The sequence below is a fragment of the Quercus lobata genome, chromosome 4, assembly GCF_001633185.2.
Source record: "Quercus lobata isolate SW786 chromosome 4, ValleyOak3.0 Primary Assembly, whole genome shotgun sequence".
Lineage (NCBI taxonomy): Eukaryota > Viridiplantae > Streptophyta > Magnoliopsida > Fagales > Fagaceae > Quercus > Quercus lobata.
Genome location: NC_044907.1, coordinates 61,497,254 through 61,558,201, shown reverse-complemented (window position 1 = coordinate 61,558,201; position 60,948 = coordinate 61,497,254). Strand labels below are relative to the sequence as shown.

Genomic DNA, 60,948 nt, shown 5'->3' with positions numbered 1-60,948 from the left:
AAAAAAAAAAGTGCTAGGGTGCTGTGTGGGTGTTTTGAAAAGATGAACTAGGGTTTAAAAAATAACTAAAAAGAGGTTTTGAAACTTAAAAAAAAAAAAAAAAAAAAGTGCTAGGGTGCTGTGTGGGTGTTTTGAAAAGATGAACTAGGGTTTTCGAGAAGATGGAGGCAAAAAAATAAACTCTCTCTAGCTAGGGTTTTAATTGGAGAAAATAAAGTGAGTATTTATATGTTAAAACTAGGGTTTACGTGGCTTTTTTAAGGTCTTTGGATATTTCCAAGGATCTAGAGGCCGGCCCACATCAAATAATGATGTTTTAGACCCCTTAAAAATGAAGTTATATTGCTTGGAAAATGAGTGTGCATACGCATCTTTCGAGGGTGCGCACGCACACTTGATTCATGCATACGCATACCCTGAATTTGACTACTCTGATGGGCCAAATTCAAATGGTCATAACTCACTTAATATAAATCCAAATTAGAAAATATTTATGTTCAAATTTAATCCCAGGTTGTCTACTTTCCATTGAAACTAACCTCACTCAAAAATTATTTACGGATCAAATGTTATGGTCAAAACAGCGTGCAAATGTCATTTTTCGGTATCATTTTCAAAACGATTTGAGCACTTTTGAGTTATGATTACTTCCAAACTATTGTGAACTCTTTAATTACCCTTGATTGACATATGACAAGCTCATCATTGGGGTCAAGGACCAAAATTTATTAATGGGTACAAAATGAGGTATCTACAACATGCGATGTAGGATTTAAGAGTAGTCTTAAATGCTTTTGAGGTTTTGGATTGTTGTGCAGCACAACACTTCTTTTCTTCACGCTTGGAATTTGAGTAGCACTTCAAGGTAACTTTGACTCTTTGGTTTGGAAAAAGGTGACTCAGGCAACACCTTCTAGAAAAGCAATAAAGCATGCTTGAAAAGCAATAAAGAGCTAAAAATTAAATGGGTGTAGATTGTAACTAAAAAGCTACATCTACACCCTAAACCTCAAAACCAAGGTAGATGGACCAAGGAGGAGGATATGGAAACAAGAACACTACCTCTTGATGTATAGAAGATGGGAGAATCAAAGGTTTATTTGTGTATATTTAGGAGAGAATTTAGAACAAAAGAGAGAGAGAGAGAGAGAGAGAGAGAGAGAGAGAGAGAGAGGCTCTAGAAAATTGCTTTAAGTGCCCAAAAATTATTATTATTATTTTAAATTCTGGGAGCTGGGGGGAGGGGGGTTTATATATATATATATATATATATATTTTGGTGATTGTTCAGTTGTTAGCATGCATTTAATGCACGCCTTCCATACCTGGCGTGCACTTAGTCCACACCGAGTAATTTTTAGTGATGTGCGTGCACTTAGTCCACTACTCAAGAAGTGAGTTGACATGCATAGTACGATTTTCAAGATATTTCAACCGTTTTAACTCCACATTTGACCCATGAGCAGTCATTGGAAATGAAATTCAATATTCTTCACAATGGTGTTGGTTCCAACCCGTTCTGAGGGTCATATCAAAATTGGGTTTTTAGTCACCGCTGGGAGTTAACTTCAAGTCAAACTTGGTCAAAGTTGACGAAAATCTCTAATAGCCTCGAGTTTGTTGTGAAAACATGAAAAATGTTGTTTTGGGGTAGTTTTGACCAATTTTGACCTTAGTTCAACCCTAGGTTGACTGGGGCATTTTGACCTAAAATGGCACTTTGAGCGCTCCGATTCTCAAATGGGTTGAACCATGATAATCTAGATTTTCCCATAGTCCCTCGGTAAAAAAATAAAAAATTATATTTTTGTAATTTTTGGGGTGTGGCATGTGAATCAAGGGTGGACAAAATACAATATCTACATAATTTTATATGGACTCACCATTAAGACAAAATTTTGTTATGTACAAATTATAACATATTACATGGGTTCTAATTAGTTCAATCGATAATTTTTTTATTTTTTTTTTATTTTTAATTAGTGAATAACTCTGTGCATTTGCACAAGTACATTTAAAAACAATCATAATTACGCATTGTGGACAACTAAATTTCAAGTTTGAAATAAATCAAACAAGTAAAATAGTTTCACAAATTTAAATTTGTATTGATCAATGTGTGGTAAGATTCTTTGTGATTACAAAAGAGTGATCATCTGATTCGATCTCCTTGAAAGAATTGTTTATTGCAATTGTGGTAATGTGATTTTGACTCGAACACCAAATATTCTTCAATTTGGCTGAAGGATGGATCAAAGACCTTTGAAACGCAATTACAACGAATCTCTAGCTATGAACTTGTTAGAAATTCTTTGCTCTTCGTGTTCTTCGCATGTTCTTCATCTTCAAAGGTTTGTGGTGGAAAATTTTCGAGGCTTTAGAGGCTTGAATTTGTAGAGCTCATTGATTTGTGGTTTCTTGAAGTTTTTGGAAGCTTTTGAGCTTGATTCTAATGAACTTTGAGATCTAGGAAGATGATTTGAATGATTCTACTTCGAATGTTCTTTGTATTCGAGGTTGAAATTCTTGAAGTTCTTGGAGGCTCTAGGGCTTGATTTCAACGAAGTTTCTATGCTTCTGAATCTTCTTTGATGTTGCTTGAAGTGTGGATGTCTTCCAAGATGTGTAGAAATGCTTTGGGAATGCTTCTATTTATAGGAGTTTGGGGTGGGTGAATGACATGTGGCAAAGTCTGTTTGGTGGCACATATCACAGCTTGATCAGAGGAGTTTTAAGACTTTTTCTCCAAGACATATGGCATCATTTGATTGGCTAAAATGTCTTAATTTTCAAGGTGGCATATGTCAGCACTCAATTGGATTGCCTATGTTATCGCTTACACGTGCTGATGTGTGATTGGCATTTTGTATGCTTTTTTATGTTTTTATTTCAATGACACTTGGCAAATCTTTGTTGGTTTTTAAATGGTGATAGTAGAAACTAGTAGCAGTACGTGGCGCTTTGTAATTGACCATATGTTGTGGACTTGGTAGTATGATATGTCAGTTTGTGATAGCTCGGGAATTTTCCCTTTCTACACACGTATATATGAGTTCAAATTATACCTGGTGTTAGAGTAACAATTTAGACATTTTTTAAACCATGAATTTCTAAAATATATAATGGTTTCTCATATTATATAAATATATATAAATATATATAAATATATATATATATATATATATTTATGATTTAGAACCTAATTGGATTTGAACTCTTCAGTTTTTGCCAGGGGCGGAACTACAGTGGGGCAGGGGGGGCCATTGCCCCCCCCCCCCCCCCCCCCCCCCCCCAAAAAAAAAAAGCTAGTATATATATATATATATATATATGTTGAAATTTTAAATTTTGGTCCTAATAGACCCCCCAGTTAAAAAAAATAAAAAAATAAAAAAAAACTGGTATACATATGTAATTTGAAAAATTAAGATTTGCCCTTAAATATATATATTTTCGGATCTCCTCTGAAATAGTGCCGAGTCCCATTTTGATAAATGTGTTAAAATGTTTAAGAAACACTTGTTTTATATGTAGTATTTTGTTAAATATGAAATAGATGTTAGTTTTTATTTTCATAAAAAAAAAAAAAAAAAAGTTTTGTTTTAAGCTTTGCCCCCTTCAGATTCGAATCCTGGTTCCGTCCCTGGTTTTTGCACCCCAATAATTCGTATACCATATATATATGATTTAGAATCTAATTGGATTTTGAACTCTTCAATTTTTGCACATAATAATTCATATACTATATATATATATATGATTTAGATTCTAATTGGATTTCAACTCTTCAGTTTTTGCACCCTATTATTCACTTGCCACAAAAATTAAAAAATTAGATAGGACATGTGGCACAAAATTGAACTCCAATTGAAATCCAATTTAAAATCTAATTGGATTTATACTTTTTGATTTTTGCACCTAATAATTCACTTGATACAAAATTTTAAAATTAGACGGGATACATGACGCAAAATTGGACTCTAATTTAAAATCTAATTGGACTTTTTCTAAGTTTTGGCTTTAACCGTATAGCATGTAGCCCATGCATATGTATAGATGTGTTTAAAAATAAAAACATTTTTTTTAATAATAAAAATATGCATAATTGATTGAATTATTAGAAAATATAAATGTGATTAGGTGCATATTAAAATTTCTGCTTAAATTTAATACTACTTATGATTATTTTTATTCTAATTTTTAATTGAATGGAAAGTGTTGTGATTTTTGTTGAGCAGATATATGATTAGTTTTTTTAGTTTTTAGTTTTTATATATTTATTAATATTGGACTCTTAGTATTTTGTACTCATTAACTCACTTGACACAAATATTAAAAACTCTAGTGGACACATGACACAAAATTAGTCCACAATTGAAATCTAATTTGGTATTTAATTGAATTTTTTCTCAACTTTTTCTTTAATTATACTAGTACAATTATATGGTACGTGTACAATTAAAAATAATCACAATTATACAGTTCAAATTATATATAGCATTAACTTATACTTTTTTCAAACCATACTGTGGGTACCTAAGACATGCTTAGGCATGCTTGCAACGTCTTAGGCATGCTTGCAACGTCTTTGGCCGTCCTCGGCATACTTTGCAACGTCTTCAATTTTTTAAGAAATAATTATTTTTTCCCCAAAAAAAAAAAAAAAAGGTTTGGTTAGTTTCGTAGTTTATTACAAATCCAAAGGCAAAATATTGTGGGCATGCGAGAGCGGCAACGTTAGTCCGATTGGAGGTGTTAAAGGGGCCCATACCACTGGTAAGTGGAGTCCTCTCTCTCAACTTATATTATATAGCTGGAATCTGTCACTCTTCCCTTTCAATTTTCTTTTTCCACCTTCAATTTCCATCGTCATCATCATCAACATCTGTGTAATTCCATTTTCTTGTTTTGTGAACAGAGAGAGAGAAACGTTTCGCAAAAGCAAAAGTAATTCCAACAACTTTCTCATCAGGCAAGCCTATCTATCCATCTATCTATCTATCTATCTATGACCCTTTTCTCTTTTTTATTATATGACATGTTAATTCAATCCAGGCTTTATTGTAACCGTGTTTCATAGAACTGTTTTTGTTGTTTTCATGAATCACAACACATAAAAGATGATTGTAATATTTTTTGAATGTTGTAGATAGCCTGTATATGATCTTTGTTTCATAAATATATATATATATATATATATATATATTGAATGGAAGATATAGAGATCTTTGTTTCATATTGATAATGATGAATATTCTTGGGTAATTCTTTGTTTGTGGTGAATGGATTGTTATAAGAAATCAGATGTAATTCACTTTTTTGTAAATATGTTTTGTTGGAATGATCAGGATCGGTTCATCTTCCTAGCTGTATTTATTTGATCAATTTTGTCTTCTCATTTTCCTTTCTAATCTTTTTATTTTTATTTATTTCTCTTCTCTATGAATAAAAATTAGCATGCAAAAAAAAAAAAAAAAAAAAAAAAATCAAAAGGAGTGAGTATAGTTTTGGATCATCAGTAGAAGGCCAAGATCATTTCAGACAGTTGATCATCTAAGCTAAGGAGTCAAATCTTTTTTTTATTATTAACTGCAGATTTCCAGCTATTACTCATTTTAGTAAAAGAAGAATTTTTTATTCTTATTTAGTTATCATTTTGTTTTTTTAAATGAGGATGGTTGGTGGAAATCTTACTTGAAAGCCGTTTAGATCTGGAAAAGCGTAATAAATTTTGAATTTAAAGTTTCTTCTACATGCACCTACTTGGGCTTCAGTTACTTTTTATAAAAAATATTTTTATAGCTCTATTAAATATTTTTTTTATGTATTTATAGCTATATAAATATTAATAGCACCCAAAGAAAAAAAAAAATGAAGCTCTTTAGGTCCTATAGAGGTAAGAGATTTAAATAAAATATATTGAATAAAATAACTGAGGCTTATAGGGATGATAATAAATTTCAGAATTTAGCCACCCTAAACCGCCCACAAAAAAAAAGAAAAGAAAAAAAAAAAGTTAGTAGTAGATGCTATATCTTTGATTTATTGTTTGTACTTTTATGCGCTAAAGTAAAGTTGAATAGTTGACAATTTCTACATTAGCAGACCTACCCCTCCTTTTTCTCCATTTGACAAGCTTATTTGCTTTCTATAGTTTGTCTTTATATAAAATAATAATAGAGGAGTAGATGGTAATTGTGGGCTTTCATAAAAATAAAAATAAGAAAGCTAACAGCTATGGGCGGTGTAGATTTGATCTGTTCACCTATGATTTTCAAAAATTCAGAAAGATCTAAAGTGATGGGGTGCCTAATTTTTGTTAGTGGGTCCTACCCACCATGCCACCTTTTTTTTTCTTTTTCCTTTTTTGGGTGTAATTGCAATTTGCAAAGCTTTTATTGTAACATTTCTAAGCAAGGTTTTATTCTAGTAAAATTCTATTGGATCATCTCTGAACCTCAGCATTTAGTGGGCCAAGATAAGACCTTGGAATTAATATAATTATTAAAAAAAAAAAAAGATAAAAACTAATAGCCTATTAGTATTACTGAAGTGAAGATTATAAAATAAATTTCACCCAAAAAATATATATATAAAAAAATTTGTACTAGTGAAGCTTACAAAGTGAGATCTGAAGACCAAATTGTATTAGATTTGGATGCATAGTTAGATAAAAACAAAAAAAAAATTAGGGGCCCACAAAGGGATTGGTTCCACATGATAGCATCATATGATCGGGTGAATTTGGATCATGTGGTTTTGGTTCTGCAAGCATTTGATTAAAGTATCTATTTGCATGTGCCTAAAAAGTTATGTAATATACATTATTTATCTTTTGTTTTTTTCCTTCTAGCTGTGGGGATGTAATATAAATTATATTCTTTATTTTTATTTTTGGGATATATTAGCCTTGGTCTTTTTTTTTTCTTTTTTTTGGAGGAACTATTAGCCTTGATCTCTTAGGTATACTTTATTGACCAACTTACATTTTATATTGGTTAATTAACACCTTTATAATTTTTTTTTATTTTTTTTCTAAATACACATCAAATTTTACTCTGAACTTATATTTTAGTAGATAAGATATACCAACGCACACTTGTATTGATGTCTCTTGGAATGCCTACACCACCAACCAGTTATGGTTTATTGATTTGTTGGTTTTATGGGTCATGGTTATAATCAGCTTCCATTTTGTAAAAAACAAAGAAGAAAATCTTTAACGACAAATTTGCACAAATATTTAGCGCCGGAACATAGAGAATTTTACAACTTGGCCCAAAAAAATTTAGTAAATATTTTAGGCATATACAATAAGATTAATACTACAGACACAAATTATTTCACAACATTTTTACAAATTGCTGATGTGGGTTTAGTATTTTCTAAATAGTTATTGCTAGTAAAAATATGATGTTGGTGATGGGCTCATATTAGAACTAGTAAAAATTTGTCATATCAACAATTTGTAAAAATATTGTAAAATAATTTGTGTTTGTAACATTACTCATATAATAATTCTCAAAAAATAAATATGGGTGAGATCCCATTGATATTGAAAGTTGCAAAAAATTTTGATAAAGACATTATTTGACTAAAATTACAAATGAATGCTTTTCAGTCTTTGCATAGTGAATTGAAGCTGGATAATTCCAAACATATTTGAAACCAAATTTTTTAAAAAAATTCTCAACTCTATCACGAGATAGAGCTGAGAATAAATATTATACCATGCACAAAGTAAATCATAATTATCATAACTGTTTGTTACTTTTAAATAAATTTATCACTTTTTATTCACCACTCACAAGTAGACACAAAAAAATAATTAAGGCAAAAGTCGTGTATTACTAGAATTTATGCGAGAGCTAAACATACCAAATTACTCTAAAATAATGTATTTCTAAATAAAAGAAAGAATTATACAGTGGGAGTATGTGGTGGTGCCAGACAAAAGAGAAACAACCTGGTAAAGCAGTAAAACAAGTGGCGCCTAGGAATAGAATGAGAGAAAAACAATAGTGACTTATTATTATAGTACGACGCTGCTGCTGCTGCGGTGTTCCCATGATTAATTTAGATGGTACATGAATTGGGAGTTGGGAATCTCTTTTGACGTGGTTTGTCGGCACACTTTCTAGTTTTTTCAAAAACACGATTCTGTCTTTTCGTTATATAAATTTACCAAAAAAAAAAAAAAAATAGTGACAATAACACAAAAAATTTCACCATTTTTATTACAATTTGTCACATGAAGAGTTATAAGTGGTGGAGATGTAGACCCATCATTTGATTTCACTATTTACAATTCGTCATTTGACAAGTTGTAATAATAGTTGTAAAATTTTTTGTATTCCTTACATAAGGGTTAGAAGTGATGAAGGTGATACAAAGCAACTTCTATGTTCTTCTATCTTCTAGTAAACTTAACAAAATTACAGAGGCACTCTTGACTGTCTTTTTATTTACTTACCCTCTCCCCCACTTTATTTATTATTTATTTATTTATTTTGTCTATGGTAGAAATAGAATCCTTTTTCACTTTTATAATACACCAACTATCATTTGCCAACTCAAATATTGCAAAATTTATTTTGTTTGTCGCATTTTGCTCATGTGTTTCAAACTTTTATGGTGGCCAACATCAGTGTACTGGGACTAAGTTTTTTTTTTTTTTGATAAAATGTACTGGGACTAAGTTGATCTCTGTAATGTTGACAAAACAATGCCAATGTAGTATGTACTGTGGTTAGATAAAATTGACCAATTTGATTGATGATTTGATATCTCATTTATACTTCCACCCAAATAAATAAGAGAATGAAAAGAATATAATCTTTAAAAATTATTTTCTTTTTCTTTTCATTTCGTTCCATTTCATTTCCTCTTAATCTTAACTGCTCTCCCAAACATGCTGTTACATTCCTAACGGGTTTCTTGCTTTTAATCTATAACTAACAGAATTATGAAATTATTATTAAAATCACAGAGAAGCAGGTACTACAGTTTGGTTTTTATTTATTTTTTGATATGGAAGAAGAGACACAAGTGAGTCAAGAAGTTCCGGTCACGAAGGCTGTTGAGGAAGCTGTAATTAATGCTGATCCCATTAAGGTAACTTATATTTTCTGTGACTGTAAATGTTTCTTTTTGTGAGATCAGATCATATACTAAGACTAAATATTTTAGTTTAATCAAAATTAACCAACAAAGCCACAATTGATATAAAATATAGTGAAATTCCTGCAATATGTTATATATTCAAAATAATTTTGTTATTGGATGCCCTGCTACCTTTGAACGCAAGTAAATGAAGGAAATGCAAAGAAAATTCTGCTTACTTCATATTAATGTATGATTAAAGAATATCTGCCACTCCATAACCAAGGAAACTGTGAATTTCTGCGTATTGTGCACTGACATAAGCATGTACTTCACAAAATCTGTGTTTCTGAATTCTTGAATTATTAATTACCTGAATAGTCTGCAAATGATTCTGAACTAGTATTAACATGTCTACTCTACTTCCTGTCATCCATTACCTACTAATATAACTTTTCAACATCTATTGATCTTATAGATAATTCTTGTTTTCATTATTAAAATTTCTCAAAACTATACTTGATACTTTTGTCATTTTCATTATAATTGTGAACTTCTCGATATGCTGGGCATTGAAAAGAATATTGTCACTATGCATATACCAAATCATGGGGTAGGGATCTATGGGCCATATATTTTAATTAGTTTATTTCATTTTCTGGATCATTTGAAAAGCAATAAAATAGCTTCCTACCGGAGCTATTACAGTTAATGATTGCAGCCACACCAGAAACTAATGTGATTGAATATAGGTCACTTGATAAAAAATCAATTATGACAGCAGGAAATGCATTATTTGTAATGTTTGGTTGTTGAGATTGACTCTGATGATTTTGTTTAGGTAACAAATGGAGACTTGCCTCAACTAGGAAAAGAAGGAAAGAAAGAAGAGGAAGAAACTGATGGAGAATTCATAAAAGTTGAGAAGGAATCTATAGATGTGAAAGATGCTTTACATACCAGCGTAACAGCATCTGTAGAGGACAACAAGATAAAAGCCATTGAAAGAAGCGCAAGCAATTCGAGCAGAGAACTATTAGAATCCCAAGAGAAGATGAGAGAACTTGAGTTTGAATTGGAAAGACTAGCTGGAGTATTAAAGCATTCTGAATCTGAGAACTCTCAGCTGAAGGATGAGATTTCAGTGACAAAAGAGAAGTTGGTGGAAAGTGGAAAGAAATGTGCAGAGCTTGAACTCAGTCACAAGAAATTGCAAGAGCAGATTATAGAGGCCAAGGAGAGACACAGTGCACAGCTTGATGCTTTGCATGAGTCATTGCAAGCTCAAGAAGCAAAAAGCAAAGACCTGATTGAGGTGAAGGAAGCATTTGATAGTCTCAGCCTTGAGCTTGAGAGCTCAAGAAAGAGGATGCAGGAGTTGGAGCATGAGCTGCAATCTTCTGCAGGAGATGCACAAAAGTTTGAGGAGCTGCATAAACAAAGTGGTTTACATGCCGAATCCGAGACACTGAGAGCCTTGGAGTTTGAGAGATTGCTTGAAGTTGCAAAACTGAGTGCAAAAGAAATGGAGGATCAGATGGCTTCCCTACAAGAAGAACTCAAGGGACTGTATGAAAAGATTGCTGAAAATCAGAAGGTTAAAGAAGCACTTAACAGTACTGCAGCAGAGCTTTCTGCTGTTCAAGAGGAATTGACGCTTTCAAAATCCCAAGTGCTGGACATGGAACAGAAACTTTCTTTAAAAGAAGATCTTATAAGTGAACTGGCCCAGGAACTGGACTTGAGAAAGGCTTCAGAATCTAAGGTGAAGGAAGATATCTCCTCACTTGAAAATGTTTTAGCCTCAACTAAAGAAGATCTTCAAGCAAAGATTTTGGAATTGGAAGAAATCAAATTGAAACTACAGGAAGAAGCGAATGCAAGGGAATTGGTTAATAATGCATTGAAAACCCAGGAAGCACAAGTCTCAGTTGTACAGGAGGAATTGTCTAGTGTGCTTAAAGAAAAAGATGTGTTTCAAGCTGCTGCGAAAGATCTCAGTATTTCTCTAAAACAGGCGGAAGAGATTCGGATCCAGCTTGAGGAAAAATTGAGGGTTTCAGATGAGAATTTCTGTAAGTCAGATTCTCTTCTGTCTCAAGCTTTGTCAAACAATTCAGAGCTTGAACAGAAGTTGAGGTCTCTGGAAGAGCTTCATAATGAAACTGGAGCTGCAGCAGCAACTGCAACTCAAAAGAATCTCGAGCTTGAGGATATAATCCAGGCTTCAATTGCATCAGCAGAAGAGGCAAAATCGCAACTGAGAGAGCTTGAGACACGATTTATAGCAGCAGAACAGAAGAATGTGGAGCTTGAGCAACAGTTGAATTTTGCAGAACAAAAAAACAGTGACACTGAGAGAGAACTAAAAGAACTTTCTGAGAAAATCTCTGAACTTAATGCTACATTGGGAGTGATTGAGGAAGCAAAAGTTCATCTGAATGATCAAATGCAGGAATACAAGGAAAAGATAAACCAGTTGGAATCAGCCCTAAACCAGTCCTCATCACGAAATTCAGAGCTTGAGGAGGAGTTGAAGATTGCTATGGGGAAATGCACTGAGCATGAGGATCGGGCCAATATGAACCATCAGCGCAGCCGTGAACTAGAAGATTTGATCCAAATATCCCATTCAAAAGTGGATGATTCTAGTAAAAAGGTAAGTGAGTTAGAGTTGTTACTCGAAGCAGAGAAGTATAGAATTCAGGAACTTGAAGAACAGATAAGCACATTAGAAAAGAAAAGTGACGATGCAGAAGCAAATTCCAAGAAATACTCTGACAAGGTATCAGAACTTGAATCAGAAATTGAGGCATTCCAGGCTAGAGCATCAAGCCTTGAAATTGCACTGCAAACAGCCAACGAAAAGGAAATAGAGTTGACAGAGTCCTTGAATATTGCAACAGATGAGAAGAGAAGGCTAGAAGATGCATCAAACAGTTCTGGCGAGAAGCTTGCTCAAACAGAAAATCTGTTAGAGGTCTTGAGGAACGAATTAAACCTGACACAAGAGAAGTTGTCAAGCATTGAAGATGATCTTAAGGCTGCTGGTATGAGAGAGAGTGAGGTAATGGGGAAGCTTCAATCTGCAGAGGAGCAACTAGAGCAACAAGGAAGAGTGATAGAGCAAACTACTTCAAGAAACTCAGAGCTTGAGTTGTTACATGAATCCCTAGCAAGGGATTCTGATAGTAAACTCCAGGAAGCTATAGCAAACTTCACTAACAGGGATTCTGAGGCAAAATCTTTGTTTGAGAAATTGAAGATTCTTGAAGACCAAATAAGGATTTATGAAGAGCAGGTAGCTGAAGCTGCAGTAAAGTCTGCATCTTTGAAGGAAGAATTAGATCAGGCTTTATTGAAATTGGCTTCTGTAGAAGGCATAAATGAAGAACTCAGAGGGCAGATCTTGGAAGCAGAAAATAAAGCTTCTCAGTCTTTATCAGAAAATGAGCTATTAGTTGAGACCAATCTTCAGCTCAAAAGAAAGGTTGATGAACTCCAGGAGTCACTAAGCTCTGTTCGTTCCGAGAAGGAAGCCACTTCTCAGCAACTTGTTTCTCACAGTAACACTATTGCTGAGTTAACAGAGAAGCACTCAAGAGCCTTTGAACTACATTCTGCAGCTGAGGCTCGCATTGTGGAAGCAGAAAGAAAGTTAGAAGATTCCATTCACAGATTCAATCACAGAGATTCAGAAGCCAAAAATTTGAGTGAGAAGCTAAGTGCTCTAGAAAGCCAGATAAAAGTTTATGAAGAACTTTCTCAACAAGCATCTGAGTCTGCCGAAGCCCAAAAAATTGAGCTGGAAGAGACTCTCCTAAAGTTGAAGCATGTAGAAAGCATTGTTGAGGAGCTGCAAAATAAGTCAAGTGACTTCGAAAAAGAGAATGGAGGGCTGGCTGAGGCAAATATGAAGCTTACTCAGGAAGTGGCCATGTATGAATCTAAACTGAGTGATTTACAGGCAAAATTGTCTGCAGCCCTTGCTGAGAAGGACGAAACAGTTGAAGAGCTTAACTCTTCGAAGAAGGCCATAGAAGATTTGACACAGCAGCTTGCTTCTGAAGGACAGAAACTACAATCTCAGGTTTGGAGAAATGTATTATAGATTTCTTGGTGTCTGTTTGGCATCAAATTATAAGCTCAGCTTTTAAGTTTTAGGTTTTATGTATAGCTTTTTAAAACCTCTTTTTTTTTTTCTAACTTTTTCATAGTACAAGTATACTTTAACACACTTTTAGCAAAAACTAAATAGGCTGGTAAAAAATTATATGAATATTTCTTTGTGCCAGATTGTTTAATAAAGTATATTTGAATGCTACAGATATCTTCAGTTATGGAAGAGAACAACCTGCTCACTGAAACATATCAAAATGCCAAGAAGGAACTTGAGTCTGTGATTTTGCAGCTTGAGCAACAGCTGAAGGAGCAGAATGCAAAAGAAGATGCTTTGAGAAGCGATATTGAAAATCTCAAGGCTGAGATTGCTGAGAAACCTGTGTTGCAAACTCGTCTCAAGGAACTTGAGGAACAATTGCTGAAAAATGAAAATCAACTGAAAGAAGAGGTATTCCACTAAAGTCTCAATAATTGCAAGAACTATGAATCTCCAAATAAGCCCTCATATTCTTTTTTGCTTCTCCTTTTTCATTTTGTGTGTGTGTGTGTGTGTGCGTGGTTAAAAATCCAATTGAACTTACGAGATCAATATGATGGCTGTAGGTTCAAAGCATTCAGCTGGCGGCTGCTGGAAAAGAGGCAGAATTGCTTTCAAAATTGGATGACCATGCACATAAAGTCCATGATAGAGATTTGTTACATGAAAAAGTGCTAGAACTACAGAAAGAGTTACAACTTGCTCAGAGCACCAGTGTGGAACAGGTTAGGCACTAGTAATAATTTTATGTCAAGTACATCGTTGCCAACATAATTTCAAAAACAATGCTTACTTTTATCATTGACATAAGACATAATGCAAGAATAGTCCATTCTTGGAGCAACTATGTATTTATCCTATTTGTAGATCTCTTTTAAAATATATATATATATGTGTGTGTGTGTGTGTGTGTGTATTTTACCAGAATCCTGATTCTCTATTTTTAGATCTTTAATCACTCACATTATTTGGAACTGCAATCTAATATAAAAAATTCTTCTTCTTGTAACGTCATTTGTTTGATTTTCCAAACAACCAGAAAGAAAAGGATTCTCAAAAGGAGTCGGAAAGAGAAGCAGCCCTGAAGCATTCTCTTGAAGAGCTTGAAGCAAAGAACAAAGAAATCTTGCTCCTAGATAAGCAAGTCACAGAGCTTGAGCAGAAATTGCAGCTGGCTGATGCTAAACTGTCACAAAAGGTCAGTTTGTATTCCACAAAATCTCTCACATGAAAATAGCATGTTTGTAGCATTATTTCTAAATGAATATTGACATATTTGATCTATATAATGAGAATTTTTATTTGGGGTTTAAAGTTTTCATAACATTTAATGAAGTTTTACTAAATTATTATATATGGAGTCAACAATTCTAAAGGAATTTAATATTTTTTGATCTAACTAAACATAGTAGTAAAGTCAGTAATTGGTTTATTTATTAACATAAGAAAACCTAACAAACCTAACCTAAATATTATTTTACCTAAGTCTTGTCCTTATAAAGCTGGAAAAAGGAAGTGATAACTAACATTGAATAAATTCTCTTCGTCTATTCAGAGATATACACTGAAAATGTGTTCTGTCATAGCAAAAATGTGTTAGCATTTCTATACCACATTGTATTAGCATTTCTTCAAAACAAAACTCTTATAGTTTGTGTCAAGATGAATTGATTCTTGTAATGTTGGAAAAAAAAAAAAAAAAAAAAAAATCATAGTCAAGGTTGGAACCAGTTGCATTAGTTACTTACGAAGCAAACTGTCACTATCAAGAAGAAGAAATCCTTTTGTTCCACTGATTTTTGGTTGCCTTTATTATTTGGTGGCCTTCCATTTTTATTTATTTCCCTGACAACGTTGTGCACGAAATTCCAGCTTTAACGTTCGACTTTAGAACTTATTGACTATTCAAGTTCAACTGTGATATCTGTTTCTTTATTGTGTCCATAGGAAACACATCCATTCTAGCTACTATCCAGTTCCACTCCTAGGAACAATAATTCCAGTGTATTCTAATAACTGAGCTAAGTCCCACTGATATTTAAATTGTGTTACAGGGAGATGGGGGAAGTCCAGCTGAATACAAGGAAGGATTGGAGGTCAAATCCAGGGACATTGGATCAGCCATTTCCACACCATCTAAAAGGAAGAGCAAGAAAAAGTCAGAAACAACTTCTGCTCAAACCTTGTCTTCTTCGGAGACACACACTCAAACTTCTGAGGTTTCTCCTCTCATGAACTATAAGTTTATTTTGGGAGTAGTTCTGGTCTCTGTGATCATTGGCGTAATTCTTGGGAAACGATATTAGCTTCAGTATTTTGTGGATTTTGGTTTTGGTTTTGATCCTTTTTTTAATTTTTACCTTTGATATAAATTATCCAGAGTAGATTCTGAAAGCGTTGTTTGCACGCTTTCATGATTAGGTCTTGGGGTTGTTCAGGGAGTTCGTTTTCATTTATATCCCTTGCCCATTTGCAAAGCAAAATTACAGTTCATGTTTTATTCAAGTTTGTATTTAATTTATTGATTGGGTTGCAAATACTTTGTGATTATGTAAAGTACTTATTTGATGCCAATGTTTGAATCTCTTTCCACCATAAATAAGAGATGGTTTGTGAAGCCACAGGATCAATCCGCCATTTGGATGGGTGAGTTTTATTTATCTATAAAAGTTGGTGTCAACTAGAATAATCTCCAGCAGTTTTTGAGATTTCGTTTACTGGTTAAAGCTTTTCTGTGAACCTATAAAAAATAAATAAAAGCTTCTTTGTGAATGATTGATGGCTTATAAAGCTCTGGCTGAAGCTGTGGATGACATTTGCTAAAAGTAAAATAATGTTTCACCCATCAATGCAGCACAAGGTGCAAGAAGCAATGTGAAGTCTCAACATACAATTAGAGACCACCTCAAAGGGAATAGGGACTCAAGAAAATTTCCTCTGAAATTCTTATTTTACTAGTTTTTGACCCATGCTTTTCACTGGTCTCATAAAATTGACACAAAGAACTACGTATTTATACAAGTTCCTCTCTAAAAAAAGATGTGGGAGTGATCTTTCACAAAACTTGTGGACATAAAAACTCTTTTTCATAGGTTTTGAAAATTCCTAATTTTTGGGTAGGAAGATAATAAATAGGGTAAATTACAAAGTACACTTCTGAAGTTAGGGGTTACTTTACATCTTGAAGTTTGGTTCCATTAGCAAAACTCCACCCTCTAATAGTTTAGATTGTTAAGTGACACCTTGGTATGCTAATGTGTCTATTTTTGCCAAATCAGCCATAAAACAACACTATTTCACTTAAAACAAAAAGAAGAGTGAGCATAGAGTCGTCTCACCCAAATTGAAAACACAAAACACTGGTGCCAGTATGACACTATTTCAGTAACTCCTATTCCCAAATTAAAACCCACAAACGGACAAACCCCAAAAACCTAGATCATAACTCATTACCCATCCAACTAAGTTTATGATCTCTGAGTCCTTTGATCTCTCTTTCTCTCTCAATTTATCTATACTATAAGTTGATGATGATGAACATTTATTAATTTTTCTTTCTCTAGAAGAATTGGAATTTGATGGGTTTTGTATATTTGTGTTTTGCTAGCCAAGGCTTTGGTGATCGGATAGGAAGAGAAAGGACAAGTGAATAGAGATTGATCAGAGGGGTGCACATTACCTTAGGAATGGTTGGATTGGGGGTTATGTCAATGTGGCTATGCTTATGCTTATGCTAAGCTAAGCGAAGCTTTACTGTCTCTTTTCTTTCTTTTGCTTCGAGGTCCTTTTCCATTCTTCATGTTAAAAGGAAAATGAAAAAATGGAGGAAAAATCTCACCTAACTGTCTTCTTTTGCAAATTTCTTTGAGCTGGTTGAGTTGCTGAAATAGTGTTGTACTAGCACCGGTGCTTTTTGTTTTCAGTTTGGGTGAAACAACTCTATGCCAGCTCTTCTTTTTGTTTTAAATGAAACGATTGATTTGACAAAAAATAAACACATCCGCACACTAACGTGTTACTTAATAGTCTTTTTTTTTTTTGAGAAGAAAGACTAAGCCATTTTATTAAATTGAATTCGGAAAATCAGATGGAACAAAAGAAAGAATATCTAGTGTGAAAGTTCAAAAACGTGTATAAACACCTTTGAACGTTTAGACCCCCAAATTACAACTTAACCAATTCAAGCAATATGTCAAACAACTAGTGTGCGGAAACTTAACATATGCTATAATATGAAATTGGTTAAAAACTATCTAAGTCAAAACAAAACATAATCCACAGCAGATAATAAAAAGGCAAAGATAGAGAGGAAGGAAGATGCAAATACAAAGACAACACGCGATGTGTTATCGAAGAGGAAACCGAAACCCTCGACGTAAAACCTCTCCACCGCCCTCCAAGCGGTAAACAATCCACTAGAAAATACAGTTAGGATACATGGACAGCAATAGACCCTCCAAGCCTAATCTACCCAGTGCACCTAAGCCCTCTAAGCTTCTTGCTCCAACGAGGTTGCGCCGAACCTTTTTCTTTTCTAGCTTCCCGGATTCCGCTACTAGACCGTAGCATCAACCAATGAAGATTGGTTCCTTCCTAACTACTTCCCAGAAATCCAAACAGCTGCCTCACAGTGATGATGATGATGAGAACCAGGTTTGGTATAATGCCTCTCAAGGATTTGACAATGGAGAGGAAGAAAGTTGAGGAATTTGAAGAGACTCTAAGGTATAGATTGTGGGTGAATCAATCTTGTTTTTCTTTAGGGTTTCTCTCTCAAAAATCTCTCTGGAAGCTCTCTTACAATCGTGGGTAAAAGGGGTATTTATACTGGAATGGGAGAGGAATGTGAAACGTCAGGTTTTACAAAACAGGGGTGGCTCGCGGCTTGACCTCGCGGCTTGACCAAGTCGCGAGATCCAGTCGCGAGATAACCGTATGGCCAGTTGTCCTGTTTTGTCCTGTAGTGCTCCAGCTAGCATGACTGTTCATCTTCTAGCATGACTGTTCATCTTCCAGCATGCTTGGCACATGTGATGCGTCTGGTGGCTTGCAGTCGTGAGTCACCCGCGAGGTCCAGCCACGAGTCTCTGTTTTCTTGCACACTCTTGAGCAATCTTCACTCTATCTCACTCACTACCCTTACATCAAACCCACCTAAATACAGGGTTACTAAATGCTGAATTACAAGCAAATTTGGCACGAAATAAAACCAATTAGATGGTTGAATAAATTCAACCTTACATAGTGGAACAGACTTCATCCAGACCTTTAAAGGAAAAGATAATCTTGCTCTCTGGGCTAAGGCATATGTAACTGCATTGTCTTGCCTAACAATATGAGAGAAAGAACAATTCTAAAACGAGTTAGTGTAAGACACAATGCCTTTTATGATATGAACTCCATGAAAGTTGGACATGTCCCTATCCTTTAAGGAATTAATAACAGATATGGAATCACCCTCAAAATTTGAGTTTTGGAACCCAACTTCAAGAGAGAAAGCCACTGCACGACGAGTTGCCAACAACTCCACGGTCTCCACAGCTGATGGTTTCATGATTTTCTCAGAGAGAGCAGCCATAACCTCCCCCTCTGAATTTCGAATCACCACTTCGAGCCCCGCTTCATCAAACTCTCCAAACAGCTCACCATCAAAATTAATCTTCACAAAATTCACACTAGGCAACCTCCATTTTTCTGCAACTACTTTTTGAGTTTTTGCTTTTGCCAAAACCAGGATAAATAAACCTGGAGATATTCTTCAGCAAAAACAACTATTCTTTCCATAAGTACCGAATGCTCTTGCATCTATGACTTATTTCGATGATGCCAGAATGACCAGACCGTGACTGCAAAAAGAGGAAACAAATTTGGTTTTGATTGAACTAGCTGCACCAGATCCAAAAAAGAACCCAAAGTAAATTGATTACTGTCCAACCAACCAAACTTCCTCTGCCAAACCTGATGGACCTTCTCACATCCCCACAGAGCATGGAGAACATCTTCTGAATTTTCGGAACAAAGGTGACAAACATCTTCTTGTAAAATGGTTCTCTTCAACAAATTAACTTTTGTGGGCAAAGAGTTTGTACAAGACTTCCATAGAAAATGTTTAATTTTACCTAGAACCTTTAGCTTCCAAATGCCCTTCCAAAAATTTATGTGTGCCTCTGAATTATTTGTTTCATCCTCAACAACCAACAGTTCTTCACACAAAGCATTGTAACCAGTCTTGACCGAGTAATGGCCATTCCTCTCAGTAGGCCAGATCAGGGAATCGGGTTGGGGAATGGTGCACAGAGGAAGGGATTTTATAAGGTAAGCATCAAGGAGGTAAAAACATTGGTCAATCAGACTCATATTCCACCAACCTGATTGAAGATTAATTAGCACATCAACAGTGGCATGAGATGCTAGTAAACCTCGATGAAAGATAATTGTACCCTCATTTGGGTTTGGTAGCCAAAAATGAGCCCAAGGATGACTTTGCTTCAAACACAATGCCATTTGAGAAGTATTTCACCTTAAAAACTTTGTAAGATAGGGAATCCATGTCATGAATCAGTCTCCACACTTGCTTTGCTAGCATTGCTTTATTGAATTTACAAAGATCTTTGAAACCCAAACCTCCCTATAATTTTCGTTTACACAAGATTTCCCACTTCTTCCAATGGATTTTTCTCCTATCTCCCATTTGACCACACCAAAATTTTCGAATAAGCATCTCAATATCTTGGCATAGTCCCACCGGTAAACGAAAACAACTCATTGCAAAAGTAGGAATAGCTTGAACCATTGCCTTCAACAAAACTTCTTTATCGCTTGAGAAAGCAACTTCTCTTTCCAACCTTGTAGTTTCCCCCACACCCTATCTTTAATATAATTTAGGCTAGCTTTCTTATTTCTCCCTACCACAGTAGGCAGGCCCGAATACTTCTCATATTCATTAATCTCAAGTACTCCCAAAAATATTTTTAGTACCTCCTTTATAGAATCTTGAGACATTCTTACTAAAGAAAAGAGTAGTTTTTGCAGAGTTTATTTTTTGTCCCAGTGCCTTTTCATAGATACTCAAAAGATCTTCCCGTGCTTGGCAAAAAAGGAGACTGTCATCTACAAAAAACCAAGTGAGAAATCTTTGGACCATTTCTACAAAGAGAGAAACCCTCAATCAGCCCACCATTTCACATTGTACTCTAATTATCAATGATGAGCATGAGGTGTCAGTCTTTTTAAAGAAGCCCAAAAATTTACCACTAATCCCGATTAAATATAACATTGTTATTACATCATCCAAACATTGAGGGAGGTGTGACATTGTAAACACCAATGACCTTTACAATAGCTTCAAAATAACCAACCATTTAGACCCTGTTCCACTAACTTCTTGCAAATTCTCCCCTACGTTAGATTGCGAAAAGATTAATTACTAATATATAATAAGCTTACATCTGAAACTGACGTGGATTTCCGGATTGTATGTCCTTATGGGTCATACTTGCCACTGAATTTATTGAGTACAGAACAGCAAAATTAGCCACCGCACCAACAATAAATAGTTTGGAAGTCTATTTCTTATAATTAACTGGGGACCACTACTAAGGTATGCCCAAATACATCGGGCAAGGTAACACGGCCCACAAGCTTTTTGGAAGTTCTGAATTGAAAATGCTTACATAGAACACCACCTTATAGTTAGTCCCACCATTGCACGTAAATGTGCTTATTGCATCATCCTCAGGATAAGTGTAATCACTCAGGCACTGATCCTTGAAATTTTTGGAATATTTGTAGGACCGCAGATCCCAGAATTGCAATAATATTCATTGGTCTTGAATACAGCACAAGGGTTGTTACACCCATCAGAGCTTTCAACTGAGTCCGGCACAGCGGGACATCTTATTCCTTTAGTGCAGACACCATTGGTGGGACAAAATTCCATGTGAACATTAAACCAATCAACAAGAGAGATATCAAAGAAATCCAAGTTTTGATATTAATTAAGAGCAAATTTGGCAAGGGTGTTTGGGGGTGCACCAAGTAGCCCACCACAGTCACCGGTCTGACATCTGCCATGCCCAGACCCATCAAAATTGCACCCAGTTCGGGCCCAAACGCGTGCCCCTTTTGTGCCAGCATCCACATCAAGGGGCCAAGTCTTGCGTGGGAATCACTTCAAATTGTTCTGCAAGCATACATAATCAATGATAAGGCATACACAAATATGCAGGGAAGAATACAAGAATTAAATCAATAAAGTCCTTACCATGCCCAGATTTCCCAAAGACAAAGGAAAGATAACACAAGAAAGGTAATCATGCATGCCTCAAATACTAAGGGCCCGTTTGGTTCAGTGATATCTCAATTTTCATAACTCAGTTTTCAAAACCCATAACTTAAACCCAAAACTCATAACTCAGTTCTCAAACCTCACCTTCACTCAAAAATTGCGAAACTCATGTTTGGACCCAGTTCTCAGTTACATATCTCTACAACTTTTCTCCAAAACCGTGGACCCCACCACTGACACTACCCGATGTTGCTACTGTTGCTACCCGCGTCTCTCCATCTTCTCCCTCCCTTCAACCCACAGCCACTCACCAGCGCCATCAACCACTACCAATCCACCACCACTAACCCAGCCACTAGCCACCATCAACCACTACAAACCGATCCACCACCACAAACCCAACAACCATCAACAAAACCCATTCATTAACAAAACCCAGCAACCATCAACAAAACCCATTCATTAACAAAACCCAGCAACCATCAACAAAACCCATTTATCAACCATCGACAAAATCAAAACCCATTTATCAAAATAAAAATAAAACCCAGCACCAGCAACAAAATCACGGCGACAAAATCAAAACCCAACACCAGTGATCATGGTCTTGGTGTTTCAAGGCTCTCGCTTTGATGGTGGCGGCGAAATTGGGCTGAACCAGCACCGACAACCATGGTCTCATGGTTTTCCTTTTCTGGGTCATTGGCTTCAGACGGTTCAAATTTGTAACCAGCGTGGCCACACTAGAGCCAGAGAGTACTAGTACCAAGCAAAAGCATTAGAAGCTAGAAGGCTATTACACGGCATCGTTTTCTCATGACTGCAAGAATGCCGTAGAGACCTCTTTTACGAACGATGAGAAGAAAGAACAGGTGGTGGTAGAAAACGAGAGGCTCGAGACCAAAGAGATCTCAAATTCGAATGATGGTTGTGCTTCGACTTCGGTTTCGAGTGAGTACCTGAAATTCGGTGTGGTGGCGGCGGAACTGGGCTGAACCAGAGAAAGAAAGAAAGAAAGAACCAGACAAAGGAAAAAAGAAAGAAAAAACAGAGAGAGAGAGAGAGAGAGAGAGAGAGAGAGAGAGAAAGAAAAAAGTGGGAGAAGAAAGAGAGAGAGGTAATGCCATCAACACATATGGGCCCCACAGAGGTCAAAAATTTACAATCCTGCCACTGAGTTATATATCTAAGAAACTGAAAACACCAATTTGGTGTTTCCGGTTTTCATCACTCTCACTCAAAATTTCTGAGTTTGCGTGATGAAAACAAGATTAGGAAATCAAGCCAAACAAAAAAAATTATGTAGGTCCCACGTTTTTTCATCACTGAGTTATGAGTTTCCAGTGATATCACTCAAAACAAGCCTAAACCAAACAGGCCCTAATATTCCAGAACACTCTTCCACGGTGGGATCCTTAAATGTAAGGGAAAACTTTTTGATGATAATTCAATAGTTACAATGGGGGGAGGGAGGGAACCCTAAACGTCTCCATTGGAAACATCAAAGGTGTCAATTGAACTACAAAGTTCTTAGCTTAAATGTAATGGATAACTGATGCCTTCTTCCTATTAAGTAAAAACTAGAACATTTAATGGCAGGAGCAGGACCCTTCCATGGCAAGGATTGACTGATCTTTTTAATGGTTAACGGCTTGAGAAAAATATCAATTCCGTACTAAAATAGTTACTTTAAGAAAATTTAGCATTTGTACACTTAACAGGTAGATATAACCATACCATATTGTAACAACTATATTTGTTTTTATGTATAAAAAAATAAATGAAAAGAATGAGAGAAAGGATATTTACTTTACCCCTTATTTTTTTTATGACATAGGAGAACTTTACTCAAATTAGTTGCACATTGCAGGGCTATACAATAATCCTCATTGTTAATAAAACTTCTACAAGCAACTAACCCCACCCCCAAAACCAGTTACTGTGTAATCCAAGAGCTTTTCACCCCTGATGAGCTATGCAGTTTATCCTCATGCCCAGAGGAATTTACTTTACCCCTTTCAAGTGTAATATATGGGATTGAACCAACTAAATATGTATATGGAAACTATTATGCGTTGTTATATAGCCACAGGAAATGCTAGTGTTGAAACAGGCAAAAGTTACCTTTGAAAACTTATCTTGCTGAGCCAGGTGATCCACATCCTCACATTTGACGCACCGTGAGTCCATACACTACGATCAAATCAGAGTATACTTCTGCAACTATGTCAAACAAACTTTCTGCTCTATTTTCTATTGCTTTCAAGATGGACGCTTCTCTACTCTCTGCCTTCTAAATGTAGAAACAATGCTATGTCAGGATTTGGTATGCTTGACAATATTGTTACATAACTCTGGATGCAACACCAAGCTGACAGAAGACAAATTCTTGGCCCAATAACACAATCAGTGAAAAAAATACAAATCACTTGAAACATTTCTATATTAAAAAATTTAACGACCCACGTGTTTTGTAGGCAATTTAGCTTTAAAGTAGGGAAGGGAAAAAATGACTCTTATGCATACTTGAGATACCCACAAAGCATGTGCTTTGGACACAGGTTCTCTCCCATGCACAGAAATCAAAGTATATTACAGTGTAACCAATCAAACACCTGTTTTTTTTCACACATAATGAGATACAACAGAGTAACCAATCAAACCCTACTAATCCTTGTCCCCTTTGGAAACCCCATAATCCTATTATTTTCTAGCCTTTTCCCCACTAAACCTAACCCTAAACCCTCAAAACCCAAATGCTACCAGATCTGCCCAGAAGTTTTAAATCAGATTTTGTTGTTCCCTATTGTCCTATGTCAACCCCCTCTCTCTCCCCTACCCTCTCTTTTTTCTCAAAAAAATAAAAACCTTTAGAGAAGTAAAGGTCTTAACATTTTTGTCAGTACACACCAAATTGGTGTGTTATTTTAAGAATCTTACCGAACACAATGATCACCCCAACAATCAATGAGTGAGTACTCACATGAAGCAGTGCCATGTCGCCATCAGTATGCCCCTGTATTTTGAAGAATCTTTCATATTCAGACACAACAGTATAATGCTGGTTATATATGACAAATTAAACTTCAAACTTTATTTAAAGGAACAAAAGGCTAAAAATTAAATCAGTACAAAATGATGAACTGTGAAAATTCAGGTTTTTTTTTTTTTTTTTGGGGGGGGGGGGGGGTGTGGGGTGGGGGGGAAGAATTCTATGCTAGCTATTCAAAAACCAGTTGACATGGTAATTTGAGTACCAATAACGTTAAATGTGATTTAGAGACATAAGCAGCACTCTGATTTAGGGCGCATCACCAAGAATGAGAAAATAAAAATAAGCCATAGAATCAACATATCCTTCAGAACTGACAACGATAGGTCTCCCTGTATGATATTGGCTCACAAGCCTGTCACACTATACTAACTAAAGAACCTAATGGACAATTATTCCTTACTTTTGTGCCCTTGAACTCATTGTTATTGTTTAAAGGTATCATGATGGATGATGATAATGCCAGTAAGGATTACCATAGTCATTTTTTGTTTAAAGTAAACCTAAACTTGAAGGATTGATGACCAATAACTTAAAAGGTACATAATAGAATGGAAGACACATTGTAAGATAATTCCATTTTTTTGGATAATTAATTACAATTCATTGAAGAAATACAAAGGCCAAAGCACACAGGATGTGTACTAAGGTAGGCAGGAGAGCAAAAAGAATTAAGAATTATAAAAGGCTACATCCATCAAGCAAATCAGACAAAGAATTAAAATGGAAAACCCTTGAAGCATTAGTCCACCCAAGCAAAGTCTGGAAAAAAGATATCTTCAAGTCTTGAATCGACCTTTTGGTTACTTCAAAGTTCCGAGTGTTCCTCTCCCTCCAAATACCCCACCTCAGACAGTGGGGGAACCATGTTCCAAATTACCCCATTTCTATTTTTAATAAACTTGCCTGGCCAGCTAGCTAGAAGCTCCACTACTCTTTTTTTATGGGTAATAAAACTTCTATTGAAAAAATGAACATTGTGTTCATGATGATGAACACTCTAGACATGAAGAAAATATAAAAAGCTCAAGAGCTAACAGCTAACAGATTGTAGGAAAGCAGAAATTGAAATGCATTGTGTAAAACCCCAAATACGAGCCCACTGAAATAAACTACCAAAAAGAAGATGTTTTAAAAGTGGCTAGAAGCTCCACTACATCCTTGGGCGTGACCTAATATAGCCCAAAAAGAGTAAATACCATAGTACTTCACAGCTCTCCCGCAATACCACCATCAAAATTGATTTAATCATTCCTTCCTACTTCAGAATTTTTTGTTGCGAACTCATCCATTAAAGTAGAATCCAGGCATCCATGATCATCCCCACCAGAGGGGGAGAAAGGCTCTTCCAAGATTAAAAGGCCTCCTCATGCAGGAGGCAGTGAGAAGACATGTATCAAGGGCAATTATGTAATTTCTTAATATTCTGGAATGGGCTGTGCTTATAGTCCATTGGGTCTTACTTTAGTTTTATTTTAATTTTGGTTATTTAGTTGGGCTTAGTAGTAAAAGACTAAGGAGTTCAAGTCCAAGTCTTATTAGGGTTTTAAGAAATCCCAGTTCAACTAGGATTAGGAATTAGTCTTCTATTTAAAGAGTTGTAGTACTTTCTATTAAGGTGATGAAGGATGAATGTTTTTAGAATTTAAGAGTTATGAAGCTTTCTTTATGGTTTGTGTGATGCAACCTTTTTTTGAGTTGTGATGCCTAAAATTTATCTATTTTCTTCAATTTTATTTATCACGGCTAATATTCACATCACTGTTCACAGCACCTCAAATCTTGATTTTCACCTTTTTTTTTTTCATTCCCAAACCCTATTAATCCTTGTCCCCTTTGAAACCCCTATAATCCCTATTATTTTCTAGCCTATTACCTACCAAAACCTAACCCTAATTCTTCAAAACCCAAGCTATACCAGATCTGCCCTGTTGTTCTAAATCAGATTTTGTTGTTCACCTTGTCCTAAGTCAGTTCCTCTCCATTTCCTTATCACTGCATTGAGTCCAGTTGGATTAACATAACCTTTTATGTAAGCAATACAATTTTGTTAGGAAATTCCAATAACATGGAACTAATGACATAATTTCTCATTTAACGTCTTCAAATCTATCATTGATCCCAAAATTCATCTGTGTGCTTAGGAAATGCTCCCAATTAAAATCAAGAAAAAAAGTGACTAACAACAACAAAATTAATAACGCAGATATATAAGCAAACCTTGTAAATTTCAATCCCCAGCCACCAATTTTCCTATAATGAACACCATATGAACAGGCAGCCCCGGTCCAAAGTCAGCTTTCCTCCACCTATTTCCACAATTTACGTTCTCCTCCATCAGCTACCTAAAACCCCACTTGTTCCAATACCTACAAAAAACCATAAATACTCAAAACCCCAATTCACAAGTAAAAAAATTAAAACAATCCACATTTGCTCTGCATTATATATATATATATATATATATATATAGAGAGAGAGAGAGAGAGAGAGAGAGAGAGAGAGAGAGAGATTATAAATTCAACACGTGCAATTATACTTTATTCACCAATGGTCTAGGTCGAATACGCTTTGTCAACTTGTATTTAAAAAGTTGTATTTTTCTCACCTAAAGTTTAATTTCTTCCTAAAAGTTAACCCAAAATCATTAAAGAAAATTGAGTGTTTAAATGGATTTATTTGAAATGTAAACTCAAAAAATAAAAATACCTGGTTACAATTGGAATCACATTTCACAAACACATTTAAGTACAGTAGAAATTAACATTTTACCACAAATGGGTAAAGTATCATTAACCAAGGTTTTTTTTTTTAAAAGAAACAGATGACCCTGTTGAGAGTAGAATCAATTTTGAATTTGCTGAAATTGATCTTCTTTAGGCACAATTTGGCGCCTTGTTCAACGATCTACAAGTTCAAAAGATATCACCTTTGAGTACTATATAGAAATGTTCAAGAAGCACATTCCTCCAATCAACCTCACCTCCTGTTTTGAAAATAATACTATCAAAGGTACAAAAAGTGGCAAAATTTCCAATTGAAGAAAGCTGCATGGTTTGACAAAATGATAGTCAAACAAAAAGCCAATGATCTGGCAATTAAAAATAAAATGGACCATGTGCAGTTTGTGTACCTGTGATACCTGCAGTGTGCAACAATTTGAAGCATCAATAAATGGAATTGAACTCATGAGTAGCTTCTCCATCCAGATTACCAAAGCTGTAGCCATGGCTATGACCAGCACTTGCAGCACTGCCAGCAAGATACACTTTCCCTTTGCTAAGCAATCATGTTGTTTCAACTTCCTATGCTATCTGCTTCATAAGATTACCAGCATCCTCAGAATCTGGATCAATTAGGTTCCCAATCACTATGTCACTCAAAGTAGTATCATCTGGCACCCATCTGGAGCAGATCATACCCTCCAAAATCAGCATTGCTTCATCAATTCTGCCAGCCTGATGGAAAGAACGGACCAAATTGCTACATGTACTAAGATTGGGCTTAAACCCTTTCTCTCTTATTTCATCAAATAGCTTAGATGCTCCAGAAAGATCTTCCTTCCTGCAATGAGCATCAAGAAGTGAATCATAAACAGTTCCCCTTGTCAACATACCTTTACCCAAGATCTCATCTCTCAACTTATACGCTTCCACCAAATTATTTTCCTTACAAAGAGCATCAATCATTATGATGTAACAGCATTCATCAGGCTCAATACCCTTTGCCAACATTCCTTCAAACAATGTAAAAACCTCAGATAATTTCTGCAATTTTCTGTAACCATACATAAGTGAGGTGTAGGTTACAACATCTGGCATTATATCTCTCCCCTGCATCTCCAAGAAGAGCTTGTTTGCCTCTGCCATCTTCCCTGCCTTGGAATGCCAGTCAATCACAGTTGTATAGGTCACATGATCAGGCTTTATCTCTTTATCAATCATTTCTTGCAACAATTGGTTTGCTTCTTGCAGCTTATTTGCCTTGCAGAATCCATCAATTAAAGTGTTGTAAGAAAGAGTAGTAGCAAAGCCCTTCTGCTCAATTTCGCGGAAGAGTTTCAGAGCCCTTTCCATTTCTCCTTCCTTGCAACAGCCATAGAGAAGAGAATTATAGACATAACTATGCGGCCCAACCCCCTTTGACAGCATCTCATCAAATAAACAAAATGCCTCCATTAGATTACCACATTTGCAGTATCCATCTATCATTGTGGAGTAGGTTACATTGTCAAGTTTGAAACTCCTTTCTGAGACACCACCAAACAATTTTCTAGCTCTCTGAATGTTACCTGACTTGCACAGCCCATCAATCAACGCATTGAAGATAAAAATATTTGGATCCACCCCTTCACATTGCATTTCATTATAAAGCTGGAAAGCTTCCTCTACCTCACCTTGCTTGCACAACCCAGAGATGAGAGTGCTGTAACAGACAACATCAGGAACCAAACCCTTTTTTTTCATTTCAGAGAATACATCAATGGCCTCTTTAATTTTCGCACTCCTCAAGAGGCCATTAATAAAGACACTGTATGTTTGCACATCTGGAAGCACACGCAGCGCAAGTGTGCATCGAAATGTTGCAAAAGCTTCCATAACGTTTCCTGCCTTGAAGTGCCCATCAATCAAGATGGTGTAAACAAGATTGTTCGGCATTAAACCACAACCAAGCATCTCATTAAAATATTTGGTTGCTTCCTGCATTCTTCCTACCCTACTGAATCCACAGATGAAAGCCCCATAAGTAACAGCATCTGGGGTCAGACCCCTTCCTAGAATTTCAGTGAAGCATGCCTTTACCTCTTCCATCTTTCCAGCTCTGCTGAGAAACGTTATTATATGGTTGTAGCAAAATATGTCTGGTGCAACTCCTTTATCACTCATTTCTTTCAAAATCCTTCTTGCCTCTTCAATTGTCCCCTCACGGACATAGCCCATAATAAGAGATCTGTAAATCACGGCATTCGGCTTCAAGCCTTTTGCAACCATTTCCCCTAAGAGGCCATTTGCTTGTGCAATATTGTTATGAAGACACATTTCATGGATAATTGTACAGTATGTGGCAACTGTGGGCACCACGCTCCTGGTCTCCATCTCACAAAGTAGTTCATATGCCCTGCCTATGTTATGCTCCTGACAAAACCCTTCGATCAACAAACTATAAGTTTGGGAGTTCGGTTTGCAACCCATTCTGATCATCTCATCAACAATTTCAAGGGACTTCTCCGTGTTTCTGTACTTACAAACACCACGAACAAGCATATTGTATGTACTTATGTTTAGACGCATACCACAAGAAACCATTTCATTTTTAAGTTGCAAAACCTCATCTATATTTCCTTCCCTCAAGAAACGATCAATGAAAACCAAGTATGTGAAATCATTAAGCTTCAAACCTCTCTGCTTCATTTCTTCCAACATCAATTTTGCATCTTTCAATTTCCCCCCATTGCAAAGTCCGTTAATAATTACATTGTAAGTATGTGTATCTGGGACTAATCCCATTTCAAACATTGACTTTTTCAGCTCAATAGCTTCAGCTATTGCACCAACTCGGCACATTCGGTCAATAACCACATTGTAGATAAACAAATTAGGACTACATCCCTTCTCCCTAATTTCATGAAGAACCCTTTTGGCCCCCGTTATATCCCCAGCCTTACATAGTGCGCCAACTAAACTTGTATAAGTATAAAGATCAAACTCCATCTTAGCATCCCGCATCCCATTATACACCTTCCAAAACAATTCCATCAAATTACCTTTCAACAAATCTTTCAATAAAGCATTACAACACCTCAAACTGGGCATAATGTGACCGCTTTTGGCACCCAAAAAAACATTTGCCGCATCACCCAACATGCCCATCTTCTTATAACTATCAATCAATATATCAAACACCACAGGATTAGAACCTCTATTTCTAAAGCAACAAAGAACCGAATCGAAAACCAACAAACACGACCCGGAATGTGTTCTTATCATTTGCTGTAACAGCCTACTAGCGGGTCCAAGGAGATTGGAATTGCATAACAAAACAGCAAGAATAGAGAAAGAATCTAAATTCTGAGGAATACCCATTTGGGATTTGGACCAGTTGAAGAAATCTAAGAGGCGTTTGGGGTCACCCACCTGGTTTTGGTGCAGAACAAACCGAACAACTTCTGGGTTTAGCTTCATGGGTATGTCTGAGGACGCCATGAAAGACCGCCAGTTGTCATGTCCAAGAAAGTTAGAGATTTCCCAGGAAATGTCTTGGATATCTTTGGCATTGGTGATGCTACAAAAGTCAATAGATTTGAAGGGTCTTCTTCTTTGATCTGGGTTGAGAAATGGGTATCTGAGTGAGAGCCTCCACATGACGCTACACTACCAACTTGCTTTTAGCTTTGCAATACTAAACTAATTTGAAACCAACATCAACTCCTCTCTTCTGCGTTTCGAATCCACACAAGTCACAAACCCCTCTGCCGGATCATGGGTTGCGGGTTTGGGTTGGATACCATACCAGAAAGAAGAATTTTTTTTTTTTTTTTTTGGAAATGTAATTTATGCACTTTGGGTTTCTAAATATTAATAAAAAATTTTCTTTTGTTACGTTGTATTACAAAGATTTGATGAATTTAATAATAAAAAAAATGTTAAAAATCTTATAACTCAACTGATATTTATCAACATTTTTAATGAATATGTTCATAGTACTTCTAATCTCAATATTAAAACTAACATTTTTTTTTTTTGGGTGTGTTTGCTAAAACAATTTAGGTGAATTAATTTTGGGTTTGGGTTGATCTTCTCTATAAGAAAAAAAAAAAAATTTAAATGATATACTAACATCAAAAAAATGAACACGCTCAATGCAATTTTAACATATATGTTTTGTGCAAGGTCTCATCGCATTTTTGTGTATTTCGGTAATTGTTGAAGACATAAATTTAAATGGACAAATGCATAAATTACGAGTTGGGATAAATTACAAAATTAGGGGGAAAATGAAAAGAAAAGCCTTGAATCATTAGTATCATTAGGATAAATCCACCTAGCATTAAGATCTAAAGCGTCATAGAATGAAGGGATTAGAGACATGGCAGCATTTTGTCCATCATAAAATTTACCTATCATCAAGATTGAGGTTTATGCATTTGTCCAGTGTAAAATCCTTAGGCCGCATTTTTTTCTCAGAAAAACGCGGCCTAAGCACTCGTCTATGGCCCCGCTTAAAAAACGCGGCCTAAGAACCCGTCTATGGCCACGTTTTTATGAAACGCGGCCCAAGGCCCCCGCGTTTTGTAGTGACAAAGGCATTTTGTTTAGAGCCCAAACGTACCATTTCCTTCCTTTCCTTTCTTTTTGTTTTACTAGCATTTTGCACCCAAAAAAACCCAACTAGCATCAAGATGGAGGTTTATGCATTTGTCCAAGGTAAAGTCTTAAAAATTATTTTCTTGATTTTAACACGTCAATATTTTAAAAATACTTTGAACATACACAAAGGTATTTTGTTTAGAGCCTAAACATACCATTTCCTTTCCTTTGGTTTTAGCGGCATTTTGTCCAGAGTAAAATCTACCTAGCATCAAGATTAATGAGGTTTATAAATTTGTATGCACTTGTCCAATGTAAAATCTTATCAACTTATTTTCTTGATGTTAATCCGTCAATATTTTAAAAAGACATTGAGCATACACAGAGGCATCTTGTTTAGAGCCTAAAAATACCATTTCCTTTTCTTTTGTTTTAGCAGCATTTTGACCACTGTAAAATCCACCTAGCATCAAGATTGAGATTTATGTATTTATCCAGCGTAAAATCTTATCAAATTATTTTCTTGATTTCAAATTGCCAATATTTTAAAAAAGATTTTGAACATACACACAGGCATTTTGTTTAGAGCCTGAACGTACCATTTCCTTTCCTTTTATTTTAGTGGAATTTTGTCCATTGTAAAATCCACCTAGCATTAAGATTGAGGTTTATGCATTTGACCGGCGTAAAATCTTATCAAATTACTTTCTTAATTTTAACCAGTCAATATTTTAAAAATAATTTGAACATAGACGGAAGCATTTTGTTTGGAATCTGAACATACTATTTCCTTTCCTTTTGTTTAAGCACACTCTTACATAGGCGGAGGTAATTTGTTTACAAACTAAACTCTACATTTCCTTTCCTTTTCTTGTTTGATAAGAAGCGGTAACTTTCATTAAGAAGGAGATAAATTCAATACATCTTGAGCCAAAATGGCTTCAAGAATACTAGGATTTTCCTTTATTCAAGTTACATGATGTCAATATATTTGGCATATTAACCCAAGTCATGTGCATGCTAGTTTACCTTTCACTTCATGTGGTTCAGTTGCACCATTCTGAATTCCTTCAATTTTTCCTGTACCCCAAAACAATGTTTAAGACATTGACTGGAGGTTCCCTGACCCTAATCATAGCATCAAAGATTATCTTGGAGTCACACTCAAACATGGCATCCAAAATACCTGCATCCCACGGAAATAGCACTCCCTCCTCCAAAGCCATAGCCTCATCCTCAAGCAGCCCAAAAGGTCGTTGAAAGTTCTTGCTTATTAATGCCTCTACCCTCCCCTCATGATCCTGTATAACTACCCCCATTCCTGCCGACTGTGAAGCTTGAAAAACTGCACCATCCACTTTGATTTTGTACCATGGTGCTCTAGGAGGGCTCCATTGTATGTTATCATGACACACGGGCAAAGTCACCTTGAATTTTGCTAACTGAAATTCCTCCATTAGAAACCGAGCTTTGTGTAGAATCGACGAGTTTTGTTGTCGAGGTTTGCCCTGCCTTACTTCATTACGGCTGAACCACATACTCCAAGCAATTGTGACAATTAGGCCTAGCATATTACCATCCATGTTTTGGATATTTTTTGCATGCTAAAGCAAGTCTTCAAACTCCATCAAGTGAGCTCCCCTGGGATCAAAAGGAATGCATGATAGTTCCCAAACTTCACATGCCGTTTCGCAATCCTAGAAAAGATGTCCACCATTCTTCGCTGCCGTGCCACAAGCTTCACAGGTAGGGTCATCAATTATTCATCTATGGCATAGATTAACCTTTGTGAGGACAATATTTTTGCACGCCCTCCATGCAAAAGACTTGATTTTGTTGAGTATGTTGAGGCTCCACAGCCATTTCTAGAAATTCCGTTGACCTTGGTCATTGGAGGACTCACCTGGGCTTGGGTTGGAGGACAAATATACAGCCACCTTGTATGCACTTCTTATCACAACTCACAAGTCCAGCTCACATACTTGAGCTGTAATAGTAACCGTTCCACAAATCTCTCCCTCAAATCTCTCTTCAATTCAAATTTGAATTTGAATATGTAATTACTCCTATAATCTCTCTCTCTACAATCTCTCTATTCTGTAATTAACCACTCCTATAATTCCTCTTCTTGTATAGCTATATATTGATGTAAATTCTCTTGTAAAGATGCAAAAAATATAATACAAGTATTCTTTTTTTTATATGGTATTAGAGCCTTATATACCCAGTGGTACAATGGCCACTTCTTTCAACAATCCCTTCTCAACCAATTCTTCCACTCCTATCAATATCAATCATTTTGTCTCTTTAAAACTTGACCAACAAAATTTTCTTCTTTGGCGGGCCCAATTTCTTCCGCTTCTCAGAGGCTATGAATTGGAAGGATATGTAAGTGGTGCACTCCCTTGCCCTCTAAAATTCCTTTCATCAACGGATACCACCATCAATCCCAACTACATTACTTGGCAAAAACAAGACAACATTCTTCTTGGATGGATCCTTTCATCCCTCACTGAACCAGTCCTGGCTCAAGTTGCTAGTCTCTCAACCTCAGCCTCTGTATGGCATGCTTTAGACCGTATGTTTGCCTCAAAATCTCGAGCTCGCATCATGCAACTCAAGCTTGAATTACAAACTACCAAGAAAGGTAATCTGTCCATGACAGACTCTCTTCAAAAAAATCAAATCCTTAGCTGATAGTTTAGCTGCCGCTGCTCAGCCAATACCAGAACCTGATATCATTCTTCACATTCTTGGTGGTCTATCTCCCGAGTATGAGTCGTTTGTCACCTCAGTGACAACCAGATCAGATGATTTGTCCTTGGAAGATCTTAATGCCATGCTTCTCAACCAAGAGATGCGCATTAACAATGCACAGATCTCCTTTTCTCCTGAGCCTCAAGCTAACATTGCCAACTCCTTTTCTCGTTTTAATGGACGTGGTAAGGGACATGGCCGTGGACGTGGACGAGGACGTGCTGGGTTCACAAGGAGCCCAAATCAACCTATTGCAAATCAATCAGGTGCACGTTCATCAGTCATATGTCAGCTTTGCAATCGATCCAATCACCAAGCTGCCCAATGCTAGTATCGCTTTGATCACTCCTACAACAACAATAATTTCACATTCCACTACACCATCAGCTCTTGCAGCCACAACAGAGCACCTTTATGATCCAAATTGGTACCCAGACTCTGGCGCTACCAATCATGTGACTGCTGACCTCCAAAACTTGAATTCTCATTATGAGTATCAAGGACCAGACACAATTAAAGTAGGCGATGGGACAGGTTTGCGTATCCTCCATACTGGTTCTTCCTCAACCCAAACTCCTCATAAATCTCTTCTCCTAAACAAAATTCTGCATGTGCCATCTATTACTCAAAATTTACTCTTTGTCTCTCAATTTACTCGTGATAATAATGTTTATTTTGAATTTCACCCAAGTTTTTTTGTTGTTAAGGATATACAGTTGGGGAAGGAACTTTTGCGCTGACCGAATAAAGGTGGACTATACTGCTTGAAGCACACTAATAGCCACTCCACTCCCTCTGTGTTCATTGGAAAATGTTCTTCCTTTGATACTTGGCATAGAAGACTTGGTCATCCCATGATGCGTATAGTTCATCAAGTTGTCTCTCACAATTCTCTACCTCTTAAAAATAAAAGAGTCTTTTTGTTCTTTTTGTCCCTTAGGAAAGAGTCATAAGTTATCTTTTCCATCTAGCTCCACTGTTTACAAAACCCCATTGAAACTAGTTGTTAGTGATATTTGGGGTCCATCTCCTGTCATTTCTAATAATCAATTTCGATATTATATTCATTTTCTTGATGTTTACAGTCGATTCATTTGGATTTTTCCTCTTAAATTAAAATCAGATGTTCAAAAAGTTTTTCTTCACTTTGAATCCAAAGTTGAGAATCTTCTTGGCCATAAAATTAAAGGACTTCAACTGATGGTGGTGGTGAATACCAAAAACTCAAATCCATACTTGAAAATTATGGCATTGAACACTGCATTTCATGCCCACACACACAAGAAAAAAATGGACTTGCTGAAAGACGCCACCATCATATAGTTGAAACTGGACTTACACTCATGGCCACAGCCTTTGTCCCACTTTCTTATTGGGATGATGCCTTTCATACAGCTGTGTATCTCCTCAATAGGTTACCAACTCATGTTCTTCGAAACAAAAGCCCACATGAAATTCTTTTCAAAACAAAGCCAGATTATACGTTTCTTAAAGTGTTTGGATGTGAATGTTTTCCTCACCATCTTGCTTATAATGCTCATAAGCTGGTTTATTGCTCACTTTCATGTGTGTTTCTTGGCTATAGGCAGCTCACAAGGGATATAGATACCTTCACATTCCCACAAATCGCATTTACATTTCCTGACATGTAATCTTTAATGAGAACAAATTTCCCTTCCACCAAAATACACAAGCCACCACATCTACACCATCTGTCCCTTCTTCCCAGCCTATTCTCACTAGCCATCTTCTACCACCCTCACAAGAACCTGGCTTATTACTTACACCAATTCCTCCTCCACCTTAGCCTATCCTTTAACCAGCATCTTAAACCCCTCCAAGCCAAACCCCTCCTCCTACAACCTCTCCACCAAATTTGTCTGAACCTAATCCTCATCACCCATCTACAACAACTCCCGTTCATCCTATGATTACCCATTCCAAAAATGGAATTTCCAAACCCAAAGCACTCATCTCAACCAAACATCCTCTTCCACCTCAAGACATTGAGCCTACATGCTTCACCACTGCTAACAAAGATCCAAAATGGAGGAACGCAATGGTTGAAGAAATAAATGCATTGTTAAAAAATAAACCTGGTCATCGGTCCCACCCTGCTCTCATCAGAATATTGTTGGATGCAAATGGGTCTTTCGTATCAAACATAAGGATGATGGAACCATAGAGAAGTACAAAGCTTGTCTTGTTGCAAAAGGATTTCATCAAAGGGAAGGTATTGATTTTCAAGAAACCTTCAGTTCGGTTATCAAACCTTTCACTATTCGCCTTGTTCTATCCTTGGCAATCTCAAATGGTTGACACATACATCAACTAGATGTTCAAAATGCAGTTCTTCATGGAACACTTAATGAAGAAGTTTACATGCAACAGCCATTTGGCTTTGTAGATCCCAATGCTCCTAATTTTGTTTGTCAATTGCACAAATCTCTCTATGGGCTCAAACAAGCTCCTCGTGCTTGGTGCAATAAGTTACACACCTTTCTGGTTCAATATGGATTTTATGGAGCTAAATCTGATACATCTCTCTTCATGAAAGCATCATCTAGTGGTATTCTTTATCTACTAGTATGTAGATGATATTATACTTACAAGATCTCCTATTATGCTCATTCAACAAATGATTCAAGCTCTTCATCAAGCCTTCTCTATCAAAGACCTTGGCTCACTTAATTACTTCTTGGGAATTGAATCCACTAGAGGACCCCACGGGCTCTTCTTATCTCAACAAAAGTACATTCTCGATCTGCTCCTCAAAACCAAAATGGACCAAGCTAAACCATGTCGCACACCCATGGCAAGCAATCTCAAATTGTCCAAGAATGTTGGTGATCCTTTCCAAGATGTCACTTTATATCGAAGCACAGTTGGTGCCCTACAATACCTCACCTTCACAAGACCTGATATTAGTTTTTCAGTCAATAAGGTTTGTCAATATATGCAGCAGCCAACTGATGTTCATTGGATGGCAGTCAAACGAATCCTTTGATATTTAAAGTTCACTATTGATCATGGAATCCTCATTAAGCCTTCTACCAACATCCAACTTTATGCATTCATAGATGCCGATTAGGCTAGTTGTCTAGATGATCGTCGCTCTCAAAGTGGCCATTGTCTCTACCTTGGTTCAAATCTTATTTCTTGGAGCTCCAAAAAGCAAGCCACTATTTCAAAGTCTAGCACTGAATTTGAATACCATGGTATTGCTTATGCTACTGCTAAAGTCACATGGATACAATCTCTCCTTAAAGAACTCCAAGTTTCTCTTGCCAAACCACCAATCTTATGGTGTGACAATCTTGGTGCTACTTATCTCACTGCCAACCCCATCTTTCATGCCTACATGAAACATATTGAAATTGATTTTCACTTTGTACGTGAAAAAGTAGCCAATAAGGACATTGATATTCGCTTCATCTCATCTCGGGATCAAACTGCAGACATCATGACTAAACCTCTTGGCATAGCACGATACACGCTTCTTCGCAACAAGCTCACCGTCTCACCAAGACTGTTGAGCTTGAAGGGGCCTATCACAGCTCACAAGTCCAACTCACATACTTGAGCTGTAATAGTAACCGTTCCACAAATCTCTCTTCAATTCAAATTTGAATTTGAATATGTAATTACTCCTATAATCTCTCTCCCTAAAATCTCTCTATTCTATAATTAACCACTCCTATAATTCATCTTCTTGTATAGCTATATATTGATGTAAATTCTCTTGTAAAGATGCAGAAAATATAATACAAGTATTCTGTTTTTATACTTCTAAGTGTAAAGTTTCCTTTAGGACTGTAGGCACACAAAATCCGGTCTCTAGGAAGCTTAGAACTAAGGGGGATGCCTAGTATAGTCGTGGCACTGGCATCTACATGGCCAAAGAGGTGTCTAACCATGCTCGAATTCTAGTCTCGAGTTTCAGGGTCGATGAGCGTATTAACTTTGACATCTAGTGGCATACAATTTAGTGGTACTGTGATGCAAAAAGCAGATGATTGTGGTAGTCATTTATCCTTCCTTATATCAATGGATGACCCATCTCCCACTTGCCACCTATGTCTATGTTGAATAATGCTTTAGGCTGCCATAATGCTTCGCCATTCAAAAGAAGGTCGGTTACCAAGTTTTGCATGATGAAAGTCGTTACTAGGGAAATAATGTGCTTTAAAAACTCCATGAACAAGTGAGATTGTATTGGTTTGCAGCTGTCATCCCTATTTTGCCAACAGTGCAAGGTTAAAGGCCTTTAGATCTTGAAAACCTAAGCCACCTTGATCCTTGGATAAGCACATCTTCTCCCAACTCAACCAAGCCATCTCGTTCTTATTATTAGAGTGTCCCCACCAAAATTTTCTGACCATACTTTTCATCTCTTGGTAAAGTGAGTTTGGAAGCTTAAACACACTCATAGTGTAAGTCGGGACTACTTATGCTACTATCTTGACAAGGATTTCTTTACATGCATTCGATAAAAGCTTCTCATTCCATCTTGAAAGTGTGTTATCCAGTCTATCAACTGACCAAAGGTGTTGCTTTAATTTATTCTTTCCCACTAATGATGGAAGGCCCAAATATTTTACATATTGCCGGATTATATCTTCCCCAAACTGATCCTTGATGTCCTCTTGGATATCCTGAGGTGTATTATGGCTGAAGTATAAGGAGGTTTTCTCACAATTTAATTGTTGGCCCAAACCTTGCTTATATGTATCTAGAATTTTCTCTAGAGTAGGGAATTCCACTCTTGTAGCCTAACAGAAAACTATGCTACAATTTACATTTCCTTTTATTTTGTTTGTTGCATTTGGTGACGCATACTTCCACACCTGCTAAGAATAGATTTCAAATGAAACAAACTTGACCATCAAATTCGTGATATGGAAGTTTAAACCATTTAAAATTTTGTAAATAATGAATCTTCATAAATGGATAGGGATTTTTTTCTCTAAAAAAAATAATAAATAAATAATGAACTACAAAGCTTCAAGGATGGTCTGAAAAATTTTACCCATCCAAAAATTGAATATTATTAAAACAAAAGAATCCAATAAACTTAAATTTGTTGTAAACGCATGAAGTTACGTGAGTGTGATGTTACTTTCGTAAAGGGATGGAGTTATATTATTTAATGCATGATGTTGCATTCTTAAGAGTTCTCTCCATCCTACTCTTAACAAAAATATATATATATATATATATATATGAGCTAATTACAAAAGAAGATACACACTTGTATTCAAGATCAATCGTAGTTATGTGGATGACCACTTAAAGAATAAAGTTTATATATTATCTTCTCCATCCATTTCTTTATCTTCTAAAAATTCAATTAGATAATACTGGTGAATTTACATCTCAAGCATTTGATAACTATTGCATGTCAATTGGAATTGATGTTGAACATCCTGTTTCCCATATACATAATTGTAAGGGGGGGAAAACATGCATTGGCCCATTTTTAGAGGTGGGCTATGTTCAACCAGTCTCGAAGGTGGGTTAAGGACATTGGACCGTCCACACTAGAGGGGTGAATTTGACCTGAAGACTGACAAGCCGCGAAAGGCCTAGTGCCTAGAACCCTTAGCTCCTGACTAAGCGCCCATGCAACACCGAGGACCCTAATTGGTATCGAGCACAAGTTATGAAGTGGTTTGACATAATCAAACTGATGGGACATGTTGCAGATTCCGAATTTAATTGAGGAACAGTGCCATAGACTCAGGGAGTCACTTGAACCTTCGATTTAGTAGGGCCCACGCACGTGTAGAAGATTTTGTCATGATGAGGGACCCATTAACAAAATAGTATAAAAGAGAGAAGAGGGGGAGATATTAGGGGTTGGAAGGTGGGGGGAGTGCAAACATGAAAGGAGTGCGAGGAGTACTTTTGGGAACCAAAGGGGGCAGCTTGGCTCAAAGCTCTTTCTTTCTACATTGATTGGTGAATAGAGGGAGCAATAACAATGGAGAAAATTTTGATGAGGAATGTCTACAGAAAATTTTGATCTAAAAAAGGTTAGAATTTTGGTAGAGTTTCAAGAGTCTTTCCAACATTAAAGGAATTAAGGGTTGAATGATGGGTGTTCCCCTCTATATATAGAGGGGTTTATGACTTGAAAATTAAGTGAAGATAACTTAAAAAGTTAGCCAAAAACATAGTGGGAAAATCCTTAAAAAAAAGGAGATTTGAATAAGAATTAAGCTGAATTTTTAGATCTGAAAATGTTCTAGTATTTTGACGACATCTCTCTTCCCAAAAATCAAATTGAGCTGAAATTTGGACAGAAATTTAATTTCTTACAATTTTGCCAGAAAAATAGCCTTGTTTGAATTCTGATGTTTTCTATGTCAAAATTGTCCTTGTAGACACCGCATTTTGTACCCCTTACGACTCGAGCCCCAGTTCCCCAATATGGTAAAACTCTAAAGCTCAAGGTCGGTTTAGGGCCTAACCAGACTTAATTTGACTTGAGGAAGGTTTTCATGGAAAATATAACTCTTTTATGAGCTGAATAGAATTATTTTTGGAAAATAAAGGCCCTAGGACGTGTGTACGCATGCCCCAACCCAACGTATGAAGCTTCATGCATACACATACATATACGGCTATGTGTATGCATGCTAGGGTTCCAAAAGATATGAAAGGCAAGTTTTTTGCATTAAAAACTAAGGTATGGAATGAATCCCCATTTTCTCAATATAAACAGCCATACATGATACCTTTTCAAAACACACAAAAAATCCTACAGGAAAACCTAAGATTCATTAGAAGTGAATCAAAGAGGGAGTTTTTCACAAAACATTCTGAAGTCAATTTTCTTTTGATTGGGACCTTTTTTGATCTTGATCTTTGAGTTTTGAAGTTTACTAATCAATTTTGTTTGGTTGTGAATAGATTTCATTGAGGGGATGGTCAAAATCAAGCCAGAGAGCTTTTGTTTTTGAGATATAAGTTCTAAACTACTTTTTTTTTCATTTCCTTGCTTTTTTTGTTTTAATCTTCCTATTTTCTTTGTTTTTCTTGATTATTTATGTTGTGATATGTCTGCTTAGCTCAGGTTTTCTTTGTTCTATAGTTTAAAGCATGTTAGGTTGTTAGATTTATTGTCTTAAGTTTCTGCTCTGTTTCTTTGTTCTTGTTGTTTCTGGGTTAGGGTTCTAGGCGTGTATTTGTACGCCTGCAGATGCTGTCTGCATGCGTACACATACAACCGGGCTACGCACGCAGGCCTTATGTATACGTATGCGTACTCAAGCCCAGAAACCCTGATTCATCCCCTTTTTGTTTCTGTTTCTTTGTTTCTCTTATTTAACATGCTTTTGCCTTGTCTGGGTTTATGTTTATAAGTCTTTGCTTCTCTGTTTGTGTTTTTATTTGTCCTTCACATGCTAGATTTCCTTTCATTTTATTGCTTTGCCATGAACATGCAAATGACATGACCATGAATTGATGCATAAGTGTTGTGATGCAGTGAGGTAAGTGAGATAAGACATGCATTCACATGAACATACATTTATCTTGTACTTTGATGAAGGATATGAACATGTTTTGGTTGAGTGATATGTTTTGATGTTAGGATGTCTATCACATGTTTGTTTAATCTTACCATGCCTGTGTTTCTGCCTTGATTTGATGTATATATGTTGCTGCCTTGGATGAAATATGAGATGACATATGGTTAGATGCATGTTAGGGATTTTGGATGATTGATGCCAAGTTGTATGCTTAGATGTATGCTAGTGTGTGTGTGTGTGAGTTTAAGATGCAGTATTGAACATGCATTTAATGTGATTAAGACGTAAGACACAATGAGTGGAAGCCGACTCATGGGTCGAGCAATCTTGGGTGCCTAATACCTTCCCAAGCTGTATCTAAACTCCAAACCAATACTCTGGTAGTAAGATCAGTCCTTTCGCGTAAGAGCGCTATATACATGGTTAGGCCATAAAACTAGGTGGCGACTCCATTACCCTTTTCTCTACCCCGGTCCACTCGGCCAAGGCGTACTCCCCTCATTACACCCATAATCCTGCAACACGAGTTTGAATACTGCTACTTGATTAGCACGTTTTTGAAATGTTTTCAAGCCTAAAATTGTATTTTGATGATTTTTAAAAAAAATGTATATTCATGATGAATCATATTCCAAAGAGATAATTAGGATTTTTAAAATAATTAAGTTGAGGATAATCACTTTAAAATCCTATTATCTAGCAGTATTTAAATCTCATCAACTCACTTATATTAATCCCATGCAACAATTTTTTTTTTTTTTTTAAGACAAAGACTCAACCAATCACAAAAATTCATTTAATTTATTTTAATTAGTGACCAATCAAAATTAATTTGCATTAATTATGTGTGATGGGCTCCACCCAATTAATATGAATGCTGACCATTAAAATTTGATCTTGTGATATCTTTTGATCTGACTGTTCAATTGAGAAACCGAATGTACTGTTGTGATCATTGATATCTCAAGATCATTTTTATGATATGTGATGAATGAGTTAGTAGCTAAAATGCGACCATGATTTTTAAATACATAAAATGACCATCTTACCATATTCCAAGATTAAATCATGGATGCAAAAATGGTGTCTATAGTTGTTGGCCAAGTGCAAGTTGCAATGGTAAGAATTTATGATAAGCAATTAGCCTAATGCGAACTAATGATGTGCAATATAGCATGTCCCCAAGCATAAATGGGTAATTTTGATTTAATAAGCAATGGTCGAGAAATAATTTGAAGTCTTTTGATAAGTGATTCAACAAAACCATTTTGAGTATTGTGGCCCCCAAATCTCAATTGCTCTACCTTATTGGGATTGGGCCCTCAATTTATTTTTTTTTCTTAGGGGATGCTTTTAGCCCACAATGGGAGGTCCCCAGAGCAGTTGTTGGTTATGCTTGTTTGGCCCCCAAGGTGGTTCACCAAATCTATTTGTAAGCTTCGGTTGAAAAGTCCTGAAATACTTACACATGGATAAAGTTCATCCTTTGAGCATTTGAATGGTAGGTTTGTCACTTGATGTCAAGAAAGACCCATTTTGATAGCAAGATGATGATGAAGAAACTCTTGGTCCTGAAGTATCATATCTTAGTACAATCAGTGCTTTTGATGTATTTTGCAAATTACACCAACTCGAAGACATTAGAATGGGATTAAGCATATATTATGTTACCTTCGTGGGAGGATTGATTTTGGGATTATTTTATCCAAATGGATCAAATCCACAGTTAGTTAGATATGCTAATGCAGGTTATCTTTCTGATCCACACAAAAGCCAATCACGAACATGATATTTATTTACTTACTTATAGCAACAATGTTATTTCATTGAGATTTGTTTAACAACAATTTATGTTACTTCCTCAAATCATTCTAAGATTATTGCAATTCATGAAGAAAGCCATGAACGTACTTGGTTGAGATCAATAATTTAACATATTCGTGAAAAATGTGGATTATCATTGATCAAAAATAACTCAACGATATTATACGAAAATAATACTGCTTGTTTCACTTAAATTAGAGGAGACTATATCAAAGGTGACAAAACCAAGCACATTGCACCAAAATTCTTTTATAATGTGAGCTCTACAAGAGCGGTGATATTGACGTCAAGCAAATACGATCATGTGATAATTTGACCAATATAATCACTAAGTCATTCCCAACTGCGACTTTTAAGAAGATAGTGCACAACATTGGCATGTGCCGACTTAAGGATATTTTTATCATGAATAGTGAAAGCTCTATGTACTCATAAGAGGGGTAAATTTTCTAAAGGATATGTGCTGCTTGTACTCTTTTTTTTCCTTTGCTAAAGTTTTTTCCCACAGGATTTTCCTTTGCAAGGTTTTAATAAGGCAATCCAAAAGCACTCAAAGTGATATAAGAATACTGTGCTCTTTTTCCTTAGCCAATTTTTTTTCCCCATAGGGTTTTTCCTTGGCCAGGTTTTAATGAGGCATGTATTATCTTCTTCATCCAAGGAGTGTTATAAATGCTTGAAGTTACATGAGTGTATGATGTTACATTCATAAAGGGATGAAGCTATATTCTTTAATGCATGGCGTTGCATTCTTAAGAGATGATGTTACATTCATAAAGGGATGAAGCTATATTCTTTAATGCATGGCGTTGCATTCTTAAGAGTTCTCTCTCTCTCTCTCTCTCTCTCTCTCTCTCTCTATATATATATATATATATATATATATGAGCTAATTACAAAGGAAAAAGCACACTTGTATTCAAGATCAATGGTAATTACGTTAATGACCACTTAAAGAATAATGTTCATATATTATATTCTCCTTCCATTTCTTTATCTTCTTCATATTCCCTTTTATTTTATAACAAAATAACAAATCAAATGCAACACACAATTACTAATTTTCCATTAGTTTGCGTATATAATCGTGCCAACTCATGATTAATAATATTCGATGTTGTTTGAGAAAGTGAAAGATTGTATACTAATTAACCATTTTTTCTCCATAATTTGAATAACATTAATCTCTACCTTCACATTGTCTTCTTCTCTACATATTTCTATACTTGAAAGCAGTTAACTTCCTCCTTGTTAACTGAAGGGATCAATGGAAACTTCGTAATCATAAACGAAAAGAAAAACCAAGAACTTGAGAAAGTCACATTGCAGGTACTCCAATTACACATCAACGCTACACTGTCACAAATGCATCACACCCCAAAGCAAGTGTGCAGATACAATCAATTGTGTAATTGTTTTGTTGTTTCAGACCCAGCTACACTTGCCAATTGCCAATGCTCTTGTCCTCAATTTAGTCTTTGTGCTCAGTGCTCACTGCCACTTACACTCAGACCTTAAGTTAAAAACCTTCCCATCCCCCATTGCTCCATGATCCCTGGCTGCTCCTTGAGCCCCGCCACATTGTCAACTAAAGTTGTCCACTTATTAAAAAGAGAAGTAAATAACGCATTAAGATAGGTAAATATTCACTCAGTGGTGGATCTACTGGTAGTCTGAAACCAATAAAGTCATTATGCTTTTTTTTCCCTACAAAGTATAAAAGCCACATTAATCATATTTTATTAAAGATAACCCTACAACAACTTTAAAGCAATGAAAATCACTCTATTTTCCATTGGCATTGGATTTGCTTGTTTGCTTCTCATTGTTTTGCCTTTTTCTTGGCTTCTCTTTCCCTTTCCCTATCCCTTTGCAACTTCTCTTGTTATATCCAAACCAACGACACTCACTACACCTTAGAGGCACTTCTCTTCTCAGCCTGTAGGAATTTCAAGGCTCATCAGGATCTCTCCTCCTATTAACCTTATAATTTATGTCAGGTAGGCTCACAAGAATTAGGGGTGCAATACTGGGGTCTCCATTACTTGTGGCCATAGGTCTGGACTATTGGAATTACTTGGTGTATAACAAATGAATGTCATAACGAAGGTTTCCTTCTTCAAACAGCAGCAACTTAGGCCTTTGCCTTACCCTTTTTGTATGCAATTGCAGATAATGTGTGGGTTAACTGGAATACCAGATACATCCCGCCTATAGTAACTGCAACGATGCTGTTCCAAGTAAACCACAAATTGTTCACCTCTGGTATTGACCTCACACTTAGCTCCACCTGACCACGCTTAGCTCCTTGATCTTCTCCAGCTTGTCTTGAATTCTTGGACAAATAGGACCGTCATACTTCATCATTGCATCTCTATTTGTGTAAATTTTGGTCATCAAATACATCCAGATCATCTCCATTGTGGTCAATAGAAGCTTATTCCTTGCATTACCTTTGAGTTAAATATCTCACACAAATCATTCAAAAGCATGCTACATTTTGTGTGAGACTGGAATGCATGCTTACTCCAACTCCATGGAGTAATGGCCATATCTCCATCTTAGATCAAACCCAAACTTGCTTGTTCTGTCCAGCAGCAAACCACATCATATCCTCCAACATTAGACCATTCTGATTTTTATTCAAATTAGCATTTAAGTAACTGACAAAATCTGTCTTGCTTTTGGAACTATTTCATCCAATGCGGCAACAATCCCTACCACATCCAATACTTGATGAATAAATATATAGAGAACGGAAAACATGAGAAAAACAACAAACTTCTCATCTTTTGCTGGTTTGTTGTGAAACACCATCAATGGTCTCTCACAGGTCCAATATCACTTATTAGATTTTCAAGAAACCAATTCCAACTGTCTATAGTTTCACCCTTAGTAACTGCATATGCAATGGGGTAGACTCATCATTCCCATCTATCCCTACTACAGCTAGTATTTGGCCCTTCAACTGACCCCTCAGATGCATGCATAAGGCTAAAATGATTGGCCAACATCCACTCAAGAACCACTTTTTACAAGCTTTTGAGAAAAGGTACATCCTTCCAAAGAAAGGGTGCGGCTCTATAGTGGCCCCAACCTGGGATGCCTCAGCAGTAAGGGAGAGAACCTGGACAAACCATAAACCCAGACGTCTCTGGTTCAACTCCTAGCTGAGGCATTTCATCATTTACCCTAAGTCTGCTCAGGGGTGGTCACACTGGCCCATTCCTTGAGGGGGGTTTCCCGTCAATAAATAAATAATAAAAAAAGCTTGTGAGCTCTACGGTGCCAAGGTCCACAATTCCGCAAAGCTATCTCTAATCCTTGTAAACTGCTAAGCAAAGATTCCTTCAATTAGAAGCCTTGCATACTTCCTAACCCTTGATGGTTTACATAAACTTAACTCCACCTGATGCTCATTTATAACCAGATCCAAAAGTTCTATCAATGGCTGGATTGGCTCTAAATTTCTCTAAATATTTCTTGTCAATCCACTTGTACGACACCCTCATAGTCGCAAAGGCCCTGCTACGTGTATACACATTATAGAGTTTTAACTAGCAAAGACCTCAGCTACTTATTCTAAGAGGCAAATATCTTCCAACTACAACCTTCTACACAGTTAAACTTAACCCTACCTGACTCATTTTTTGCGGTTGTAATCCGATACCCATCTTTAATTTGTATGCTAAGACAGCTTCATTCAAGATCTTATGGTCACTAAAGAGTTTACCAAGTCTAAATTTGAAGATTCTCTAAATCTGTCTGTGGATTGAACTCTTCAAACCTAGGGAGCGTATCCTCATTAGAATCATAGGGTAATTAATGTATCAGAGTGGCCACTATCAAATTTCCTAGTACAGAGCCAAAACTGGTTGGCTGTGCAGATTGGCTGTGGATTGTGAGTTAATTGGCTGTTTGGTCATTTTGTTATGTTGTGGGGTCACATTGTTCATTGTGATATGGATTCACATTTCCTAACTCATCTTCAACCAACTCATCGTAATCAAGGTAATCAAACTCATTGTCACAATCAACATTTTCAGCCCCTACCTGTTCAGACCCACCTCATAAGCCCCTTCATCATTATCCCCACCAGTTTTTTTTTTTTTTTTTTTTTTTGATAATTCAATAGTTGAGGGTGGGAGGTTTGAACCCTGGATGACTTTGTTGGAAACACCCAGGGGTGCCAACCAGTGAGCTACAATGATCTTGACAAGCCTAGTTAACTCTGCATTCTCATCCTCATTAGATTCCTCATACATCTCTACAGTTGATGTGTGTAAATCATCATGCACATTACCACCACCCTCATCGGTTAAATAAGAATGGTTGCACTCTACTTACAATGGTTTCACATCAATTACACCATTCTCAACATATATGTGCATTGTCATATCTACACTTATACTATTGGTCATGTGACTAACATCTCTGATTGTATTCAAACCTCTTCCCATTTGAAAACCTCCTATCAGGAACTAAATACTCGAATTTTATTACATTGTGCACAACAATTTCTTTACACAGTCCCTACCTCAATGACTCATATAAGTGTCACGATCAACATAGTCATACACACTAATTTTCTCTCCCACATACTTCCTCTTATTACCAAGCCGCTTTATACCATGATAAGAAAACCAATAGAAATTGGGGGTTAGTAAATGGGGGACCAGGCAATATAATAGGACATTCATGCTGACCAATCAACTTCAACACATATACAAAGAAAACATAATATTACAAGAATCAAGTAATGGGATTACATGAAGAAACTCATTTTCTAAAATTGAACTTTTAAAAATCTTATGAAAAAAGAAAATTTAGAATAAAAATCCTTAATTTACTTACAAAATACAGAAACTAACACAGATTAATGGATTTCTAAAAGTCAAAACACCGACGATTGAAAACCCCAACAAGATTCGTCAATCCACTCAACTAAGAACGCTCCAAGATCTGAAAATTTTTCCTTCTTCCTTTCCCTCTATCGCACTTGTCTCTTTCCATGAATCAATGGGCGGGAGAAGGTCAATGTTGTTTAAAAAAGGTCAATTGGATTTGGGGGAAATCCCTAATAGGTTCAATAATAGTCAATGGTTTGGTTAATCAAATTTGAGAAAAATGGAGAAAATAAGGAAATAAAACGAAAGAAAGGGGGGGGGGGGGGGTTTAGTGTGATGTCATTTTACCAGCTTATGGGCTATGCAATGTTGTTTTGCCAGCCTCTGGCACGTGCTGGTTTTATTTTCCCCCAAAAAAAAAAAAAAAAAAAACCAGAGCTAGTTAACGGCTAAAATGCGATGAAGCTTAACAGAACGGCCATTTTGACAAGGAGAGGTTAGTGCAACATCGTCTTACCAACTTATGGGTCATCAAGAATGGATGCTACGTTGTTTTGCTAGCCTCTGGCACATGCTGGTGTTTATTTTGTATTTTTTTGTTTCCAAAATTTGATTAAATCTGGGGAAAAAACCTAAACACTGTCATTTATTAGATAATTAATGGCCAAAATGTGACAAAGCTTAAAAGAAGCATTTTGAAATCAAATTAATAGTTAGGGGTACAAAATGCAAAATTTGGAACTTGAGAGACCAATTTAAAAACAACCCCAAGCTTAAGGGGTGAAAAAGTGTATTTTAGCCTAAGTTTTCTCTTACACCTTTTCTTTTGTCCTTAATCCAAGCTCACCTTGGCCACTAAATCACTTCTGCAAAAAACCCAACCCAATCATTTCATCTTATGTGCAAAAGTTAATAAGATAAATAAATAATACATTCATTAAAGAATGAAAAATGAGAAAATTCATCCCATATGTAAGAGTATCATAGGCATTAGTGATATAGCCTAATATTCAAAATCTTATGTGCAAAAAACATCCATCCATCTCTTAGCTTTTTTTCCTCAGGATTTGGGGAAAAAAAGAGCAGGGGTGGGGTAGAATGGGGCTAGGAGGGGTATAAATATGCTCAATTTGTTAACTACATAAGAGCAAAAATGAAAGTAAAATACCCAAATCAAACACCAACTCAAACTAATGAAGCAGAATTGCCAACATTGAACCATGTGAATGCTATTGAGTCCAATTTTTCATTTCTTTTTTATGTTCATGCATTTACTCAGTTACCAAACAGAGCATAGATGACACAACATTTAACCTTCATTCTAAATGACATTATTAATTATACACAATTTTCTAACAATACCTTTCTCCATCTGATCATAGTCAAAATGGTAAATATGTGTCAATGCAGAACACCACCAGATAGATAAGAAGCCTGTTGGATGTCCTCCTACTAGCTTAATTGATTGTTGAACATTTCTATCTTCATCTACTTTGATCCATCAAAGATCTCGTTATCATCAAACCCTGAACATTAACAATATCTTCCACTTAAGAAAAGAAGCTTTTACAGTCATTTTTCAAAATCCAAAAGAGATGAAGTACCTGTGCCCAAGTCTTCGGCATCATCATCAACTAAGGCTCCTAACTGCATCGTGTTAGTGGTGGGTGGATTAAGTGACACCCAATCTGAACTCCCACAGTCCTCAAAGCATACTTCCTTTTCCATTACCCAATCTTCAACAAGACTCATGCAGTCAAATGATATTGGATCCATATAATCCTGTTCTTTGTTCTTATGAACCCTACAAGAAAACAGTTAGCAAAAGAGAAATATCTCTGTTCCCTCCAATTATAAATTAGCATCTACAAATAAAAATAAGATTAACTGGTTTCTACTTACATTTGTCTCAGACGCAAGTTGCACTGAACAAAGAAAAGATCACTAAACCGCTGACGCTCTAGGCAATTCCTTGTTTCATATATATGTTCAAAAGAAATTTGACTTTGCTTATAACTGATAGAACTGCAAGTTTGACTAAGAATACGGACTGCCAAACGTGCCAAGTTTGGGCAACCTCCTCCATACGTAGACCACCATTCAACTTTAGGCAAATAGAAAATTAAAAATAAAAATAAAAATAAAACAAATCAGCTGCATGTGAAATGCACAGGGAAACTAAATAGATCAAACAAATTAAGACAAGAAGATGCAATCATCACCTCAAAACAACATGCATAACATTTGCAGAAAGGCATGTGACCCATTGGATGATGGGACACACCAAATGGGTCAAAAAAAACCAAAAATCTTTCCAAACTCACTAGACAAACGTCTGGAGAATTTTCTTACTATTTAAACATAAGTATATGACAAAATAACAATGAATTAGTCATCTTTGTTAAGATTTTTTCCCATATTTGGTTTCTTAATGGTTAAAAATGCTCCCCACATGCCAACCCAGCATGCTTGCTATATGTATAACCTAAGTATGATGTAAGGTTTCTTGGACATCCATTGAACTAAAACTAGTCATGTGCAAATAATGATCTTATAAGTAAATCAATAAATCAGAAATAACATGCAAATCTATAAAAAAATTATAAATTTAAAAAAATAAATAAATAAATAAAAGAGGAAGAAGAAGACCTCACCAGGCAGCAGAGTGTCTCTACTTCTAATTGCCAAATTCCTCCCCAAATCCCCAACAGCATTCTTGTATGAGTTTATCTCTTTGATGATTTTATCCTGGACTTTAGTATCAGGCACCAATCTCTCTATGCAGTCAAACATCGCAGACATGATCCCATTATGAACACACCCTTTGAGACTATAGAAAAACTTGGGGTTAAGGTAGAAACCAGCAGCATGAAGAGGAGGATGCCGTTGTTGTTCCCACCTGTGAGCTATGATATTCCAGTAGGCCATATAATCCCGTCTCTCAACAAGTTCTCTCTTAATTGCTTCTTTTGCCCGGTACATTCCAGCATAAATGTATCCCATTGCAGCCCTCTTCTCACTACCAACAATTCTCAAAACTCGCAAGAGTGGACTTGTCAAACGGCTAATCAAGATGCATGAAGACCAAAACGAACGATTAGTTACTGTATGTAGCATTGTCAGCCCCCCCGGTTGTTTTGAAAATGGACAGTCCATCCACTCTTGGGAAGTAACCATAGATTGCAGACAAAGTTTAAGTTCAGCCATTTGTTTCAATGTCATAAAGTTTGTTGCAATGGGTGTGAGTCCGGGTTTTACAATGTCATTGCCAAAAGTAAATTTCTTCATCATATTTAAAACCATACTATGCTTGTAGACAAACCTTGTAATAGATCTAGCCTGTTCAATTATTGAATTAATCCACTCAAGTTTCCCAAAATCCTCAAGGATCAGATTTATACAATGAGCCACACAGGGAACCCAATATAGGGTAGGAAATGTATCCATCAACCTTTTTCCAGCAACAATCAATTTTTCTGTGTTATCAGTAATCACTTGCAGAACATGCTCAACTCCAACTTCTTCCACCACTTGTTTAAGCAATTCATATAAAGCATCTGGTGAATAAATGATAGCAGATGCATCCACAGATTTCAGAAACAATGTTCTTTCAGGACAATACACTGTAAAAGTCAGAAACGTTTTACCCTTTTGTGAGTACCTTCGGTTCACCAAAATAGAACAACCCGTTCTCCTCCATGTTCCCATATACTGCTGAACATCATGCTTCACTTCTTCAACTGCACTCTTCAATATCCAACCCCGTAGATCATGGTAGGAAGGCGGTACCACCCCTGTTCCCCCAGAGACAATCGCATCAATCATGGGCTGAAAATAAACCGAGTCCTTCACTGCATCCAGGGATGCCCCAATTTCATATAAAAACCGCCCTATAGCCATCTGAATTTCTTGATTCTTTTTCCTTTCCAGTTCAATGTCATTATTAACAATACCAGCATCCATAGCAACTAAAGAATTTTCACCTCTAAACCTCTTCTTTCTATCCATGCTTGTACCGCCTATCCCAATTTCTTCTTCTTCTTCTTCTTCATCATGATTCACTAACAACTTGGAATTGGGTGTTCCACCGGATTTGCTTCGTGCATGATTAGCAAACACATTGTCTATTTCACAAGGAACCAGGGACGGGCTGCTAAAGTCAATGCCACCATTACTATTAGCACTGGCACTAGGATCAAGTACAGAAGCATTCAAATCTCTCCTCCTCTTCCTCCCATCTACACTCACATTACTTGTAGCAACATCTTCTTCTTGATTTGCCAACAAATCCAAATTGGGTGCACTAATCGACCCAAGAAACGCCCCATCAACAGACTCATTGCCTACTCCTCCACCAGAACAACCCAAATTGGGTGCTTCAATCAACTTAAGAGGCGTATGATCAACACTAGGAGTTGTTGAGATAATGATTTGAGTCTTGTTTTTCTTAGCACCCGAATTCCTAGCATTCAACACCTGTTTCATCAAAAAGCGAACTTCGGAGGGGACTTGGTCGCAAGTGGGGCCATTCCCTTTGCGACCGGCGAGATGTTCTTTGATCCTATGTATCCCACCGCCCTTAAAAAACTTGCCACAATATGTACACTTCTTAAGCTCTTCTTTGACCCCATTGGCATTTTTCTTAACAAAAAGTTGACAATGTTTCCATGCTGGGTCTTGCTTAGTTTGTGAAATTGGCGAGGGTTCTAGTGAATCCAAGCTCATTGATGCTATTCTCAAAGTCTTTTCTTTGGTTATTAATCAAAAGATTGTGAACCTTAGAAACCCAAAAAAAAAAAAAAAAAGTTTAGCTTTTTTAGAATATAGAAAAATAGAAATGAAATAACTAAACAAAAATATTAGAGAGAGAGTGAGAGAAGGAAAGAACTTACATGGGTTTGTTATGTGCGTGATTTTGGAAGAGTGAAGAATCGTAGTGTTTGATCATGAGTTGATGATGATGATGATGATGATGATGGGAGAGAAGAGGAGTAGAGAGAGAGAAAAGAGGGTTTTTGGGAGGGGGGATGGGTTTTCTGTAAAACCGGTTAGGGCAGTTGGGACTTCTAAGGATCAATTCAAATGATTTAAACACTCATTGCCTACGCCGGTTAGATCAGCAAAACCGGGAACCGGACCAGATCGACCAGTTATGAAATGGATTCACCTACCCCACTACGCCGTTTTTGCGATCCTAACCTGAACTTTGGGGGGGGGGGGGGGGGGGGGGGGTTAATCTATGTGTAAACGTACGTAAAGTTCTTTCCTGAAAACTTTAATCTATGTGTAAATGTACGTAAAGTTCTTTCCTGAAAACTTGAATCCCGATCCTTATCCTCCCACATCCCACAAATACTTATACTTATGGAGTGACCATCGCACTAAGAGTGTACGGTTGTCTTTGAATTAGATATTAAAGTCGGCTTTTTTTACTATTTAATCTATTTTATTACTATTCAACTTATTTTTGTTATTATTCATAGGTTTCACTACACTCTTTGGTATTATTTATGGGTCCTACTGTACTATTTCAGCTAACTTTTGCCTTTATTTACAATCGCACTAAGAGTGTACGGTTGTCTTTGAATTAGATATTAAAGTCGGCTTCTTTTTACTATTTAATCTATTTTATTACTATTCAACTTATTTTTGTTATTATTCATAGGTTTCACTACACTCTTTGGTATTATTTATGGGTCCTACTGTACTATTTCAGCTAACTTTTGCCTTTATTTACAGTACTTTCAGCAAAAAAAAATCAGTTTTAACTAAATAATGTATTCCCAAAGATGGTCGAACACGTTGCTTTCTCTATATACAAAAGAGAAATTTACATTTACAAAAGATTTGGCTAAATTAAGAATATCTTCAACTATAGCTTTATTGCTCCAGTGAGTGGATAAGCTTGAATTTTGCAAAGGCTCTATCACATTCCATGCATCTCCTTCTATAATTATTATGTTGAATCCCTTAGCTACTACTCTATGGATAGCAAACTAAGTTGCCTCAGCTTCACGACGAATAGAACTTCTTGGACTAATTTACTCAATCCATGCCTCAATAAGAATCCCTTTATGGTCTTTGCTCACCACAACCACAATCCACAAAGCTATATCCTTCTTTGATAGCTACATCAAAATTCAAATTAATCCAATCTGTGGGTGGAGGATACCATTTTGGGTCTTTAGATGGTTTCTTAATTAGTTCTCTCTCGACTTATTTGTGCTCTTCCAAAGATCTCAATAATTGTTTCGCAATCTCCATATAGTTGCTTTTAACTTCCTCTAATCTTGTTTTGTTTATGATCCTCCACAAGTGGTCACAGACAATTGCAGCAAATAGCTGGAAATTTCTAGATTCTACACTGTTTAGCCCCAGCAAGTATTCAGGGTACAAAATCACTTTCATCCAATCTGAAATTGAGAGGTTATTTAACCTATTCAAATTAATTGGCCAATGTGACGTTAGCCAAATTTGGGCAGCCCAATCACATTAAATAAAAAGATGCTCTATAGACTCAACTACATTGTTGCACAAATAACAATTAACAGAGGAGAAAACAAACTTGTTATTGAGGACTGAACAAGTAAGTAGGATGTTCCAAACTATTTTCCAAAGGAGGTTTTTGAGCTTGACATTAATTTTCAATTTCCAACAATTCTTCTAGTTTTTGTTTTGTAAGTTGGGGTGGTTGGCTGAGTTTGTGATCCTCAATGCAGCATAAGCCGATTTAATTGAGTATTCCTCATTTGCATTCAAGCTCCAAAACTCCTAGTTATGTTGAAATTGTTGGGTGAGGTGGATGTTTAGAATATTGTTCATTGTTGCTTGGTCAAACAAATATGCCAATTTCCCTTTATTCCACTACCTTGTATCTTGGTCTATGAGGTCAGCAACTAGATGGTCTTCACTAGAGGCTCCAATCCTCAATTGAGGTATAATAAAGTTTAGTTCATTAGGGACCCAAGGGTGTAACGTCCCAGTCAGTTTAAAAAAAATAAAAAATAAATAAAAAAGGGTGTAAGATTAGATTTTTTTTGGGTTCCCACGTGCTTCACCTAACCCCACTACCCACCACTCATTTTCACTCATCTCTTTATTCTTTTGGCCGACTCACTTACTTCACTTCTTTTTTCATTTTCTCTCGACACAACACAAACATTTCTCTCATACTCCCTCATCCTCTCCTACAGTACCCACTCCAAATCAACATCTCCACCATCATTTTTTTGGCAAGATCACCGGAAAATTGTTGTGAACCTATAAGCACCTTCACATCTTTCTTTGAGGTAAAAATTTCTAATCTTTTTGGTGGGTTTTACACTTTTGCTTGAGGTTATTTTTATCTAAGTTTTAATAATGATACTCATGTGATTTATGAGCATTGGAAGTGATATTTTTGTGTTTGTATATATGGATTTTGTATTGGTGGAATTATTTGATGAGTGGGTATATGGTTTGTGCTAATGATGACTACTTAAGGTTTATGCATGGTGGAAAATTTAGGGGTTTTGAATTATAACATGTGATGGTTAGTAAATCTAATTTTTTTTCATTGCCATTGGGTTTATTTGGAGTTAGTTGAAGTTCTAAATTTCTTGTCTTGGAGGATATTATGATTTTGCTTACATGGGTCTCTTGATGATATTGCGTAAATCTTATAGAAGCTAGTTATAATGTTGGAGATGATATTAAATCGGTTAACTTTATAAATTGGAGTTTATGCCTTGTGAATCAATTTGTTAAGAAACTTTGGAAGTAGAATATATTATTATTGATGAAGTTAAATACTAGGCTTGCCTAATTAAGTGCCTATTTGGCAATTCCTGAATTGTAACTAGATACAATTTTAAGTTTTATGCTTATTGTGTTAGGTTTAATTGATATTATTGAGGTTTTAGCTAATCCCCTTTGTAGTTTGGAGAATTAGACTTTTTGCGGGTTGCAAGGTAAGTAGCTTTTTAATGGGATTTTAGGAAAATAACCATGATTCATAAATGTTGTTTTTGGGTCAAACACATTTTCGAAAATTATATATGGATATATGTTTTCTTAAAAGTGTTGTGTTGTGACCCTATTATATATTATTATATATGAAAATGAATCATGTTTGGTATTGCATTTGGGGAAATGCATGAATTGTAGATATGGAAAAAATAAGCATCTTTTATTTTATCTTTGATAAGAAAATCATTGATTTTATGGTATATTGAAAAATTTAAAAATGCTTATCTTGTCTTGTATTATTTGGGAAATTGATAGAAAATCTCTTAACAAGAATAAAGATGAAAACCTTACAAACTTTGTAGAAGTTAGATTATTTAAGGTTTTTCTAAAACTACTTGGATATGAAATATGTGTTTCAAAATAACATAACCTGTGAGCTTATGTGGTTTTAACATCATGCCATGTGTGATTTCTCGGTGATCACCCAATTTGGTTTCCATAGTTTTTGTGACAATGGAATCAAATCCAGGTCAGTGCCCTTTCACTTTGGATAACGCGTTCTTCTTTACTGCCCATTGGGGGAAGAGGTTCGTTGATTATGTGTGGGTGAGGCTGCTGCCCACGGGGCCAAGAGACCACATGCAATAGAGGTCCTATTTGACGCCCTCTCTCTGCTGCCCATGGGGGGAGAGAAAAACCTTGAGGGTATGGGTGAGGCTGCTGTCCATGGGGCCAAGAGTCTACATACCAAAAATGACAATATCATGCCAATTGTGAATGGGTGGATCCCTTGATTGGTCTATGTGGTAGTGTGGTATATTTGTGATAATTTACCTTATATTAGATATTATAACTTTGAAAATTATATTGTTGGTGCTCACAGATTATAGTATATAGTTTCAAGGTATTTACTTTGAGAAACTTTGTGTTTCATTATTTAATCATTCTTGTCATATTATTATTATTGAAGATGAAACTTGCATTTCTCCCACCCCCATTAATTATGCTACTTACTAGGCTCTGTCTCATCCCATTATTTTATAAACTTTTCAGAGTAGGCAACAATCTTTTGAGACAGCTTTTTGGTGTCTAATAGTAGTTAGACTAACTACTGATGGAGGCTGAACTTTTGTAATGAAGATATTAAATGATGTACATCTTAGAATAGGCTTGACTCATTTTTTTGTATATTATAGTAATTGTGACTTTATTCCCACTGATGGGACAAGCTGATGTTATGTAATTATTTATTCAAACCTCTATTCTTTTGTGGCCAATGGTCCTTGTAATTATTGCTTAGAGCTCTGACTTACTTTAAGAGTATATTCAATGGAATTATTATAATAATTCTTGATGTTGGTACTTGATATAATTTTTGGTGGATTGGATTGTCAAAAATGAAAAAAAAAAAAATCTACAGGTACTTTGAGACGTCTTTCTCATGTTTTGGACCCTTTGGGGTTTGGGGCGTGACAAAGGGTCTTCAAAAATCTAGGTATTTAAGCCATTGCTAATTCTATGCCAAAGCCCATTTTTCAATACATCTCTACAACCAAAAATGCTTTGACAAGACCATGATGCAGATTTTGGCATAAGGATCTTCATGAAAAAAAAAAAAAAAAATCACATATTTCTTTTGGAAAACTTTCACCCACAATTTATCAGCATTTTTAACAATTTCCCAGGACATCTTTGCCACTAAATCTTTATTCATATCTTCAATCTTTTTAATGCCCAAACCTCCCATACTTTAGGTTTTGGGTGTGCAAATGGATTCCCAACTCTTAAGGCAACATCTTGATTTATTATTTTCTTTCTTACCCCACCAAAAATTTCGATTAAGAGCATTTAACTTGGAACACACTTGTTTTGGTAGGAGTAAAGAGATTGCTTGGTATGAAAGGATTGAATTTGCCACTGATGTGATAAGGGTAGCTCTATCTACCTGTGCTAAAGTTTTCATTTTCCATCCTTGAAGCTTTGACGTTGCTTTTTCCATAAAGAGCCCTTCGTTGCTTTGGCAGCTGTCCTCTCCTTGGGTCTGTACCAAGGTTTCTTGACCTGAGCCTTGCTCAAGGTTCTTCAATCTTATTAACTTTTTTCTCAATTTTCCTTTTAATCTATATATCCTTTTCCATTTAATCTGATTCCTTCAACAAAACGGTGTAAACTATAAAGGCCTAAAGGGGATGAAAAATGTGGGGATATGTAGGGATATTAATGGGAGTGCTAGATTTCATTTTGTTTATGTGCCAGTGCCACGTTGTTGGCCATGCAACACAATTAGTTAAAATATTTGCATTTTCATTCTCTTAAAAAAACAAAAACAAAAAACAAAAACAAAACAAAACAAATAATTTAGCATTCCATAAATAAAAAACACAAACACGAGCATAAATTTAATAAATGGTCCTATAAATTAATTTCATGCAAGTGCGTATATAACTATAAATAATTATTATATATTAATTATTATATATTAATTATTAACTAAATAGTAATAATATTATATTTTCTTCTTTCTAAAGTTTAGTATCATAATTTTTCATTCATTTCAATTTGAGGTTTATTCATTTTTGTCCAATAAGATGTTTTTTGTTGATTTAAAGGTAAAAATATGTCCTCTTAATATATTGAGATAGTTATTTATTTTTATAATTTTAAAATTATCAGTTAATTATTTATGACATTATTGATTGGACCAAAAAACCAAAAACCACTACTTTTTTCAATTCTTTAATTGATCCAATTTTTAAAATCGTGATTTTAATAAGCAATTTTACCTAACAAAAAAAAAAAGTTTCTAAATGAGATTTTTTTTTTTTTTTTCCCAAATAGAAATGAGATTTTTAGAGGAGAGGGGATTTGAATTCTAGACATTTTCATTGGCAACATCAGGAAATGTCAATTGCGTTACAAAGCTCTTAAATAATAGAAATAAGAATTTGCTTCACCATAATTCGGATTGCCAAAAGGAAGTCGTGGAGAACTTCTCTAGACAAGCTATTCACCATGGTACCCAAATCATTTAGATCACTTGGATGGGAGTTCCTATGTGAACGACCAATTACCTATCCCAATGTGTTTATACAGGAGTTTTACTTCAACATACACACTATTGATAAATCTATACCTTGTTTAACTACTCTAGTACGTGGTACATGTATCATTGTTACTTTGAAGCGTACCTCCAAAGTACTCCATTTTCCAAGGGTAGGTAACCCAGACTATCTTGAATCTTCAGTGCTAAGATATCTTTCTCAAGATGCACTAGCTTCTCATTTTGTGAGTTTCCATCTTCATGGGGAAGCATACTTAGTATGGTGATTTGTGATTTTGCTAGAGACCCTAGATTCTTTAACATGATGATGACATTCATCCTCACTCCTCACTCTCACTATAACACCATCATCGAGGTTCGTGCTCAGTTTCTTTATTCTTTGATGGAGGGTCTATCTATGGACTTTCCTTCCCACATGAGTCTATCTATTCCAGATATGTTTCATGACACTACGAGTCATGATAAACTCATTTTCCCTTCTTTTATCACTCGCATTTTGCTTCATGCTCATGTCTCTATCCCTTCTTCCTCTCACTCTATGTCATGAGTGTCATTGAGAAGGAATCTCTTGTGCGGAGTTCCTTACAAATAGTCACTAAGACCAAGAGACCTTGTGATGATGCTACACCTGCCCAATGGGAGGAGAGAGTTCAGAGCTGCAGAGGATGCTGTCTACCCCTCTCAACCTTCTTCTTCATCTACTCCACCTTCTTTTTCTTCTAAAGTAAAGGACACACTTGTTGCAATTCTTGATCAATTTCAGCTTGTACGTGGTGACATTGGAGACATCAAAAAGACTCAGGCCTCTCATGGTGATCGTCAAGATTGTCTCACTAATGAAATGTGTTAGATGAACACCTAGATAGGACGCATTGCACCCTATCAGTCAAGACTTGGTGGCTTTGTACCTTTTCCGGAGTGTGACTCTCTAGATGCCTCTTCTAGTAGTGGAGATGATGATGATGCTTCTGATTCTTCTGATGACAATATGACTACCTCACAGTTATCCACCTTTGTCCATCGTCACAAAAAGGGGAAGTAGTTTGAGAGTAGGTGACCCAGTTGTGTAG

General features: G+C 36.1%; 3 protein-coding genes and 1 pseudogene across 17 annotated transcripts; 1 reads left to right on the top strand and 3 right to left on the bottom strand.

Moving 5' to 3' along the window:
- Positions 1–4,795: 4,795 nt before the first annotated feature.
- LOC115984100 (centromere-associated protein E) lies at positions 4,796–15,950 on the top strand. Its single transcript, XM_031107002.1, has 7 exons — positions 4,796–4,972; positions 8,990–9,114; positions 9,944–13,192; positions 13,430–13,672; positions 13,828–13,986; positions 14,301–14,459; positions 15,316–15,950. The coding sequence occupies exons 2-7, from the start codon at positions 9,031–9,033 to the stop codon at positions 15,565–15,567; spliced, it is 4,146 nt and encodes a 1,381-aa protein (XP_030962862.1). The 5' UTR covers positions 4,796–4,972; positions 8,990–9,030; the 3' UTR covers positions 15,568–15,950.
- A 4,422-nt stretch (positions 15,951–20,372) lies between these two features.
- LOC115983988 lies at positions 20,373–21,428 on the bottom strand (annotated as a pseudogene).
- On the bottom strand, positions 20,508–31,114 carry LOC115983986 (pentatricopeptide repeat-containing protein At5g61990, mitochondrial-like). 13 transcript variants are annotated; one of them, XM_031106858.1, is made up of 5 exons: positions 27,734–31,114; positions 27,530–27,647; positions 26,821–26,969; positions 23,673–24,564; positions 20,508–21,443 (listed from the first exon to the last, which is right to left on the bottom strand). In XM_031106858.1, the coding sequence occupies exon 1, from the start codon at positions 30,960–30,962 to the stop codon at positions 27,906–27,908; it is 3,057 nt and encodes a 1,018-aa protein (XP_030962718.1). In that variant the 5' UTR covers positions 30,963–31,114; the 3' UTR covers positions 20,508–21,443; positions 23,673–24,564; positions 26,821–26,969; positions 27,530–27,647; positions 27,734–27,905. The 13 variants fall into 13 exon arrangements, with proteins under 13 accessions (XP_030962718.1, XP_030962719.1, XP_030962716.1 ...); XM_031106859.1 differs by having other exon boundaries at positions 27,584–27,647; XM_031106856.1 differs by having other exon boundaries at positions 27,530–27,586.
- An 18,441-nt stretch (positions 31,115–49,555) lies between these two features.
- LOC115986795 lies at positions 49,556–54,068 on the bottom strand. 3 transcript variants are annotated; one of them, XR_004090883.1, is made up of 6 exons: positions 53,763–54,066; positions 51,525–53,647; positions 50,773–50,974; positions 50,475–50,674; positions 50,233–50,396; positions 49,556–49,736 (listed from the first exon to the last, which is right to left on the bottom strand). XR_004090883.1 is itself a non-coding variant. In XM_031110105.1 (5 exons), exons 2-5 carry the CDS (start codon positions 53,593–53,595, stop codon positions 50,359–50,361), a joined length of 2,511 nt encoding a protein of 836 aa, XP_030965965.1. In that variant the 5' UTR covers positions 53,596–53,647; positions 53,763–54,066; the 3' UTR covers positions 50,075–50,358. The 3 variants fall into 3 exon arrangements, 1 of the variants encoding a protein (XP_030965965.1); XM_031110105.1 differs by lacking the exon at positions 49,556–49,736 and having other exon boundaries at positions 50,075–50,396; XR_004090884.1 differs by lacking the exons at positions 49,556–49,736; positions 50,233–50,396 and having other exon boundaries at positions 50,582–50,674; positions 51,520–53,647; positions 53,763–54,068.
- Between the last annotated feature and the right edge of the window lie 6,880 nt (positions 54,069–60,948).

Excerpts from the sequence above, each read along its gene's own strand:
- LOC115983986 (XM_031106858.1), bottom strand. The coding sequence starts at position 30,962 with ATGTGGAGGCTCTCACTCAGATACCCATTTCTCAACCCAGATCAAAGA.
- LOC115986795 (XM_031110105.1), bottom strand. The coding sequence starts at position 53,595 with ATGAGCTTGGATTCACTAGAACCCTCGCCAATTTCACAAACTAAGCAA. Across the intron at positions 50,675-50,772 it reads AACTTGCGTCTGAGACAAAT|GGTTCATAAGAACAAAGAAC; the intron begins GTAAGTAGAAAC and ends GTTTTCTTGTAG. Across the intron at positions 50,397-50,474 it reads TGCCGAAGACTTGGGCACAG|GGTTTGATGATAACGAGATC; the intron begins GTACTTCATCTC and ends GTTAATGTTCAG.
- LOC115984100 (XM_031107002.1), top strand. The coding sequence starts at position 9,031 with ATGGAAGAAGAGACACAAGTGAGTCAAGAAGTTCCGGTCACGAAGGCT. Across the intron at positions 13,673-13,827 it reads AAAATCAACTGAAAGAAGAG|GTTCAAAGCATTCAGCTGGC; the intron begins GTATTCCACTAA and ends TGATGGCTGTAG. Across the intron at positions 14,460-15,315 it reads ATGCTAAACTGTCACAAAAG|GGAGATGGGGGAAGTCCAGC; the intron begins GTCAGTTTGTAT and ends ATTGTGTTACAG.